Source organism: Homalodisca vitripennis, chromosome 6, assembly GCF_021130785.1.
Source record: "Homalodisca vitripennis isolate AUS2020 chromosome 6, UT_GWSS_2.1, whole genome shotgun sequence".
NCBI lineage: Eukaryota > Metazoa > Arthropoda > Insecta > Hemiptera > Cicadellidae > Homalodisca > Homalodisca vitripennis.
The window spans coordinates 9135600-9207688 of record NC_060212.1 but is presented as its reverse complement, the minus strand read 5'-3'; positions in this window follow the sequence as shown (position 1 = coordinate 9207688).

Sequence of the window (72089 nt, the reverse complement as noted above, 5' to 3'; positions counted from 1 at the left end):
GCTTTTTCTTACTTTTTTAAATGGATTACAAAATATTTTTTTAATAGCTGAGCTTTAACAAAACCTATAAATCATGGGGTAAGAATATTTAATTTCAGTATGTCTGCATGCGACCTCAGCAAAGCCTGTTACGACACGTGGTGTGTTGTACTTCTATCTTGTATTATACGATACATAGTGGTGGCAGGTGAGCAATTTACTTTTTTATAAGACAATACACAAAATGCTAAAGTGTAATTGTACTAATAAGTGAGAGGTTGTATAGATTGTCACACCCGTCCAGACCCCGATTACTGGTTACTTTTAAACACAGTTTATCACGAATCTGGGAACGCACATAATGTTGTATACACAAACATGATATAAATTTTCAACACTGTTTATTGCAATATATTTCAATATTAAAGACATGATTTTCCATCATATCCATATTTCTGTACTAACAGTTCTTAGACTCAAATCTGGTTACAATAAAATACAGTTAAATCATATTATTGTAAAAAATTCAATGCTCTATTTAAATCTGTTATATTTATTCATAAATTTAATTCAAATAATAAAAAACAAGTAGTTTGGGTTAGTTAGGAAGAAATAGATGAGTATACTGTATTTAACAATCAAGAAACCAGTTCAAGAGTATATTAATTTTGTTTACAAGACTTTCAATTTTCAACGAATTGTTATTAATTTCAACATATTATAATATAAAGATGTAAAATTAAACTTAGTCATTCATAACATCAAACCATTGTAGTAACAAATTATCTGTCGGTATAATCTGTTCCACATTACCCACTGTGAATGATTAAACATAGGTTTTGTATATATTGCGTATCCTTGCCTTATACTTTCTATTCGTTTCCAAAACAAAACGTTCAAAATAAGGTAATAAGTACAGAAAACATACATTTAAAACTGAAAAAAGAAGCAGAACAGAATATCTACACATTTATTTCTTAATCTTTGTCCACGCACCATTCTGTGGTAGAAACTTATATAAGCATGTATAGCAGTTTTCAAAGTACACTCTTGTCTACGTATATTGCCTTATGAACCGTGCATACCAAGCTTATGATGATATTTAACTAGAATGACGTAATCGACCAAGGCTATTTTGTAATAAGTAATTAGGTTTCTTATTTTTAAGTACCTTATGATATATGTTGGTTGCTATTGAGGTATTATTATAAAAAATTCCAAAGTAATTTTTGTAAATCATCATATTTTTAGTACTTTTATACACATTTGAGCGATACATTTTGCCATAATATTTTGCTTATTACCCTATTCTTTTGGAGTAAAAGGTACAAAATATTGATTTGGTTCCTTTCATAGAGGAATATGACAAATTTATATGTAATATTCAAAGTTTTCTGCTCATTTTTCTACCCAGAAGGAGTCAGACAATTAATTACCAAACAGTAGTGGTAAATATATAATGTAAACAAATCTTTACCACCAAATCTCCTTTTCCTCTCTCCCATAACCGTACTTTAGTAATTGTATTAAATCTAATTGCAATTAGTTATGAAATCACTTTACGTTTTAGACTCACTTGAGTCTGAAGTCACTCATCACCCTCTCCCCTCATTGCCACAAAAGCTGTGATTGACTCGAGAGCCATTCAACTCACTTTGTCCATTCTAAACTCATTCAAGAGTTTTGCGCTCAGACGTGGTGAGTTGTTGGTAATTTTAAGAGCAATCTAAAATGTGGTCCTATAAAAATGTATTAATTAAAAGATTGGATTATGTTGTGTAGCTGTACTGAATATTTTATTTGTGCACGAACCGTTTTGAATCAACCCGCGCTTTATGTCACATATCAAGACTTCATTATGCATCATACTCCATATAGATATTCTGAAAAAAGAAGTATTTGAGGTGAAATACAGATTGTATCAAATTAGCAATGTTATTCTATGCATTTAATTTTATTAACAATATTTGTCCTACTTAACCCACCATGTAGAATAAAAATAATCAAAGTAATAATTCCGATAATACCCAGTGCAATGTTCAATAACGCAATCTGAGGATGCGTATTCATAACACTTAGAAAATACGCGGCAACACACACACACACACACATATATTATATATAATATGTATATAATTATAATATACATTATGTATTAATATATAATTTATAAACCTTGAAAACACTCCTATTAGATATAATGTACCAGGAGAAATTAAATAAAGTCGACAAATGAAGTTAAATTAAAGTGTTTACGGTCCTAAGTTTTACAAAATTTATTGAATTGCCTTAATTAATTTTTACCTTGATTTAGATGCAGGTGAGATTTGAAGTCCAGAATATGGCAAGAGTTCCAGTCTGTCTTTAAGGTGCTGTATAATACTATAGTACTATACAGCGCCTTAATTACAATGTTTTAATAACTAATTCTCTTGATGGAGGGCTCAATTACAAAAGATATCTCTAGAAATATACAGCACATAACATCTAAATTCTCTTGAGGAAGGACTCAATTACAAAAGATATCTCCAGAAATATACAGAACATAACATCTAAATTCTCTTGAGGAAGGACTCAATTACAAAAGATATCTCCAGAAATATACAGAACATAACATCTAAATTCTCTTGAGGAAGGACTCAATTACAAAAGATATCTCCAGAAATATACAGAACATAACATCTAAATTCTCTTGAGGAAGGACTCAATTACAAAAGATATGTCTACAAATATACAGCACATAACATCTAAATTCTATTGAGGAAGGACTCAATTACAAAAGATATCTCCAGAAATATACAGAACATAACATCTAAATTCTCTTGAGGAAGGACTCAATTACAAAAGATATCTCTAGAAATATACAGAACATAACATCTAAATTCTCTTGAGGAAGGACTCAATTACAAAAGATATCTCCAGAAATTTACAGAACATAACATCTAAATTCTCTTGAAGAAGGACTCAATTACAAAAGATATGTCTAGAAATATACAGAACATAACATCTAAATTCTCTTGAGGAAGGACTCAATTACAAAAGATATCTCCAGAAATATACAGAACATAACATCTAAATTCTCTTGAGGAAGGACTCAATTACAAAAGATATGTCTACAAATATACAGCACATAACATCTAAATTCTCTTGAGGAAGGACTCAATTACAAAAGATATCTCCAGAAATATACAGAACATAACATCTAAATTCTCTTGAGGAAGGACTCAATTACAAAAGATATGTCTACAAATATACAGCACATAACATCTAAATTCTATTGAGGAAGGACTCAATTACAAAAGATATCTCCAGAAATATACAGAACATAACATCTAAATTCTCTTGAGGAAGGACTCAATTACAAAAGATATCTCTAGAAATATACAGAACATAACATCTAAATTCTCTTGAGGAAGGACTCAATTACAAAAGATATCTCCAGAAATTTACAGAACATAACATCTAAATTCTCTTGAAGAAGGACTCAATTACAAAAGATATGTCTACAAATATACAGAACATAACATCTAAATTCTCTTGAGGAAGGACTCAATTACAAAAGATATCTCCAGAAATATACAGAACATAACATCTAAATTCTCTTGAGGAAGGACTCAATTACAAAAGATATGTCTACAAATATACAGCACATAACATCTAAATTCTATTGAGGAAGGACTCAATTACAAAAGATATCTCCAGAAATATACAGAACATAACATCTAAATTATCTTGAGGAAGGACTCAATTACAAAAGATATCTCCAGAAATATACAGAACATGACATCTAAATTCTCTTGAGGAAGGACTCAATTACAAAAGATATCTCCAAGTATTCAAGTAGATTCAAATCTTCCAAGTACTGGTATTCTTCCTCAAATCCGCGGAACAAATTATGTAGTAATAATGTATAAAGAGATTTGAAATATAAATATAAGAACTTAGTATGTGTTTTAAATCTATTCCACTGAGTATGTCTGGAGACTATTCGGAGAGGGTTCTCTCCTGCTGGTTTATACGTTTCAGTTAAACCTACCCTGACTACAGAAGAAATTGATATGTCCATCTCAGGCATGTCCCCTTGGAAAAGGGGAAGCCAGTTTTGTATGGGCTTCTCCGTTTAAAGCAGGCAGGGATGGCACGCCCTTATGGCTAGGCTAGCAACAGCCCTTAAAATGTAGGGAGCCCATCAACTCCATCAGTCATATCCCGTGGTAGACTAGATTTATCGACCCACCCCTTTACCTCAATATATCGACATATGTTGTTAGTAATGTGTGGCTCCTGAAAATTATAGGAAAAATCAATGCGGTTGCCCAGATTTAAGTAAAACACACACAAACACACACACACACATATGCACTATATTTAATGGCTGTTGCTAGCCTAGCCATAAGGACGTGCCCTTTTATAATAAAAAATTATAAAATATATGATATTTTTACATAAAATGGTGTAGGATACTCTTACTTTCTATCTTTATTGCAAAATACACAAGTAAATTACTATTTTTTTAATGTCAGTAAATGCATGGAGAGTGAATCGGTGAACTTGTACCAAAGGACCTAATTTAATCAAAGTTTTGATATTGAAAAATACTTAGGGCATATTCTGACATATTTTATTCCAGTTTAGGTGTTTTTTTACATTTGAATTTATTTCATATTTTCTTTTTGAAAGGTATGTAAATGTAGCAATAGGATACAGAATAAAACAAAAAAGCCAAGTTTAAACCTTTTACTGTGAATTTGAACATTTTATCAACAGCATTGCTATCGCAGGGTGGTATTGTTTTGCAGATCACAATTTCATTTGACACCTTGATTTCTAAGTACTAACCTTCTAAAAGTGTTATTTATTCATTTTGTTTTGTTACACTAAATACTTTTCCAGTAGTTTTATGCACGTTACAATGGTTAATCGGTCATACAGCACCTACTTGCAAATTACTTCTATTGATAAGTAATGCAATAAGCAGCAGAAATATTAGAGATTGACGAGATTGTAACAGAGGAATCGGTTATTATTGCTGGAAGCCTATGTGGGATTTATCGTAATTAAGTCACTAAAAACTGAGCAAGTTTAAGAGAAAATATTTTACCACAAAAATTTAACATTATTAAGCTATATTATGTCTTGAAAAACATTTAAATTATTAAAGGCTCGTGGTCCATCCACTTTTCCGTATGTTTTTCTGTGCGGTGATTCTTCATGATCTTACAGATTTGAAACACGGTATATAGGACCATGTTCCTCTTGCTACAGGAAGAGACGGTTAGAGCCTTATAAAATATCTTACTTAATCATAAACATTAGCACCACTTTCATTTCTTTTATAGTTTGGTCGAAAGACAACTACAAGACTACAGAGACATGTTTTAATTGTTGATTTGTAAAGAAACTGTGATAAAGTAATAATAGTTTGAGACCTATAAACTATTCCACCTTATAAAGTAAAATTGCTTATCCTGGCCTTTAATTGTGACAGTGTAATACTTTTTTATTTGTTAAGGTATAGCGAAGCCCATCGCTTGTGAGGGTCTGTCTGTCTGTCTGTCTGTACGATTGCATGTAACCTCAGTGAGGCCTGCTACAACTAGTAGTGTTGCGTGATGGTTAACCATATTATCCATATTATGGTGTACCTGATATTATACTATCCATAATTATGACGGATGAGCTTTTACTGTTTTGGTAAGGAATGATTATGTACTACTAAATGTTTTGAAATGATAGTTGTACTAATGTATGTGAGTTTGTATAGGACTTGTATAACGACGTATTTGACTCCCAGACACTGCAATGATTATCAAGAATCTATGAACGAACGCAAAATTCTATACACAATCATAATGGATAAACAATGGCTATTTAACAGCTACGAAAATTGTTTTGAAGCTTATAACCCTTATTTACAAGAGTATGTATTTAGTAATAAATTGAATCCGCGTTATAAAAACAAGCAGTTTGAATGTAACTAGGAAGAAATAGATGAGTGTAGAGTAATTAACAATTATGAAACCAGTTTAAAGTATATAAATATTATTTACAAGAATTTCAATTTTCTTAGTTTAAAACTTGTATGAATTTAAAGGTGTGAAATAAAACTGTATCCTGTAAAACATGAAAACGTTGCGGTTACAATGGATCTGCTGGGATAAACTGTCCAACTTTACTGTGAAAGATTAAACGTAGGCTTTGTTTGTATATTCTACGTATCCTTGCCTAATTTCCTCTTCTTTCTCAACAAAACAAAACGTTTAAGTTAATGCAATAGTTACAGAACAGGAAAGCACTTCAGACGACTATAAGAAACATATAATGGTATGTACAGATACATTTCTTATTCTTTGTTTATTGACCCATGCCATAATGTAACATTAAGTACACCCATATCTATTGTCCATTGACTTATTTGAAGTTCGCACCCACTCTCATGATGGATGTAAACTAAATTCAAATTACCATTTTGTAACAAAAACTAAGTATCTTTTATTTTGATTTATTCTGTTAAATATATTTGCTTCTATATGACACGTCCTATTACAATTGAAACAGCTGTATACTCTTATAAATCTATGTATTTTTGAAACTTCCACATATATTTTTAGCGATAGTGTTCAATTTAAACCTTAGCTTATTTGGCTATACACTTGGATAAACAGGTACGAAATACTGATTTATTAGTTTCCTTACACAAAATTAATTGAAAATTGAAATAAGATAACCCAAACTGTTCTGGTCTTTTTGTGCTTCCAGGAAGAAACAGACAATTCATTACCAACAAGTAGCAATAATTATAAAATGTAAACAAATATTTTCTATCATTTCTGCTCTTTTCCTGTCACATTACAATACTGCCTGAAGTAGGTTTTACCAAATTACAAATATCGATCAAATTTCTTTACGTTTAACTTGTTTCTTTGGGCTAAGACTACTGTAATGTTACACATGGACACATGTAGAGTTTACGACATTGTGTGCGAAGTCTTGGGTAACTGATAGCAGTGCAGGTATAGATAAAAATTTATTATCTAAATAGCATAATTCAACTAGATAAGAAGTATTTTTATACGAAAAAATTGCCTACTAAATTGCAAGTAAAGTCGCGGGTGGCTGCTAGTATAGAATAAGCCAGTTTGAATGTTGCCAAAGTGTTACATATTTTTATTCTACACTTAGTGTTTTTTTTTTACTTTTGTATTAATTAAAAACATCCTGTTTTTAAAAACAAGGACGTGAGAGTATAACAATAGAACACAGAATACACAAACAAAGCCTGTGTTCAACCTTTTACTGCAAAGTTGGACAGTTTACCTTTGTGAAGAGTTTGTTACCGCAGGGTGGTCATGTTTGCAGGACACTATTTTATTTGACACCTTAAAACAAAAACAATTTTCTACGCACTAACCTTATACATTGTTATTTATTTATTTTTTGTAACAATTAAACATTATCCGGTAGTTTAATACATTTTTAAATCGTCGTTGGGCACTATACAGCCTACTTGCTAATTACTTCTGGGTATATAATGCTATTGAAATTTTTCTTAAAGGTTTACATCTTTAGTTAAAATAATACGTATTGTTTTCATTAACGATTGTATTATTTTATCACACTTGTTCTGTGTTGCAACATAAATTAAATTTTAATCTGCGTTAGCTCATTGCTGAAAGCCCGGAATAATGTGATGAACAAAACTTCCTTTTTAAATGTAATATGCATTAATAAACTCTCTGGTAAACATTTCAGAGCGGTGTTGAGGAGTATTAAAAAGTGTTGTGTACGATTAAAACCAAGCTTTATTAGAACTTTAGACAATGGAATGTAATCTTGTACTTAGTAGGGATTAGAGCTCTTATCGTTTAATACCTGCAATCCGCTATACGGTTTCGACTCATAGTTGGGGTACTGCATTTGAATACTTGGTATTAACTGTCGTATAAGTGAAGAATTAGGATATCCTATGCAACGTATCATATAAATTGAATAAAAATTGAACGAATTGGGTCGGATTTTTTGAAATTAATGTTTATACCCTAATGTGGTAATATAATTTAGGATAGGAGCATTTATACAAAATTGTAAACCCACATCATTTGCATAGCCTCAAATACCTACCTGGTAAACACTGGAAACACTGGCTAACATTTACCAGTAGATGGACTCTGAGAGTATGAAGACTACTACCGCCTACTATAACCAAAGAAGTATTTTTAACACTTACAATCCACTTCAATTATCAAACTCATTTTAAACGCCCTAAGACGGCAATCGGTAACCAGAATGTATATATAAAGTTTTTGTTCCCTAACCTCAGAGGTTCTTCCTAGCCTCAACAAGGGTGTGCCCCCCCCCCCTGCCTACTTTGGCTGAAGAGGCTGGTTCAGATCTGGCCTCCCCTTCTTCCGGGGGGACATGACTTTGAGAAATAGTGCCCTAATTATTCCTCATGGATCTCGATAGGAGGTCGCCCCTACTCCCTAACTTTTCCCATCCTGAATATCCCATCAATCCGGAAGTATCGCATTGGTTCTTAATTAGACTAAGTGCAATTTATAAGCTTCTTGTCCTAAGATAACAAAAAGCCCAGACTGAATGAAACGTTAAGATAGTTTCAGGCTCCTTGGCCTCATGACCATAAAATAAAAAGACGTCTTCCGTGGACCAGTAGGTTATAGGTTATACACCAAGTGTCAAATTTCTAGAATCCATCTATCAGATGAATAAACGGACGTACAACCTGTTATTTAATAAGGACATTTATGAACCAATACACTTTTAGGCAATTTCATAGATACAAAATCGAACAGTAGCCCTTAGAACTCAAAAGGCTGTGTTAAAATTATAACATGCTCATATGATGCATATACGATAGACGTCAGATTTTCAAAATTATGACATTTTGATAAGTATTGGAAAGAGCGCTACCGAGTAACTAATTTATTAAGTAGTTAAACCACATAACATAATTAAATATGTTTAAGTGTGGTCGTAAACAATTATTATGTTATTGTTTTTATAATGTGTAGTATTTGCCATAGGACCTGTATTGTACTCCTTTCATCTCAGTCTCAATATATAAAATTAATAATATTCAAAATTATCCTTCCAGCTGAGCCGAAAGAAGTAGCTAAGTTTTGTCAGATGTAAGAAATATTATTGATTTGTTCTTATCAGATATACACGTTCCCAATATGTCAAAAACAGTTCAGTATACAAAGCACTTTTTATAAAAAGTTAGAAAATGTTTTACATTCCAGAACACTTTTAATTTTTGTATATCTTTGTATATCACATATCATGTCATATATCACAATTTATTTATTTCACCAAATCTCATATTAAAACGTAACAAGGTACCTACTTGGTTATCAAACTTAGCCAAAAGATATGACAATGATTTCTTATATTATATGTTTCTTATACTGTTTTCTTAGATTATATATATATATATATATATATATATAATCTAAGAAAACAGTATAAGAAACATATAATATAAGAAATCATTGTCATATATTTTGGCTATATATATGTATATATATAATCCACCCCGTTTCAGAGATTTTATATATATATCGGGGTGATTATCTGCTCTGGCGGTCATGTTTGGTGATGTTGTGGGGAAAGATCCGAGAAGTGTTAACAAGGGGACAATTGCAACAGGCTGATTTTGTAAACATAAAAGAACTATAACCGAAATACGCAGGTTGAATGGAAGCCGTTGTTGATGAAGAATGTAATATTCAGCAGAGGTATTCGATATTGACGACACTTTAACAGTGGAATTCGTTATTACTGTCCAAAGCCTGTGCATAAACTATCGTCGTTAAATCACTAAAAGTACAACAACCAAAATACGCAGGTTGAATGGAAGCTGTTGTTGATGGGGAATGTAATATTCAGCAGAGGTATTCGATATTGACGACACTTTAACAGTGGAATTCGTTATTACTGTCCAAAGCCTGTGCATAACCTATCGTCGTTAAATCACTAAAAGTACAACAACCGAAATACGCAGGTTGAATGGTAGCCGTTGTTGAGAAGGAATGCAATAATCAGCACAGGTATTCGATATTGACGAAACTTTAACAGTGGAATTCGTTTTACTGTCCAAAGCCTGTGCATAACCTATCGTCGTTAAATCACTAAAAGTACAACAACCGAAATACGCAGGTTGAATGGAAGCCGTTGTTGAGAAGGAATGCAATAATCAGCACAGGTATTCGATATTGACGAAAACATAAACTGTGGAATTCGTTATTACTGTCCAAAGCCTGTGCATAAACTATCGTCGTTAAATCACTAAAAGTACAACAACCGAAATACGCAGGTTGAATGGAAGCCGTTGTTGAGAAGGAATGCAATAATCAGCACAGGTATTCGATATTGACGAAACTTTAACAGTGGAATTCGTTATTACTGTCCAAAGCCTGTGCATAAACTATCGTCGTTAAATCACTAAAAGTACAACAACCGAAATACGCAGGTTGAATTGTAGCCGTTGTTGAGAAGGAATGCAATAATCAGCACAGGTATTCGATGTTGACGAAACTTTAACAGTGGAATTCGTTTTTACTGTCCAAAGCCTGTGCATAAACTATCGTCGTTAAATCACTAAAAGTACAACAACCGAAATACGCAGGTTGAATGGTAGCCGTTGTTGAGAAGGAATGCAATAATCAGCGCAGGTATTCGATATTGACGAAACTTTAACAGTGGAATTCGTTTTTACTGTCCAATGCCTGTGCATAACCTATCGTCGGTAAATCACTAAAAGTACAACAACCGAAATACGCAGGTTGAATGGAAGCCGTTGTTGAGAAGGAATGCAATAATCAGCACAGGTATTCGATATTGACGAAACATAAACTGTGGAATTCGTTATTACTGTCCAAAGCCTGTGCATAAACTATCGTCGTTAAATCACTAAAAGTACAACAACCGAAATACACAGGTTGAATGAAAGCCGTTGTTGAGAAGGAATGCAATAATCAGCACAGGTATTCGATATTGACAAAACTTTAACAGTGGAATTCGTTATTACTGTCCAAAGCCTGTGCATAAACTATCGTCGTTAAATCACTAAAAGTACAACAACCGAAATACGCAGGTTAAATTGTAGCCGTTGTTGAGAAGGAATGCAATAATCAGCACAGGTATTCGATATTGACGAAACTTTAACAGTGGAATTCGTTTTTACTGTCCAAAGCCTTTGCATAAACTATCGTCGTTAAATCACTAAAAGTACAACAACCGAAATACGCAGGTTGAATGGTAGCCGTTGTTGAGAAGGAATGCAATAATCAGCGCAGGTATTCGATATTGACGAAACTTTAACAGTGGAATTCGTTTTTACTGTCCAAAGCCTGTGCATAAACTATCGTCGTTAAATCACTAAAAGTACAACAACCGAAATACACAGGTTGAATTAAAGCCGTTGCTGAGAAGTAATGCAATAATCAGCACAGGTATTCGATATTGACAAAACTTTAACAGTGGAATTCGTTATTACTGTCCAAAGCCTGTGCATAAACTATCGTCGTTAAATCACTAAAAGTACAACAACCGAAATACGCAGGTTGAATTGTAGCCGTTGTTGAGAAGGAATGCAATAATCTGCACAGGTATTCGATATTGACGAAACTTTAACAGTGGAATTCGTTTTTACTGTCCAAAGCCTGTGCATAAACTATCGTCGTTAAATCACTAAAAGTACAACAACCGAAATACGCAGGTTGAATGGAAGCCGTTGTTGAGAAGGAATGCAATAATCAGCATAGGTATTCGATATTGACGAAACTTTAACAGTGGAATTCGTTATTACTGTCCAAAGCCTGTGCATAAACTATCGTCGTTAAATCACTAAAAGTACAACAACCGAAATACGCAGGTTGAATGAAAGCTGTTGTTGAGAAGGAATGCAATAATCAGCACAGGTATTCGATATTGACAAAACTTTAACAGTGGAATTCGTTATTACTGTCCAAAGCCTGTGCATAAACTATCGTCGTTAAATCACTAAAAGTACAACAACCGAAATACGCAGGTTGAATGGTAGCCGTTGTTGAGAAGGAATGCAATAATCAGCACAGGTATTCGACATTGACGAAACTTTCACAGTGGAATTCGTTATTACTGTCCAAAGCCTGTGCATAAACTATCGTCGTTAAATCACTAAAAGTACAACAACCGAAATACGCAGGTTGAATGGTAGCCGTTGTTGAGAAGGAATGCAATAATCAGCGCAGGTATTCGATATTGACGAAACTTTAACAGTGGAATTCGTTTTTACTGTCCAATGCCTGTGCATAAACTATCGTCGTTAAATCACTAAAAGTACAACAACCGAAATACGCAGGTTGAATGGAAGCCGTTGTTGAGAAGGAATGCAATAATCAGCACAGGTATTCGATATTGACGAAACTTTAAACAGTGGAATTCGTTTTTACTGTCCAATGCCTGTGCATAAACTATCGTCGTTAAATCACTAAAAGTACAACAACCGAAATACGCAGGTTGAACGGAAGCCGTTGTTGAGAAGGAATGCAATAATCAGCACAGGTATTCGATATTGACGAAACTTTAACAGTGGAATTCGTTTTTACTGTCCAAAGCCTGTGCATAAACTATCGTCGTTAAATCACTAAAAGTACAACAACCGAAATACGCAGGTTGAATGGTAGCCGTTGTTGAGAAGGAATGCAATAATCAGCGCAGGTATTCGATATTGACGAAACTTTAACAGTGGAATTCGTTTTTACTGTCCAATGCCTGTGCATAACCTATCGTCGTTAAATCACTAAAAGTACAACAACCGAAATACGCAGGTTGAATGGAAGCCGTTGTTGAGAAGGAATGCAATAATCAGCACAAGTATTCGATATTGACGAAACATAAACTGTGGAATTCGTTATTACTGTCCAAAGCCTGTGCATAAACTATCGTCGTTAAATCACTAAAAGTACAACAACCGAAATACGCAGGTTAAATTGTAGCCGTTGTTGAGAAGGAATGCAATAATCAGCACAGGTATTCGATATTGACGAAACTTTAACAGTGGAATTCGTTTTTACTGTCCAAAGCCTTTGCATAAACTATCGTCGTTAAATCACTAAAAGTACAACAACCGAAATACGCAGGTTGAATGGTAGCCGTTGTTGAGAAGGAATGCAATAATCAGCGCAGGTATTCGATATTGACGAAACTTTAACAGTGGAATTCGTTTTTACTGTCCAATGCCTGTGCATAACCTATCGTCGTTAAATCACTAAAAGTACAACAACCGAAATACGCAGGTTGAATGGAAGCCGTTGTTGAGAAGGAATGCAATAATCAGCACAAGTATTCGATATTGACGAAACATAAACTGTGGAATTCGTTATTACTGTCCAAAGCCTGTGCATAAACTATCGTCGTTAAATCACTAAAAGTACAACAACCGAAATACACAGGTTGAATTAAACCGTTGTTGAGAAGTAATGCAATAATCAGCACAGGTATTCGATATTGACAAAACTTTAACAGTGGAATTCGTTATTACTGTCCAAAGCCTGTGCATAAACTATCGTCGTTAAATTACTAAAAGTACAACAACCGAAATACGCAGGTTGAATGGTAGCCGTTGTTGAGAAGGAATGCAATAATCAGCACAGGTATTCGACAATGACGAAACTTTCACAGTGGAATTCGTTATTACTGTCCAAAGCCTGTGCATAAACTATCGTCGTTAAATCACTAAAAGTACAACAACCGAAATACGCAGGTTGAATGGTAGCCGTTGTTGAGAAGGAATGCAATAATCAGCGCAGGTATTCGATATTGACGAAACTTTAACAGTGGAATTCGTTTTTACTGTCCAATGCCTGTGCATAAACTATCGTCGTTAAATCACTAAAAGTACAACAACCGAAATACGCAGGTTGAATGGAAGCCGTTGTTGAGAAGGAATGCAATAATCAGCACAGGTATTCGATATTGACGAAACTTTAACAGTGGAATTCGTTTTTACTGTCCAATGCCTGTGCATAAACTATCGTCGTTAAATCACTAAAAGTACAACAACCGAAATACGCAGGTTGAACGGAAGCCGTTGTTGAGAAGGAATGCAATAATCAGCACAGGTATTCGATATTGACGAAACTTTAACAGTGGAATTCGTTATTACTGTCCAAAGCCTGTGCATAAACTATCGTCGTTAAATCACTAAAAGTACAACAACCGAAATACGCAGGTTGAATGGAAGCAGTTGTGGAGAAGAAATGCAATAATCAGCACAGGTATTCGACATTGACGAAACTTTAACAGTGGAATTCGTTATTACTCTTCGTCCGAAGCCTGTGCATAACCTATCGTCGTTAAATCACTAAAAGTACAACAACTGAAATACGCAGGTTAGATGGAAGCCGTTGTGGAGAAGGAATGCAATAATCAGCATAGGTATTCGATATTGACGAAACTTTAACAGTGGAATTCGTCATTATTGTCCAAGGCCTATGCATGAACTATCGTCGTTAAATCACTAAAAGAACAACAACTGAAATACGCAGGTTGAATGGAGGCCGTTCTGGAGAAGGAATGCAATAATGAGCAGAGGTATTCGACATTGACGAAACTTTAACAGTGGAATTCGTTATTATTGTCTAAAGCCTATGCATGAACTATCGTCGTTAAATCACTAAAATTAAACCAGTTCCACTGCTACTAGAAAACAGAAATACTCTTTTACCGAAAATATTAAATATTATCATATTATGCTATTAATATGTTTTCTTGTGTCAGGCTCATCCATATTCCGTTATTTCGGTTTATTCATAATTAGGTTTGATGTAATAAATAAACTTTATTTTCTAGAGGAATGGTTGGTTTATTTATTTAGGTATTAACAAAACCGTTCCTTATGTGATTTTCAGAGAGCCAAGTGGAGCTTAATAAAGTATCTCGCTGTATCAAGAACATTATTTAAACACCTTAGTGTCCATATTTCATTTGTTAAAAAGACAATTACAATAATATAGAGGTATATTTTTTAATATATTTTTATTTGTAAGAAAACTGTGTTAAGCAATAATATGTTTTTTATTTTTAAATAATACACTAATTTTGGAAATATATCATCTCGTGCCAGTGATAAACTAAAGTAAAAACTGTATGTCAGATTCCTCACATGTCCTTAAATAAACGCTGATCATTCACGTCTCTATAGGGATATTTATTTGTAATTTATCAAGAAATGACATTTAGTGTACTATAGGAACTAATGTGAAGTTTTCAAAAACCTTCGAACTCTCAATAAATTATTAACCTTACTTAAAGTAATTTATGTTGTTATAGTCGTTTAGTGCCACTGTATATATAAACTGCGCCTTTATAGCATATATAAATTCGGATACAAAAAAAATTCAATTAAAATAACTCTTTAAATTATATAGCCAACTTGTAGACTCGATCCCCTTGTGGCCACAAAAGCCAGTGATTGTCTGAAGAGTCCATTCACTCCACAGTTCAGGTCCCCTCCTTCACTGTCAAGGGGAGAGTACGGGCAGGGGTTCCACCGCAGAATGTACAGCACACACAGGCCGCTGCTCACTGCTCACTGCATTTAACACTTCGTCGGTTCTTATCAGCAATAATCGGTTCACGTCAGCACATGTCACTCAAATATTTACATCTGCTCTTTTGAGTTTAAATTTATATTACTTAGTGAACCTTTTTTTGGCTGAACGTTAGCAAAAAGGGGTTGAAAAAGTTTTCATTTCTGCCTGTCTTGTCCGCACTATTTATCTAAAACGAACTGATTGGTGGATATGATAATTTTCATTAAGCTTTATTGCTGTATAGGTAACAATGAGTTCATGGGATTTGACTAAGCCTTTCACTCAGTAGGCTGACATAGTTTCTCTGTTGTCTGTCGAGGGAAAGTAATTTATTTTTGTTTCTGTCTGCATAACATCTCGACAAAGAAACAAGCTATACATTTAAAATATTGCATGCAACCTGTCTATAGAAAAATAGTTTTTAAATGATACAGAACTAACTTCACAGTTATATTTAGTTGTAAAGCACAATTTTTTATTAATAGTTTGGCCATTACAATCCACTTAAATCATAAAAAAATATATAAGTTTTCTTCTGGTTGTTCTAGTACTTGTACTCCTAACTATTTTTTCTATATATTCTTTAATGATTATCTATGGTAGACACTAAGTTGTTAGCAACTCTTATCGGAAAATCAACCATATATTACGGCCATGCCTAATCAGAACATTTTTAACTCTTTAAAATTTGTATCTTTACATAATGTATTTATATTTACGTCTCCTGCAATTGTAATATTTTTACACTTTTCTAAAAAACATTTCTATTGATAAACTAAGTTTTTCTAAAAATATTTATGGTTTTTGAATTTGGGAATCTTTATACACCTACCAACAAATAACTACGTAGATTGGTTTTAAAATTGACTACAGTAAATTCAAACTGCCTATCCTGCAGCAAATTCATATCATCTGTAATAGCAACAGCTCTCCGCTTGACAGCTCCCCGAGCTAGTATGGCTACTACTCCTCCAGTTGCAGTTGTGCGACAATAGTGTGAAAGTAAGTTGTATCCATTTATTGCAAACAATATATTTGTACAACTCTCTTGGCATATCCCAGGCATTAAGAGCTAAAATGCCTTATTCATTTATGAGCAGGCATAGGAAACAGAGAAAAATAAATGTTACAGCCAAGATAACAGTGAATTTACCGGCATATTGCAAATATTATTACTATACCGAAAGTATAAGATAAAGTTGAAAGGAAGTACTAATTAAATATAAACTAACCCTATAGCATGAATGGTATTCATGGAATCAAATAAACACAAGTAATTTACGTTAAGCTTTGTGAACTAGCTTATAACTGTTAGTGGCATGTTATACTTCTTTTGACATAGTTGAGGAGAAAAATGCAAGACTGTGACAAAACTTGATTTATTATCAGTAAAAATTTCAAGTCTGGCAGAAATTTATTTTTATGAACGCATCGTAGTAAAATACAATCCGAAAAAATCAACTAGATAAAGTTGGATTTTATATAAATGAGTTAATTAAATTAGTTTTTTCCTAAGGTTTCAGTTTGAAAAACACTGAAAGAACTCTGAATAATACACGTGTAAAACATTTGTTTTGTAATATAACAATTGCAGGAAATTTTGTAGAATAGAGTGAATGAAAAATTTAAGAAATATTATTTAAGAAGATTTGTGAGCTATAGAATAACATGTTTCTTATTTTATTCTCACCCAATGCACATATATAGGTGTACCATAAACCATAAACTTGTAAATAAATTGAGAAAATCTGAAAAATTATACACCAAATGTAACATACGTAAAACTACAACTAGTAGTTTAAAATATATGAAATGTTACAATGAGTAGACTATAAGCTATTATGTATATAACATTATTAGATTTTATCAACGTGATGTAAGTACGAGAAGGAGATGCTATTTAGGATCACGCTTGAAATTCAATTAAGTCTGGGCAGAATTAATTTTACGGCTCAGTGACTAAAGCTTGCATATATTAGTGCAACTTACAACGTGTTTAAGACACATATGTGTGTGTTATATAGCGGACTTTACATAGCATTCTAAAAAACTAGGTTTATATTTATATAAACACTTATTTAATAAACTGTGGCGTTTGCCCACTTTTTTTTGTTGGTCTTTGGACGGACCGGGAGCTGTTTCCTTACAGCTGGTCGAGCCATCTGTTTTACCAGATGGTTGTTCTCTTTCTAGATGTTTCTGTGGCTTTCTGGCTTTTTGATTGGTTCTAGTATTTTCAGGTTTTTCTAGATATCGGGAATTAGGTTTCTTGTCGCCTTCTCAGCAGTGTGAAACTGGCCATAGATTCCATCCATAAAAAGAACTAATCCGCTGACTTGAATCCTAACCTAGTTCATGAACTACTCCTGACCTAGTTCCTGAACTACAACTAACCTAGTTCCTGAACCAGTTCAATCACTTCAGGATTAAATTATATTATTAAAATTAAATTTTATAATTTAAAAAAAGAACAAATACAAAAATATCTATAGATTATACTTAATACATTACTTTGAATACATGGTCTACTGTATTATATTACTACCCTCATTTTAGACCTCTTCTATTTTTGGACAAATACCAATCTATGGACGGCCATATCACAAAAACGTACGAGCCAATTTTGATAAAACTTTCTGTACACATTCACTACATGGTCTACTATACTAAAATACAAGCCTCATTCTTAGGCCAGGCCTATTTCCGGAGCCACATCGATTTTACAGGCCAAGTGCTGACAAAAACCAATCTATGGACAGCCATATCTCAAAAACGTACGAGCCAATTTTGATAAAACTTTCTGTACACATTCACTACATGGTCTAGTATACTAAAATACAAGCCTCATTCTTAGGCCACGCCTATTTCCGGAGCCACAATAACTTTATAGGCCAAGTGCTGACAAAAAACCAATCTATGGACAGCCATATCTCCAAAAATGTACGAGCCAAATTTTGATAAAACTTTCTGTTACACATTCACTACATGGTCTAGTATACTAAAAATACAAGCCTCATTCTTAGGCCACGCCTATTTCCGGAGCCACATCGATTTTACAGGCCAAGTGCTGACAAAAAACCAATCTATGGACAGCCATATCTCAAAAGACGTACGAGCCCAATTTTGAATAAAACTTTCTGTACACATTCACTACATGGTCTAGTATACTAAAATACAAGCCTCATTCTTAGGCCACGCCTATTTCCGGAGCTACATCGATTTTTACAGGCCAAGTGCTGACAAAAACCAATCTATGGACGGCCATATCTCAAAAATGTACGCGCCAATTTTGATTAAAAACTTTCTGTACACATTCAATACATGGTCTAGTATACTAAAATACAAGCCTCATTCTTAGGCCACGCCTATTTCCGGAGCCACATCGATTTTACAGGCCAAGTGCTGACAAAAAACCAATCTATGGACGGCCATATCTCAAAAATGTACGAGCCAAATTTGATAAAACTTTCTGTTACACATTCACTACATGGTCTAGTATACTAAAATATAAGCCTCATTCTTAGGCCACGCCTATTTCCGGAGCCACATCGATTTTACAGGCAAGTGCTGACAAAAACCAATCTATGGACAGCCATATCTCAAAAACGTACGAGCCAATTTTGATTAAAACTTTCTGTACACATTCAATACATGGTCTAGTTATACTAAAATACAAGCCTCATTCTTAGGCCACGCCTATTTCCGGAGCCACAATAAACTTTATAGGCCAAAGTGCTGACAAAAACCAATCTATGGACAGCCATATCTCAAAAATGTACGAGCCAAATTTGATAAAACGTTCTGTACACATTCACTACATGGTCTAGTATACTAAAAATATAAGCCTCATTCTTAGGCCACGCCCTATTTCCGGAGCTACACCGATTTTACAGGCCAAGTGCTGGACAAAAACCAATCTATGGACGGCCATATCTCAAAAATGTACGAGCCAATTTTGATAAAACTTTCAGTACACATTCACTACATGGTCTAGTATACTAAAATACAAGCCTCATTCTTAGGCCACGCCTATTTCCGGGAGCCACAATAACTTTATAGGCCAAGTGCTGACAAAAACCAATCTATGGACAGCCATTATCTCAAAAATGTACGAGCCAATTTTTGATAAAACTTTCTGTACACATTCACTACATGGTCCTAGCCATACTAAAATATAAGCCTCATTCTTAGGCCACGCCTATTTCCGGAGCTACATCGATTTTACAGGCCAAGTGCTGACAAAAACCAATTTATGGACGGCCATATCTCAAAAATGTACGAGCCAATTTTGATAAAACTTTCTGTACACATTCACTACATGGTCTAGTATACTAAAATACAAGCCTCATTCTTAGGCCACGCCTATTTCCGGAGCTACATCGATTTTACAGGCCAAGTGCTGACAAAAAACCAATCTATGGACGGCCATATCTCAAAAATTGTACGAGCCAATTTTGATAAAACTTTCTGTACACATTCAATACATGGTCTAGTATACTTAAAATACAAGCCTCATTCTTAGGCCACGCCTATTTCCGGAGCCACATCGATTTTACAGGCCAAGTGCTGACAAAAACCAATCTATGGACGGCCCATATCTCAAAAATGTATGGGGGGGTGGGGGGGGGGGGGGGTGGGGGGGGGGGGGGGTGGGGGGGGGGGGGGGTGGGGGGGGGGGGGGGTGGGGGGGGGGGGGGGTGGGGGGGGGGGGAATACTGTGGGAAAAATTTTTCACTTTTAGGCAAAAACGGGTTGGTATCCTCTCAACATTTTTTTTTTTTTTACTGGTGATTCTAAATGGAGCCCAACCAAAAATCTGAGGGGGGCAATTTTTTCCACTGTTTTGTGCGAAAGTCGGGTATGGTAACCTGTCAAGTGTTTTCTTTAGGGGAATTCAAAAGGAGCCAAAATCCAAAAAAACGATAAGTTTTTCACGTTTGGCAAAAAGCGCGGTATTTTCTCCTCGCTACATTGCTGTTCTTTTCCCGGGTTTCAAAGGGAAACCCCAACCGAATACTGGGGGGTTCAATTCTCACTTTTTGTTGCAAAATACGGGTAGGCAACCTCAGCCCCTTTCGTTCATTTACGGGGACCCAAAGGGCCAATCCAGAATTACTGATGGGCAAGTTGAGCAAGTTTCTCACTGTTGTAGTGCAGAAACGTACTGCGGTATGGTCACTACCTCAGTCTACATGTGTCTGTTCATTTACTGGTGTGATTCTAAATGGAGACCAATTCCAGAATACTGATGGGGCAAGTTGAGCAAGTTTCTCACTGTTGTAGTGCAGAAATGTACTGCGGTATGGTTACTACCTCAGTCTACATGTGTCTGTTCATTTACTGCCGTGATTCTAAATGGAGACCAATCCAGAATACTGATGGGCAAGTTGAGCAAGTTTCTCACTGTTGTAGTGTGCAGAAACGTACTGCGGTATGGTCACTACCTCAGTCTACATGTGTCTGTTCATTTACTGGTGTGATTCTAAATGGAGACCAATCCAGAATACTGTTGGGCAAGTTGAGCAAGTTTCTCACTGTTGTAGTGCAGAAACGTACTGCGGTATGGGCACTACCTCAGTCAACATGTGTCTGTTCATTTACTGGTGTGATTCTAAATGGAGACCAATCCAGAATACTGATGGGCAAGTTTTCTCACTGTTGTAGTGCAGAAATGTACTGCGGTATGGTCACTACCTCAGTCTACATGTGTCTGTTCATTTACTGCCGTGATTCTAAATGGAGACCAATCCAGAATACTGATGGGCAAGTTGAGCAAGTTTCTCACTGTTGTAGTGCAGAAATGTACTGCGGTATGGTCACTACCTCAGTCTACATGTGTCTGTTCATTTACTGGTGATTCTAAATGGAGACCAATCCAGAATACTGATGGGCAAGTTGAGCAAGTTTCTCACTGTTTGTAGTGCAGAAACGTACTGCGGTATGGTCACTACCTCAGTCTACATGTGTCTGTTCATTTACTGGTGTGATTCTAAATGGAGACCAATCCAGAATACTGATGGGCAAGTTGAGCAAGTTTCTCACTGTTGTAGTGCAGAAATGTACTGCGGTATGGTCACTACCTCAGTCTACATGTGTCTGTTCATTTACTGGTGTGATTCTAAATGGAGACCAATCCAGAATACTGATGGGCAAGTTGAGCAAGTTTCTCACTGTTGTAGTGCAGAAACGTACTGCGGTATGGTCACTACCTCAGTCTACATGTGTCTGTTCATTTACTGGTGTGATTCTAAATGGAGACCAATCCAGAATACTGATGGGCAAGTTTCTCACTGTTGTAGTGCAGAAATGTACTGCGGTATGGTTACTACCTCAGTCTACATGTGTCTGTTTCATTTACTGCCGTGATTCTAAATGGAGACCAATCCAGAATACTGATGGGCAAGTTGAGCAAGTTTCTCACTGTTGTAGTGCAGAAATGTACTGCGGTATGGTCACTACCTCAGTCTACATGTGTCTGTTCATTTACTGGTGTGATTCTAAATGGAGACCAATCCAGAATACTGATGGGCAAGTTGAGCAAGTTTCTCACTGTTGTAGTGCAGAAACGTACTGCGGTATGGTCACTACCTCAGTCTACATGTGTCTGTTCATTTACTGGTGTGATTCTAAATGGAGACCAATCCAGAATACTGATGGGCAAGTTGAGCAAGTTTCTCACTGTTGTAGTGCAGAAATGTACTGCGGTATGGTCACTACCTCAGTCTACATGTGTCTGTTCATTTACTGGTGTGATTCTAAATGGAGACCAATCCAGAATACTGATGGGCAAGTTGAGCAAGTTTCTCACTGTTGTAGTGCAGAAACGTACTGCGGTATGGTCACTACCTCAGTCTAACATGTGTCTGTTTCATTTACTGGTGTGATTCTAAATGGAGACCAATCCAGAATACTGATGGGCAAGTTGAGCAAGTTTCTCACTGTTGTAGTGCAGAAATGTACTGCGGTATGGTCACTACCTCAGTCTACATGTGTCTGTTCATTTACTGGTGTGATTCTAAATGGAGACCAATCCAGAATACTGATGGGCAAGTTGAGCAAGTTTCTCACTGTTGTAGTGCAGAAACGTACTGCGGTATGGTCACTACCTCAGTCTACATGTGTCTGTTCATTTACTGGTGTGATTCTAAATGGAGACCAATCCAGAATACTGATGGGCAAGTTTCTCACTGTTGTAGTGCAGAAATGTACTGCGGTATGGTCACTACCTCAGTCTACATGTGTCTGTTCATTTACTGCCGTGATTCTAAATGGAGACCAATCCAGAATACTGATGGGCAAGTTGAGCAAGTTTCTCACTGTTGTAGTGCAGAAACGTACTGCGGTATGGTCACTACCTCAGTCTACATGTGTCTGTTCATTTACTGGTGTGATTCTAAATGGAGACCAATCCAGAATACTGATGGGCAAGTTGAGCAAGTTTCTCACTGTTGTAGTGCAGAAACGTACTGCGGTATGGTCACTACCTCAGTCTACATGTGTCTGTTCATTTACTGGTGTGATTCTAAATGGAGACCAATCCAGAATACTGATGGGCAAGTTTCTCACTGTTGTAGTGCAGAAATGTACTGCGGTATGGTTACTACCTCAGTCTACATGTGTCTGTTCATTTACTGCCGTGATTCTAAATGGAGACCAATCCAGAATACTGATGGGCAAGTTGAGCAAGTTTCTCACTGTTGTAGTGCAGAAACGTACTGCGGTATGGTCACTACCTCAGTCTACATGTGTCTGTTCATTTACTGGTGTGATTCTAAATGGAGACCAATCCAGAATACTGATGGGCAAGTTGAGCAAGTTTCTCACTGTTGTAGTGCAGAAATGTACTGCGGTATGGTTACTACCTCAGTCTACATGTGTCCTGTTCATTTACTGGTGTGATTCTAAATGGAGACCAATCCAGAATACTGATGGGCAAGTTGAGCAAGTTTCTCACTGTTGTAGTGCAGAAACGTACTGCGGTATGGTCACTACCTCAGTCTACATGTGTCTGTTCATTTACTGGTGTGATTCTAAATGGAGACCAATCCAGAATACTGATGGCAAGTTGAGCAAGTTTCTCACTGTTGTAGTGCAGAAATGTACTGCGGTATGGTTACTACCTCAGTCTACATGTGTCTGTTCATTTACTGGTGTGATTCTAAATGGAGACCAATCCAGAATACTGATGGGCAAGTTGAGCAAGTTTCTCACTGTTGTAGTGCAGAAACGTACTGCGGTATGGTCACTACCTCAGTCTACATGTGTCTGTTCATTTACTGGTGTGATTCTAAATGGAGACCAATCCAGAATACTGATGGGCAAGTTTCTCACTGTTGTAGTGCAGAAATGTACTGCGGTATGGTTACTACCTCAGTCTACATGTGTCTGTTCATTTACTGCCGTGATTCTAAATGGAGACCAATCCAGAATACTGATGGGCAAGTTGAGCAAGTTTCTCACTGTTGTAGTGCAGAAACGTACTGCGGTTATGGTCACTACCTCAGTCTACATGTGTCTGTTCATTTACTGGTGTGATTCTAAATGGAGACCAATCCAGAATACTGATGGGCAAGTTGAGCAAGTTTCTCACTGTTGTAGTGCAGAAACGTACTGCGGTATGGTCACTACCTCAGTCAACATGTGTCTGTTCATTTACTGGTGTGATTCTAAATGGAGACCAATCCAGAATACTGATGGGCAAGTTTCTCACTGTTGTAGTGCAGAAATGTACTGCGGTATGGTTACTACCTCAGTCTACATGTGTCTGTTCATTTACTGGTGTGATTCTAAATGGAGACCAATCCAGAATACTGATGGGCAAGTTGAGCAAGTTTCTCACTGTTGTAGTGCAGAAACGTACTGCGGTATGGTCACTACCTCAGTCTACATGTGTCTGTTCATTTACTGGTGTGATTCTAAATGGAGACCAATCCAGAATACTGATGGGCAAGTTGAGCAAGTTTCTCACTGTTGTAGTGCAGAAACGTACTGCGGTATGGTCACTACCTCAGTCTACATGTGTCTGTTCATTTACTGGTGTGATTCTAAATGGAGACCAATCCAGAATACTGATGGGCAAGTTTCTCACTGTTGTAGTGCAGAAATGTACTGCGGTATGGTTACTACCTCAGTCTACATGTGTCTGTTCATTTACTGCCGTGATTCTAAATGGAGACCAATCCAGAATACTGATGGGCAAGTTGAGCAAGTTTCTCACTGTTGTAGTGCAGAAACGTACTGCGGTATGGTCACTACCTCAGTCTACATGTGTCTGTTCATTTACTGGTGTGATTCTAAATGGAGACCAATCCAGAATACTGATGGGCAAGTTGAGCAAGTTTCTCACTGTTGTAGTGCAGAAATGTACTGCGGTATGGTTACTACCTCAGTCTACATGTGTCTGTTCATTTACTGGTGTGATTCTAAATGGAGACCAATCCAGAATACTGATGGGCAAGTTTCTCACTGTTGTAGTGCAGAAAATGTACCGTATCTGGTTACTAACCCTCGTCTACATGTGTCTGTTCATTTACTGCCGTGATTCTAAATGGAGACCAATCCAGAATACTGATGGGCAAGTTGAGCAAGTTTCTCACTGTTGTAGTGCAGAAATGTACTGCGGTATGGTCACTACCTCAGTCTACATGTGTCTGTTCATTTACTGGTGTGATTCTAAATGGAGACCAATCCAGAATACTGATGGGCAAGTTGAGCAAGTTTCTCACTGTTGTAGTGCAGAAATGTACTGCGGTATGGTCACTACCTCAGTCTACATGTGTCTGTTCATTTACTGGTGTGATTCTAAATGGAGACCAATCCAGAATACTGATGGGCAAGTTGAGCAAGTTTCTCACTGTTGTAGTGCAGAAATGTACTGCGGTATGGTCACTACCTCAGTCTACATGTGTCTGTTCATTTACTGGTGTGATTCTAAATGGAGACCAATCCAGAATACTGATGGCAAGTTGAGCAAGTTTCTCACTGTTGTAGTGCAGAAATGTACTGCGGTATGGTCACTACCTCAGTCTACATGTGTCTGTTCATTTTCTGGTGTGATTCTAAATGGAGACCAATCCAGAATACTGATGGGCAAGTTGAGCAAGTTTCTCACTGTTGTAGTGCAGAAACGTACTGCGGTATGGTCACTACCTCAGTCAACATGTGTCTGTTTATTTACTGGTGTGATTCTAAATGGAGACCAATCCAGAATACTGATGGGCAAGTTTCTCACTGTTGTACTGCAGAAATGTACTGCGGTATGGTTACTACCTCAGTCTACATGTGTCTGTTCATTTACTGGTGTGATTCTAAATGGAGACCAATCCAGAATACTGATGGGCAAGTTGAGCAAGTTTCTCACTGTTGTAGTGCAGAAATGTACTGCGGTATGGTCACTACCTCAGTCTACATGTGTCTGTTCATTTTCTGGTGTGATTCTAAATGGAGACCAATCCAGAATACTGATGGGCAAGTTGAGCAAGTTTCTCACTGTTGTAGTGCAGAAATGTACTGCGGTATGGTCACTACCTCAGTCTACATGTGTCTGTTCATTTACTGGTGTGATTCTAAATGGAGACCAATCCAGAATACTGATGGCAAGTTGAGCAAGTTTCTCACTGTTGTAGTGCAGAAATGTACTGCGGTATGGTCACTACCTCAGTCTACATGTGTCTGTTCATTTACTGGTGTGATTCTAAATGGAGACCAATCCAGAATACTGATGGCAAGTTGAGCAAGTTTCTCACTGTTGTAGTGCAGAAACGTACTGCGGTATGGTCACTACCTCAGTCTACATGTGTCTGTTCATTTACTGGTGTGATTCTAAATGGAGACCAATCCAGAATACTGATGGGCAAGTTGAGCAAGTTTCTCACTGTTGTAGTGCAGAAATGTACTGCGGTATGGTCACTACCTCAGTCTACATGTGTCTGTTCATTTACTGGTGTGATTCTAAATGGAGACCAATCCAGAATACTGATGGGCAAGTTGAGCAAGTTTCTCACTGTTGTAGTGCAGAAATGTACTGCGGTATGGTCACTACCTCAGTCTACATGTGTCTGTTCATTTACTGGTGTGATTCTAAATGGAGACCAATCCAGAATACTGATGGCAAGTTGAGCAAGTTTCTCACTGTTGTAGTGCAGAAATGTACTGCGGTATGGTCACTACCTCAGTCTACATGTGTCTGTTCATTTACTGGTGTGATTCTAAATGGAGACCAATCCAGAATACTGATGGGCAAGTTGAGCAAGTTTCTCACTGTTGTAGTGCAGAAATGTACTGCGGTATGGTCACTACCTCAGTCTACATGTGTCTGTTCATTTACTGGTGTGATTCTAAATGGAGACCAATCCAGAATACTGATGGGCAAGTTGAGCAAGTTTCTCACTGTTGTAGTGCAGAAATGTACTGCGGTATGGTCACTACCTCAGTCTACATGTGTCTGTTCATTTACTGGTTTGGCTTTAACTGCAAATTTCTATTTCTTAGATTTGTATGAAAGGGGAGCTTTATCTTGCAGTGCTTTATATACCATTAAAATACATTCTATACCCATTCTTGAAATTTTAATTAACTACCTGTATTAAATTGCCTCGAATATTTTTAGAATTTTGTTTTAAATATGAGTTTCAAACTAAAAAATGTATTAAATATTTTTTTTAAATACAGGAAACTCATGATTTGTTTCTGGGTACAAAAATAACTGACTTGAATACTAAAACGAATATGTCACCAATATTTATAGATGACACATGCTATTGTTGCTTTATAACGTTTATAAAACAACGTATGAATGAATGAAATCTAGATTTATCGTCAGGTGACAAGATCATTATTGCTTATTCATGTACAAACAAGTTACAACGTGCGGCAAATTGACTGTCTCTAGAAATAAATAATTGAAACTAAACACACCCGAAAACTGCTCCGAGCTCACACCCGAACTGAATCCAGATATGAGAAAATGAATCCAGGTACAGTCATTGTAGAGGATATAATTTACATGCACATTTAACGAGCACGAGAAGTCAAAAGTACAGACACATGTTACAAAAAAGCGGGATATGTATATATATATATATATATATATATATATATATATATACATTTTGTAACATAAAATTAAATCAAATGTTTCAAATACTATTATTAAATTTAATATTAATAATGTTACATCATTCATCTAAAATCAAAAAGCTATTACAAGAATCAAACTTTATATTATTCTGAAAATTATGCTCACTTGTGCTTTTTAGTGCACGAAAGCGATCCAAACGAAAATTTCTTTAGTTTTTAGATGTTATTTTAAACTATCTGAGTAACTGAAACTACTAAAATAATGGGTGTGTTATGAATCTCTATCCATTTAGAATTATTCCAGATTTACATCAAATATTATAATTATTTGAATAGAAATATATAAATCGGCTACGCGCAAAGTACTCAAGCCCAAATTTCGAGGGCTTGGTTAAAACAATTACTGGCATGTCTGGTTAAGTAACCTTTACATTTCTAGATTTAGTTTACCTAAAGTTCAGATGAATTCATCCATTAATATAAACTGCTTGTTGAATTTTTACGCCTCATCAAAATTTGTATTGTCTTTGAAATGTTAATAATCTCAAATATTAGTTTTAAATTAATACATTTAATGTCTAATGTACTAAATTGTTTTGCAAAAATATAAAATAATGTGTTTACTAAATTAAATACGTAATGTATGATTTAAAAGTGTTTTAAATTTAAATTTATGTAATTATAACCTACATGGACTTCTACACCTCACAAAGTCTTGAAAAACGATTTTGAAAACATAATTCAATAGCAAATATTTTTAAGGCTTTGGCTAAAAAATAGTCACAATATATTTTAATAAAGTACATTATTGGTGCAATAGTATGATAAAGCTTACCAAAAAATATCAAAATGGGAAAAGTTTGACCTACGAATACGTTCATTTATTAAAAATGTATGAAAGTACAAAATAGTATAGCATATATATTTTGTTTAAAATTGTAAATAAGCAACTTGTGTATATGAGTGGTACGTAAAATTGTGTTACAATTACAATTTTTAAACATTTCATATGTTTGCTTGAGCGTACCCTAATATTTTAAACCGAAATCGAATATAGATATTTTAATTTGTTATTTTTACATTTACACGTTCATTAAGTATTTGAACTTTTATTATAACTTTGGAAACTGAGCTCGGTCTGTAGAATAATATGAATACTCATTACTGTCTGGTACAATTTAAAGTATTAGGTATTTTGGTAATACAAATTCTGTAATACTTAGTACAGAATAGAGCTATGTTTGGAAGGTTTTATTTAATATGACACTGCATTAAGCGAAAGATGAACTGCAGCTAAACTCAATATCAATATCTACAGGACTTTAACATAAATTCTATTCTAGTTTTCCATATACAAACCTGAACAAAAGTATTGTTGTGTATTCAAGTTTTACTGCTTGAAGGAAACACTTGGAGGATCAGATCTGTTGGAGAGGGCTGTGTATTATCGAGATATTTATTCCTTGTGTATTTTCGAGCAAGAAATTATCCTTTATAGATCCAGGAGATGATGTGTCTACTACAGACATGACTGAATGCAGTGTATCACTGAATACACATGTATTGAAGTCAGGCCACTATCTAACGACATCTATTTACTGTAAATGTAATTAGTTAACATCTTAACGTCTAATGGAATACCGTTTATCTTCCTAACAAAGAATACAAGCATACATAATTTACAAATAACATTTTCCAGTAAGTAAAAAATTATAATCAGTTGCATTTATTGTTTATAAGCTCAAATCACTATAAGAAGTGTCTCACACATAATACTTCTATTTTTTAACTTGTTGTTAGAAAGGTCATAGCATTATTATTGAATTATTATTTTAGTATTAATATGCTTTACCTATTTAATCGTATTACCACTTATTCTTGAAAAATATTTTCTTCAGTTTTATTTCCTACCACGCCTATAAAACAGGTACTTACTTAAGTGTAAGTTCAGTCAATTAAAATTAGCAATCTCTGATTGATTGTTTCAACTACACATTTGTATTGGTGCTATTCTCAGCCTCGGGTATATGCCGACGTTTCCTCCCACCGCAAAGTCTTTGATCCTGAATTTCGGGTTGAATTGTTTCACTAATTGCGCTTGTTGAACTTTGAACTCCGGTGTTCTTTGTGTAAACGACCGTAACTTGAGAACGAACGGATTATTGCAAAGGTTCTGGCGAGGCTCTGATAAGTAATTTCAGTATAATTGGTTGCTTGTGGTTAATGATTTCCCAGATGTGAATTACAACTCCAATACGAAAACTAAAACAAATTAAAACTGTTCAGATGGTTTGTAAAATTCAATAGATACATACTAAGATTGTTTATCTTGAAAGTGTATGTTTTAAATTAGAACTATCAAGTTAGAAACAACCAAGTTAAATATAATACCACATTCTGCAGTAACTAAAATATATCGTAAAACATTAAACTATCTATGTGTTTACAATTTCCTGTTGCAATTGTTTATTCTTATCCATACGAAGTACATTAATAATAGAAATGTACATATTATCAATTTTGATGTAAGTATATAACACAAAAATATTTAACAGAACACCTGCTGTCGAGTGTCTTTATGAAGTAAATACGCAAATTTAATGAACAAATTATAGTGAAAATCCTACATTAAACAAGACTTGTATAGTGTTTGCTAATAGGTAAACATGGAACTTTTCGCAGCTGCTGAGAGTTAGGGCTCAGTAAGTTCAGCCCACTAATTATTCACTGTATTGGAAAAGTTCTTCCAAGTCAGGGCTTACAAACAACGACTTCATATCACTTTTAACTTAAATACTGTTAAAGTTATAAATATTTCATCATTCTAATAGCTAAGTTTTATTTTATATTGTTTACTGGAGGGCTATAACGTACCTACTATAAAACCAACGAGATAAATTTACTTAGACAGGACTCTAAACGTTGAATACTCTACCTCATTGTTTATTTACATGTTACAAAAGCAACGTAACAAGTTATTCAAAGTACTAAACATTAGATCTTATTGTTATTACGTTTGATCGCCCATTCGTGTACGGGTTTTATTTCAGAATTACGAAAATTTGTAATAAAAACACTTTACTTATACGAGTAATAAGCGAATTCCCGTTTTCTTGCAACAAAATTGCGGAATGTTAGATTATTAGATTTGTTCACTTATCGTAAAACGTATAATTGTTGTCTGTTTTTCTGACTCGTTACCTGAGTATTTCCTGACGTGTGGTTCAGTATTGGTCCGTGAGTATCTGTGTCGATATACCTGTATGTTGTGTCTCCGTAAACTCACTAATCATAAATAATTAAGCCTGTATAGTAACCAAAAGCAAAAAAATTGTATTTTTGTCCATCACCTGGGATGTATCAACAATTATCAGCCAAAATTACATCAATAGAATTTGAAACTTCCAAAATTACTTAATCATAATAAACTTTGAAAAATTGAAGATGAAACATAAACTCTAAACATAAATAAGTACCTTAAATCACAAATGTGACAGGCTTATAAAAGTAAATGATTTATATTGAGCATCCTCCAATAACGATACACCTCTGAGAAAAGTGTACGTACTTTATTTTGTAGTTTTTTTAACAATATTTCTACATGATTTTAATCAAGTTTTATTGAATTTTCGACTTAAGTTTTACTATTTGTAGATTGTTTTAACCTTAAGATAATTAATTTCTAAAGAACAAGGATATTTTTTAAAAACGTTTTTTGTATAATTTTATTTTTGGGATGATTATTTCTAAATATTGTTGACTATGATCTGACAATTTTATAAGCATCTTTCATTATCCTTTAAGCGTGTTGATAGTTTTATTAGTTTACATATGATAAAATGTGGAATGTATATATATATATATATATATATATATATATAATATATATATATATATATATTTCAATTAAATATGAAATAAGTACTTATTTATCTATAAGGTGTTTTCAGCTAACTAATTGTTTTGAATTTTCTATACATAATCCCAAAATTAAGAATACGTTCGATTGGTACAAAATGATACACAACGGAATAAACGAAAATTAAACTAAGCACTAAGCTTGAAATAACTAACAACTTTGTAAAAATAAATCAAACTCTTGGGAGTATTTTGTAAAGTTATTTTTTATATAGTGAGCTATGGGATTATTAGATATATAAAACTATCTCTAATTAGGATATATGTCAATTGCTTTAAAGTACATGAGGAATTTTATTAAGGGAATAAGGTTAAATTAAAGGATCATTGATAAACAAATCACAAGATGAATTCTCACTGAAGTATCAGAGTGAAGGATGTAAGAGATAAAGATCCTACTTTACCCTATCAATTAAAGCAAGTATCAATGACGTCAGTGACGTGCGGTCTGATTCCCTCGTGTGTTCTGTGACAGACTGACATCAGTCGGAAGTTACGTAACTGCGCTCGAAGCTTGTCATTCCAAAGAGACTCTTCGTTAATATACTTGATACTGTTTCCTGTACACATCAATCAATCGTTTGTTGACTGTATACTCGTTCGTTAGTTTCTCGGCTAGAAATATTTCAATCGTGTCTCAATGATTAATAAACCACGATGTTCTTTGGCTAAACTAATCCTTTTATGTTGCATCTTGCATCGGTGATAACAGTTAATTTTTTACCTTATTTCTTAAATTACATTATTACATTTTTATATACAATAATACGATGGATTTATTGGTGAGCTTGGTGAATTTAATTAATAGTAATTATCATAATGATTATCCAAGTCCATTGTGTTAATACCGGTCTGGTATGTGAACTGTATAGGTGTTGATTGATCTAACATGTCAATGTTTATAATATTTATAAACTTTTCATGTGCGAAGTTTCAAACCGTTGTGTTAAGAATTAACCGGGAGCGTTCGCTATCGTTTGTACGAGGCTATGTAGCTAAAACCTGAAAATGATGTGAAACGGGACACGGTGATTTTACATAGTTCAATGATACAGTACGATTAGTAACACTACGTTTCGAGATCTTTACGTCAGGTTATGATTAATTTTATTAATGATTTTATTAATGGTTACGCGAAGTTAATCAGCAAAAATTATTGTTCTCCTTCTCAAGATATTGGTTTTGATTGATTGCAAGTTTTACAGTACGGCAATGTCTGTGTATTAAATGGTTTCCTGGCTTACCTGGACTTCAGTTTTCCCTGATCCAGTAACTTGTTTATTTATTCGCGAATGAACATACAGGTTTTTCTGAACAGTGATTTCTATTAGCATTTTCCAGTTAACATAATGTTATCTAACCTAGGCTGTATGATAACATGAAGCGTGTTTGCTTTGCATTCATTAACGAATAAAGTGAATATTCAATAAATTTCAGGTAAGCATATCAATTTGTGCATGAAGCTTTATTGATACTTCTGTGTATACTAATATATACTGAACGTTTAAGACTCCCTGTCGACCGCAGAAGAAATCGACACCACAACACACCGCATTGTCCAGCCTAAGAAATCTCAGGATAGAACTGAAGTGTAGGCAGTTACGGCCGAAGAGTTCTGAATATACTTCAACCCGGCCAAGAGCACGTTGGAACACGTGGGTGACATGGTCAGAAAACGTAACAGCACGGTTAAGTACGACACCGAGCGTCTTCAGTTTATCACAAACAGTCAAGCCCTCGCCATCGAGCACGACCGCACTCCCGCTCTCGTCAAGGACCCGCACAAGATCGTGTGGGGTAACACGAAGGACTGTGTTTGCTCGCGTTGAGTTTCAGACCATTTTTAACTGACCAAGTGGAGATGAGTTTTAGGTCAAAATCTACTTGTCTAATGGCTGACTACAATTTACAGGCTCAAATGCCAAATGCAGCTGACAGTCATCTGCGTACGGGTAGCACAACTTTGTGCACAGCATGGAAAATCACATGTGTATAATTTGGATAAAATTGGGCCAAGACGATGACCTTGAAGGACTCCACGCTTTTTAGCGAGTCACTGGGATGTATCATTGCCATACTTGGTGATCTGTTTTCTATCGCCTAAATAAGATTTGATTCACATTATTTATAAATTACTTTTTCTTCATTTCTTTATTTTTTCTTTATTTCTCATAGTGATGTATAGTGTAATAGTAGTTATAGTTGCATATGTATGTATTGCTTATGTGTAATTACATGTAATTTTTTGTATGTACAATGCTATAAAAATTGTATCTGTCATTTTTATTTGTGAGAAATAAAATTTCTTTCTTTCTTTCTTTTACTTAAGTTTAGTCTTTGTTGGTACTCCCTATTATTTTAAAAATGTCACTTTTACATGATTATAAACATTCATAAAGGAGTGTAAATTATTCATAAAGTGGAATATTTTTGAAATTAAAATAGTTATCTCATTCAATCTTGTTCCTGAAATTTCATTGTGAAAATGACTATAATTGGAAAGTTTCAGTAAATTCTTCCTAAAATAAATCCTACAAAAAGTGCTTCTCACTAAAATTTTAAGAAAACCTGTAAAATCTTTATACACAATGTCTTATAAAAATCCAAATAGATTTTACTTTAATGTGTTTACATAAAACTTGCAAAACACCATAGGGGTTCTCAACCAAAACATCTTGTACAATTTTATATAGTCTTATATTTATTAGACCACAAAATGTATAAAACTTATTTTTCGCTTGGACACGTTTCAGTACACAATGTCTCGTGCCAGGGCTACAGTCAACAACAGATGCTTTCTCTTTGAGCTTTAATTATACCACAACCTCATTATAATAATACCCAGTTTAACAACAGTACCCTCGCTTTGTATCGTATACAGTTACTATACCATTCGATATAGACTTATTTTTAGTTTTTAATTCTATTAACAAATTATAAGTGATTGAAACGTACGTGTAAGTTTAAAAATTGAGCGTGGTTTTTCTGTGTACTCTATTTATTTATGAGACATATTTTATGATTAAGAGGGCATGCGTTTTCCTGGAATTCCACTGAATTTTTTTAATCTCTTATTTTATTAAATGTACTGTCATAATTTACATGTAATTATAAAGTATAATAATACAGCTATAGGGTATACGTGTTGTATATAATTGTTAAAAAATCATATAATGTAGAATGAAAAGACTCGACAGCGTAGCGCAATATTTATAGCACGAACGGGCAGCTGGACGGACAGTGACCTTTCACCTTTTGATGCCCAAATAAATACAGCTCACGTTTGGACCAAGAGAAAACTATGTACCAAGTTTCAAGTCCGTAGTAGTAACTTTCTCTTCACATTTAGCGCAGATAACCTCATCAACTTTCGAGTGTATCATCTCCTGTCCTATTTAATTTATAAATTCACAGATTCATAAGCTTTTGTACTATAATTACGAATAATAGCTACTTAAATTTAACCAATTTTACTTACACATTTGTAATGACAGGCATTAGTGCTATAAGTATGATAGTCACGATCGTGCTGACGATGCTTTAAGAGGATTGAGAACTGGAGCTACACTCAACATTCACATGCTAATACTATTACGAAAGACAATAAAATCCTGATATATTTTATGGAGAATAAATATTTATAATTCGAACTGCTTATAACACTACTTCAGGCTACTTTGAGATTCTCGTATGAAAATGGTTCGCCCGAATCAGGATTTGAACTCAGCATTGGTGCAATGAGGTGAGGCTGTACCTGTTGTACCACCTAGAATGGCCCTGTTATTATTTTTGTAATGAAAACCTAATAATAGCCTAAAATAATTTGGAGACTAGACATGAATTTTCTAAAAAAAAAAAAACTTATTTTAAAACTTTTTAAACAGAGCGACTTAACTTTGCAATGTAACTAAATTCTCAAATCTCCTCTATATTAAAAAAATATTACGAGTATATTGAATTATTTATTACCTCCGAAATCTGTATTTTAAACGTAATACCCACTAATATATGTTTTGTTTAGTTTTTTAAGTTTTAAAATTCCTAACTCCTGCTAAACTGTTTTCACAATACTTTAACAAGTATAGTTAGGCAAATTTAGTTTTCTTTTATATTTACACTATTTCCTCAGTTGGTTGGTTGTAACATAAACCACTACAGTCCATTTTTCAATATATTTTTTCATATTTACAAGATTAATATAAGTTTAATATAAGTCAAACTCAGATGAATGTCGATATATTGAAGTCAAACATACACAATTAAGAGCAATCATTATTTTATTCCCCACCAATGACTATAAGATAATCGATTAGTAAAAATAGTGTATGTAATGAAACTGTATTTTAATATATATGATTGCAGCTATGCCTTAACATTTCAATATTTATATTTAGTATATACAGTAAGGTTTGTGTTTGATCTGATCACAGCTGTATCAGTTTGATGTAATGTAAGAGTATGCAAGTTATAATGTATAATGTCTGCACGTAACCTGTTAAAACCCAGTGAATGGTCAACATATCGTTAAGATTAGATGTCGGGACGCTGTGTCAGGACTATCGGAGGAACAGAGCGGCTTAAAGGATTTCCTGTAGGACAAATCCAGGCTGGTAATCTGTTCTTCTCTTGAACTGAACCTCTAACCTGTATATGAGACATCTCAACCCTGTTTCTTTTCTTTTCCAATATAATAAAACGATTTAAAATTTTCAGGGTTATTAAATAATTTCATTTATAAAATGAATTACAAAAATAATATATTAATTAATTGTTCTAAAACAAGCGTATTTTATGAGATGATAAAACCCATTTCCATATATAATTCATTTATAGCGTCGTGTAACTGTAAACAATTTTAATTATCCAAACTTTTTCATTTTTATTTATTTACACTGTCCATAAAATATCAAAAAAGTGATTATATGTTTTGTTCTTTTCCACGAGTTAATTTCGTTTATAATTTTAACTTAATATGTATTGTTTTCTTCAACGGTTTCGTCTTCAGTTAGTGAGTTGAGATCTATTATACTGCAAGTTCAAACAAGTGAAACTGCGGGTGTTTTAACAAATAATTATATTTCGTATAGCAGAGGAAATGAGAGAGAAGGGTAGCAAAATATGTATAATAATGAAAGATAAAACAACTGTTTACCCGTTTGGGGACATATTAATTTTCAAAAATACACTACGTTTATTTTATTTATTTAATGCTATACAGTTGTTTTTCATGGATATTTTTGATACTACACATGTTATTTCTGAAACATTGTATGTTCCGAAAATGGGACAGCGGTCCTGAATGGTTGCATAAATTATGTAAGTGTTTACTCTTATTAGGAGCAGGGATACTGAATGGAAGTGTGTACACAATAATTTTTAAAAAACCAGAAGAATTTAAAATTACGTTATGTATTTCAAAACATAAAGTTTACGTTATCAGTGAAAATTATTACCAGTTTAGGAAAACTTTAATTGTTTATGACAAAATAAGAAACACTAAGAATGCATTGCAGCATTGCACTTAACACATTTCATGGTAGTATTCTTGCATTGTTCACATCTTGTTTATTTTATCCCTTTAACATTATTGTCATAATGTAAAGCGAGATGAATATGATGTTAGATATGTCAGTGAGATTTGTCTTTTGGCTGGAAAAAGAATCAATTGTTTTTCCTTGTAGATATTTGACCAACAGTAAAGTATCCAGACATTGTTAACAGACACATTGGCGGGAAACATAAGCAACTGCCAATACCACTTTTTGCCACGAATAGCAATTCCTAGCTCATCAAGTCTGTTTACAACACACATATACTGGTTGTAAATTAAAACAAAAGGTTCAGAACCCCATCCAAGGAATACCTGAAAAGCTCGGTATATATATATATTTTTTTTCTTGTAAAATAAAAAATGTAAACATTATTTGGTAAAAGGAACAATGCAGAGAAAAACTTATTCAAGCCAAGGCCTGAATAAATACACACATATATATATATATATATATATATATATATATATATATATATATATATATAAAATAAAATGTTTAATGTCTATAATAATATAAATAGAACCGACACTCCACATTATATTAAATTTACATGTGCCCCTTCGTGACCACTGTTCTATTTTTGGTACGCTACAGTTTACAATAACCTCAAAGTAGCACTAGTAAACATTTTACTTAAACATATATAGTACATATATTGTTTCAGTCTCTTTCAAAAATACATAAAACCAATCTCACGTAATTAGACAAAACTTTATGACATGATGAAAATAAATGATAACATGTAGAGGACGACAGACAACAAATCAGTGATCTAGTTGTCCATTGTGTTAAAACCTGCTACAGCATAGCCAAATTTAGGAAAAGAAATTCTCCTCTCTGAGGAAAATCCCGTTTTTAGCAGCTTAATATTGAAATGTTCCATTTTGAAACAAGCTCCTAAATGGATTGAGTTACTAGTCTATGTTGAATAAATGTTGAGCGCCTCAATGAATGGTAATATCTGTTTGTTAGTGTCTGAGTGTAAACATTCCTTTGAATACAAGATAAACCGTGTAACTTTGACTAAACAGATTTGAGCTGCCAGATATCTCATTAAGCGGGCAGCACTGAAACTTGTTTACTTAGGATAGTTTGTCTTATTTATAGTCAATCGATTGGAATGGCCATTAGTTGTTTTATTGTAACAGAGCAATAAATCTATACACCAAAATCGTAACTCAGTAATTATGTATAAAAAACTTGACCTGCACAGTCTTTACAAATACATACTTAAAATGCATAGTTCCAAACGCTTTTCACATTATGTTGAGAGTTAGGCTTCGGTAATTTCGGTAAATCAATGATCCATAACTCCTAATAGCTGTTCCCACCCCAGCAGAGATTCTGACAGCTATCAATTTTACCTTTCACTTTGATACATGGTGTATAAGTTAAACTTCAGTATAAACGTTGAATATTTTACGCCATTTTCCATAATATATATATTATTCTAAAAGGCTCTATAACATATTATTAAGTACAATATAGGGTGAGTGGCTCTTGGTGTGACAAAGTTTTTTGGGTTATAATGCAATGTAAATGTGATACAATGGTGGTTATAAAAAAATTTAATTCCAAAAATTACGCCTGAAATGAATTATTTTCAGTTTTTCTAAAAAGCCTGTGTTTTTGTACGTTACACCGTCCTATGACTACTCAGTGTTAACTTTTAACCTATACTGATTTTTTTAATGGCAAAACACCTAAATAGTTGGTCATATGGCATACCATTTTAAAGCCTATTAAATGGAAAAGTTTTTAATATCACTTGACACATTCTTGTGTACAGGGTGTGGTAAAAAGATGGGGTTCAAAGATATTTCAGTTTTTCTGAAACTTTGCAACTTTGCCATTTGAATCGACCTGAAGCTTAATTTTCTTTTCTTACCGTTTGAACCGATAACTTTTTCAAATTGAAAATTTAACGGAAAATCTAAAAATGATGTAGTTTGCTAACATATGTCTATACGTTGCTGAGACAAAAACACAGGCTTTTTAGAAAAACTGAAAAAAATTCATTTCAGACGTAATTTTTGGAATTAAATTTTTTTTATAACCACCACTGTATCACATTTACATTGCATTATAATCCAAAAAATTTTGTCACACCAAGAGCCACTCACCCTGTATATTGACAGTTATTGGTGGTTTGTTTGACTCCCCATTTGTGTTCGGCATTAACTAAGCAATGGAGAGGATATTTGTCCAGGAACTTTAGTTTCAATAAATTAATTTAGTTTTTTTGCGATTGAAAAGCCGTAATGTCTATAATCACATTTTACATACATTTTTAATAAACGACACGTCTATTTGATATGGAACACATTTTTGTTCATTGAGGGTTTAGTGATGAAGCACCTATTGTACGTATATCTAAAGCAACCTGTGCACAGTTTTCAGAGGAATAGGATATTCAAGATAGATAAGGTTGACAGTAGAGAAAGTTTACTTTGAAGATTCTGTGAGGGATTCTCTCAGTCCTTATTTTTTCAGCTTGGGAGAAGAGAAATCCAGCCTCCAGTCAAATTGGACTGAGAGACCAGGGAGACAATATTCCCCTATGTTTTAGCTTGAAAATTTAATTAACATTTCGCACAATTCTGGACCTACGGCCTCTTCTTATCCCAATATCTCAACTTTTGTGGTTAGTCGCTCTTGTGCATCTACTGAGGTGTCCAAATTTGAGTGAGACATTGGTTCTTCCTGTACTCAGCGTAGGTTCTACTGACTCAGGTATAAACCAGTACAGGCGACTCTCCTATGGTAATTTAACCACTAATGGTTGTCTCATTAGGGCTTCAAAAACATTTTACAAACGCCCACAAGAAAATGTTATAAATATTATAACCACTGACATCAATTAATGATATCTAAACAGATCAATGACCTGCAACATCAAACATATATCAGTACAATATATTTTATATTATTATTATAAGAGGGCTTGGATCTCTTTTAAACTTCAATATACTTAGAAGTAACATACTCACCACTTTGTATAAATGTATATTATTTCACATATAAAAATGCACTTAATGTATAATTTTATCTTATGAGCAACTAACATTTACCATATAACGAGTGAAAACGTAAAAGGTTATATTTAATGAAGGGGTATAGTGATTGTATTAAACATTGAGTCACTATTTAAATATTTTTAAGTAGGAAACCAACTGTAAAAGAGAGTATACTAATAGCAAACAAATGATTGATGCGTACGGAAGCATTATCAAGTATATTGTTGAAGAGTCTCTTTACAGTGAAAAGCATCGTGAACATTGACGTAACTTCCGACTGATGTCAGTCTGTCACAGAACACACGGGGGAATCAGACCGCACGTCACTGATGCTTGCTTTAACTAAAACGGCAAAGAATAACCTTTATCTCTTATATATTCAATGTTCCATAAAATGTCATTTCTCAATTACTTTGATGTGATTTAAATTTATTCTAATTAGAGGTAACTTTATACACTAGTTCACTGCTTGAACAATAATTTAAAATATACCAATGTTTGATTTATTTCTACAAAGTTGTGAGTAATTAAATCTGAGTGTACCATTTAATTCTGGTTTATTCAGTTTTACATGATATTGCATCATTCGATTGTGTACGTTTTTATCATTTTATATAGAGATCTAAAGCTTATAGATAAGTGGTATACGTATATACATTATATTTTACTGTGATATATCACCAACACTTTATTTTCCTTTTAAAGCCTACTGTTGTTTCTATTTTTAAGTTCAATAATTAAAAACTCAACATTGCATCAAGTGATAAACTAATAAAACTATCAAAACACCTAAAGATAATAATTAAAAAGATAGATGTAGTATTGAAGCATCATTTTAAGAGATACGGCACAGATACGTCAACAATACAATATCTTTTGTTCCAAAAATTAAATTAAATAAAAAAGTATAAATACATCCTTCTTCTTAAGAAACTAATTTCCTTAAGGTTTAAACTATTAACAAGGTCTTCCTATAAATGGATAAATGCAATGAAACTTTATGATTACCAGCTTAATGAAACCCTCGGATAGACGTCTGAGGAATTCCAAATATCCAAGATCTGATCATCCAATATTATAACGTATCACAAAAATGTGCTAAATTCCATCACGTCAGAAAATCGTTCAGACAATTGAAATTTTTAGGTTCATAAACTTTCCTTATTGGACACTTATTGGATCTTTAGTCAAAATATGTTACAAGGAAACATTTATAAATAGCGATGTATCCCAGAATAAAGGTGTGTTTATTTTCTTTCTTTATTGTATCAAATATTCATCTAATTAGTTCTTCTTAGACATCTCAATTTCTACTGATGTAATTTCGTCTGATCATTTTTTAATATATTCTATTCCTGAACGTTCTGTAAAAGTGTATTTCTTTGGGATCGATGGTCTATTCATTTCACAACTCGAAAAGAACTTCTTATGTGGATACTAATCTACTTATGAGAGTTTATTTAAAGGATACAATTCAAAAATATCGTTATAATGTATTTTAGAACACTCATTATCTGTAAAATGAGAAAACGAGATCGTATAAGCTTCAGAGTATTGAAGGACAAAGGGTCTACTTGTTGCATTTTCGTGACGCACGAGGTTCACCTACCCTCTCGAGCGGAGATAGACAGCAGACGCAGCTACCGAATGTAATCAGCAGCAATACCTTTCCTTCCAACTTCTTCAAGCGAACTTCTGTATGTCATATGTTGATGTCCGGTAGATGGTTTGGTAAAATGTACTAAATATTTATGGAGTCAAAGAGTTTCTTCAAGAATTCTGAATATATTTATATTTTCCCATATTTTTCTGGTTTTACATAAATTTTAAAATCTATACCTATACAAACTAACTTCTGGTTTATTTGTATACAATTTAAATTAAAACTGTCCTATTTACTCTTAGACAACATTTCTGTTTTATTACTGTTTTTGAAAGTAAAATGGTTCAGCTTCACTACATAACAGACCACTTTATACAATTATCTTGGATCTCTTATAAATTTACGAAATAACAAATAAGTATTCATGTACTATAAAATTAATATTTGCAATGAATAGAACTTAATAATAACACAACATTAATAATCAATTTTTAAAAGCTACTGCTTTACACATGTTACGATAATAATCGGTACGGCAGGGACTGGTTGTTCCTTGTTACACTGCCTTGCCGCTTGCTCCAGTCACTCTCGTCCTATGCATGGACTCTGATACATTATAGTTTATCTGTAATGGAAGAAACTCCAAAAGAAAGCTGCAGTTCAAACTATCAACAAGAATCCCAGTGGGAAAATAAATACTATTGATTATCTATTTCAATGACTCTCACACCACGTCGAGGGCGGAAAAATAGGAAAAGATACATTCTATATTTCATTTCTCGTTATATTAGCATATGTATGGCTTGTGATATACTGATATAGGAAAAATTATTATTACTATAAATTATAATATTTTGTTCTTTTTCTTGAACTTATAAAACAAAATTCAATAGATCAAACTAGCATTAAAATAAAAAATAAAGTACTATAGTGTTATCCACTTTCGAAATTTACCATTCTATAAGCGTAAAACAGTTTTAAACAGAGCAGAAAACTGTTTAAAACCTGTTATTCTATTAAATTGTTTTTAAGATAAACCTAACTCAAAACATAGCGACCTGGAAATCAAATATAAGTTTAGCGTTTCTATAGTAACTGTACGCAAAACACCGGTCTCGCCATTATTTATAGTTCGATAATTTTGACTTAGTTAAACGCTAAACTTTTGCTATATTATTATTTTATCTGTAATAATATTTGTGTTCCAGAATATTTATTTATTAAAAGTATGAATTAAGATACATTTATTTCAAAACGCTCACATTCTTTACTACGATTTATAAGGTGAGAAACTAAACCGTCTATCACTGTATAAAGGTTAAACTCTCCAACTTCGAAATAGTGTTTTTTTTAACTGAGTTGTAAATTTCAGGTAAAGAACTAACGGAGTATTTATTTAAACCAAGAACAAATCGCCTTTTGATGTGTTTAGCAAACATTATGAAAATTCTCTTTGGATAGATAGCATCGAGCACAATTGCGTAGTTTCCGACTGATGTCAGTCCGCCACAGAACACACGGATAATCAGACTGATGCTGCCTCTGATATTTTAATTGATAGGCAAGGTGACACCGTAATCCGTATGTGTATTCGATTCTGATATCCCAGTAATAAATTTATTGTATTTATACATAGTTTAATTGAGAAATAAGACTAATCAAAATTGCGGTATTTCTCATTTGAGCAGTTTTATACATATAATATTTTATCATGCCTACTTGATGACAATATAAGTGTAATACTAAGGTATATTTTATTATTTACAAATATAGAAATTAAACTTTGCTTATAATCCCTTTTGTTTTGAACCATTCAGTTTGTCACAATTTTAAACAATCGAAAAGGCATATGTTCTATTTCCAAAGCTGGTTTGAGCGAGTAAATATAAAACTATGCCAATTATCTCATTTAATCAATTCAATGAAACCATCATAATATACTTAAAACTAAAAGTTGGATGAGCGGTCTAAGATGTCGGACTATCGATCTGAGGTTCAAATCCTGTCTGTGGCCGTAGCACATTTTATCAGTACTGTATTTCAGGCCAGTTGGCATGAAGGACGTGCAGTACGAGGCTTAAGAGAGGATTGGCCTCTATTTTTATGAAAATAATAAAGTATGCAAATCCCTAAAGTCATTCTCAACCAAAACGTCTTCCAACACTTTTATTATATAATTTAACTATAAAATATGAGCTTCATATTTAATTGACAAAAGAAAGTTAAAAGTTATATTGAGTTTCACTGTATACTCGGACATAAAGACTTTTTGACTTCAGTCACGTGACCCGGGGCTACTGTCAGCAACTGCTTTCTCTTTGAGGTCTAATAAATTATACCACAACCTCATTATAGCAATATCTCACTCTGTAGTAACAACAACAATAGGCTTTCTTACTAACATCTTCAGTTACCGTTTTAGCGCCATCATTCAATAACAACCTGTTATTGTAGCAATATCTCACTCTGTAGTAACAACAACGATAGGCTTTCTTACTAACATCTTCAGTTACCGTTTTAGCGCCATCATTCAATAACAACCTGTTATTGTAGCAATATCTCACTCTGTAGTAACAACAACAATAGGCTTTCTTACTAACATCTTCAGTTACCGTTTTAGCGCCATCATTCAATAACAACCTGTTATTATAGCAATATCTCACTCTGTAGTAACAACAACAATAGGCTTTCTTACTAACATCTTCAGTTACCGTTTTAGCGCCATCATTCAATAACAACCTGTTATTATAGCAATATCTCACTCTGTAGTAACAACAAAGATAGGCTTTCTTACTAACATCTTCAGTTACCGTTTTAGCGCCATCATTCAATAACAACCTGTTATTGTAGCAATATCTCACTCTGTAGTAACAACAACGATAGGCTTTCTTACTAACATCTTCAGTTACCGTTTTAGCGCCATCATTCAATAACAACCTGTTATTATAGTTAAAATTACTATACTTCCTTAACAACTGTCTTCATAGGACAGGAACAAGTTGAAAAATGACAGGTTATTCCTTTATGGAAGGCAGTGCTATAGAAGCTTATATTTATGAACATGTTGTCTTCAAAGTCATAATGCACACGTCTGTAAAATGTCATACTTCAAGGATATTGGCGAGTTGAAAACAGAAGCACAGTTATTTTAGGGGTCCAAACTTTATTTTAACTGTGAATTATTTAGTTTCATAAAAACCATTTTATTTTTATTTTTGAAACCATCAGAAACTTTTGGTAAAATATCACAATTCTACAACATACAGATTAAAATCAATAACAAATATAGCAATACAAAAAATATATTTTATATTTATGAAAATTAATTTGATTTTCCATATAGGTTAAAGTTTCATTTAGGTCAGTCTGTCTGTTGTCTCTCTGCTGTCTGTCTGCTGTCTGTATACTGTCTGTCTGCTGTCTGTCTGCTTTCTGTCTGCAGTCTGTCTCCTGTCTGTCTGCTGTCTGTGTGATGTCTGTGTGATGTCTGTCTGCTGTCTGTCTGTTGTCTGTCTCCTGTCTGTCTGCTGTCTGTGTGATGTCTGTGTGATGTCTGTCTGCTGTCTGTCTGCAGTCTGTCTGATGTCTGTCTGATGTCTGTCTGTTGTCTGTCTCCTGTCTGTCTGCTGTCTGTGTGATGTCTGTGTGATGTCTGTCTGCTGTCTGTCTGTTGTCTGTCTCCTGTCTGTCTGCTGTCTGTGTGATGTCTGTCTGCTGTCTGTCTGTTGTCTGTCTGCTGTCTGTCTATTGTCTGTTTGCTGCCTTTCTGCTGTCTGTATACCTGACTATCTACATGTCTGATTGCCTACACCATATCTCCAGAATGCACTGACCTATAAATTTAAAACTGTTTAACAAATATTATTTATACATAGGATAATATTAATTAAACAATTAATGCTGGAAAGTATATTGAACGCATAAAAATTCATCCTGTGATTTACTGTCGGATTCCATCTCTTTTCACGAGTGGATTGTGCCATATGTAATATTGATGTATATGTATATTATATAATATGTCAGCAAGTCTCATATTGAACAGAACTAAAATTGAAACTTCAAATTAAAACGCATGGTGAATTAGTTCGCTGAATTATGTTCTCTGTGTTGTCATTGATGAATTGGCTTAGAATCACAATACTTGCCAAGTAATGATACATTTCAGAGTTTGAGACAGATAAACAGATGAGACGAAGGTGCTGAACTCCACACAATACCTGAATTGTTTTAGAGCACTGTATCATTTATTTATTTATTTATTTATTTATTTATTCACGGCAATACGCCAATTACAAAACTAAACACAGATTGCAGATGGCTGTCTGCAATAATAAAATAAAAGCCATCATGACTACAATTAGATTATGGATAAATATATAATAAGTAATATTAACAAGATTGTATAGTAAAAAGCTAGATACTTAATGAAAATAACAAACTGGATAGATGAATGACACTAAATACCAGAAACGAATACAATTGATTACAACATAAGAGATAGACAACGAAAACACTAATAAGTAAACATTAACAAAATTGTACAGTAAAAAGCTAGATCCTTAATGAAAATAACATAACTAGATATATGAGTAACACCAAGAACCAGAAACGAAAACAATTGATAACAACATAATGATAGTCAACGATAACACTAATAGACTATGAAAAATTAACAATGTAATACTATACTAGTAACTACTATAAATACGTAACAACTTGAACATGCTACGGAAAAGATAAATACATAACAATTTAAATAATTAATAACAGAAGACGAAAACAATTGATAACAACATAATGATAGTCAACGATAACACTAATAGACTATGAAAAATTAACAATGTAATATATACTAGTAACTACTACAAATACGTAACAACTTGAACATGCTACGGAAAAGATAAATACATAACAATTTAAATAATTAATAACAGAAGATGCCGAATACACAATAGCCTAAGAGGACGATTAAAATAAAATACAATACAATAAATAATAAAGACAGATATGAGCTTTGTTAATGAAGTACACCCGAAATCAGTTAAGTGCCGCTATTGGTTATAGATTTCGGAAGTCAGTGCTCTAAGGATAGGAATAAAAGTCCTCAGACTAGAGGTTGCTGTCGTAGAAGAAGTCATAGTTCGCGGAGACCAGATTTCCAAGCCTGTGCAGACGAGGGATGACGCTGTTCAATTCATGGTTGGTAGAACATGAGGGACGGCAGAAGAAGTCCGCGGAGCGAGTCCGGCCGGGAACTCTGATGTTGATCAAACGAAGCAAGGCAGGACAGTCCAGATCACCCAACAAAGCACCCTCTGAAGAAATGTCAGGTCGTGCAACTGCCTTCTCACAATGAGAGGATTCAGGCCCAGAAACTCTTCCACAGCACGCACCGGCACATCCAAATACTCGAAACCCAATCTGACCGACCACACGCACAAACCTATCCTGAATTCGTTGCAGTCTTTGAATCTGACCTAGTTGATAAGGTGACCACACTACACTGCCAAAACTCCAATACAGATCTCACCAAGGGACCACATACACTGTTTTTCATTGCTTCGATTGCTAAGTCCCTTTCTTGAAGTCCTGATAACAAATCCGAGCATCGAGAAGCCTTGTTAATGATTGAGTCAATGTGGTCATTTGGGCTCAGGTTGGCAGACAGGATAACACCTAAATCACGTGTGGAATAAGCTCTCTCAACGATGAACATTCAAGCGAGTACTCATAGTGGATGAATCCAGCGGAACGATGAAAGGATATGGCGTGACATTTCTTAATATTAAGTTTCATGCTGTTCCAACCACACCAATCGTAGATACTACGCAGACTGACCTGAAGTCTGTGGCAGTCATCAATGGAAACTAACAGAAGTAAAGATTTTGATATCACCAGCAAACATAAGGTAGTCAGAACTGATACATTTTGGTGATGTCGCTTAGAAAGATGCAAAAGAGAAAGGGGCCGAGATGTGAACCTTGGGGGACACCCGATGAAGCATGAAAGGGCTGGGAAAAACCACCAGAAGATCTAACCATTAACATCCGATCGGTAAGGTATGAATGAAGCAGCGTAGGAGGCTGCCCATAAACCCATAGGCACGTAGTTTCACAAACCAGATGACGATGACTCACGGTGTCGAAGGCTTTGCTAAAGTCCAAGTAGATACTATCAACCTGATAGCCGGCGCTGAGGAAGATCGAATATAATGGTCGTATAGAACAAGATTCGTAGTAATTGATCTTCCCCGTGAAAAACCATGCTGTTCGGAGTTTAGGAGACTTTTGCAGCTGAAAACTGATTCGATCGAGTACTAAGGCTTCAAAGACCTTGCCCAGCGCTGGTTGAATAACTATTGGTCTATAATTCTTAACATCCGAGATATCAGAGGATTTATGGATGGGGACCACAAAACTAGTTTTCAAACAGTCGGAAAGGTGCCAATCTTCAGAAAACCGTTTGAACAAAACAGTCAAATGGGGCGCAAGTAAAGTACAGCAGTGTTTAAGTACAATAGGGGGGATAGAATCGGGACCAGTCCCCTTGTATGGATCCAGAGACGCCAACTTCCTCTCCACATCTGACTCGACGAGCACACATTCGGATAAGTTAACAGATTCATCGAATTCGTAGTCCGGGAGGGGGCCGACATCATTTGTAAAGACTGATGAAAAATGATTAGCAAAGAGGTTACAGATCCCCTCCGGAGATGATTCGACTGCGCCGTCAAGATGGTACGAATCAGTAGATTTGGAGGAAATCTTCAAGGAGTTAATGAAGCTCCAGAAAGATTTAATGTTGCGAGGTATCAAGCAGTTAACATTAGCAATGTAGTTAGAGTAGCATCTACCACTCAAGCTCTTGCATGCAGATCTTAGATTTTTAAATTCGTTGTAATGGGTTGGGTTCGAGGTAGCTTTGTATTTTTTATGAGCAAGTTTTTTTCTTTACAACTAGTTGCTTAAGTTCAGGAGACATCCAGCATGGAAAGCAGGACTTGCCAGATCTCTTAGTGGGTGTAAATTCAAGAACAGTTTCTCTAATAAGTTCCGTCATAAGCTCAAAGTATTTAACAATATCAGGGGGTTGGAAGGCAACAGGTCCAAGGAGGTAATTGAGTTTTCTAGAGATTTGATCGATATCACAATGCAGAAAGTTGTAGGTAGTAGAGTGGGCCGGAGGCAACATTGTGGGTAGACAGACTCCACAATGCAGAGCTGGGTGAGCAGGTTCCTCGGGTAGAAGGAGATCCAGGGCTGGCATAACATCAAGTGAGTGGTCCGTAGAGAAAATGAGATCAAGGGTGACATTTCGCACGTTTGAGATCTTGTTGCACTGGGTCAATTCAAAACCAGTTGCCATATCTATCATATGTTGAGAGCCGCCACTTGTAGAAACAGGAACGGAAGCAGTCAGTTCACATCGGGAAGGTTGAAATCACCAGCAAGAAGAAAACAGCAAGAAGTGGGACAGGAAGATGAGGACTTCGTCAACAGACACACAGAAACCGTTCATATACTGAAGCAGGCTGTTGAGGCGGAATGTATACGCCGCAGACTAAAATAGGGGAAGTAACTGTAGAAATAGACAAGAATAGAGACTCCACATCAGCGACAGAGGAGTTGATGGTTCTAATGTGAAGATCTGACCTGGTAGCAAACTAGGACGCCGCCGCCACTCTTCTTAGTACTAGTAAGCAGAGAATCTATCCCTCCGAAAAACATTGAAACCCGATAACTCCAGTTCGTTATCAGCAATGTCCGGGGGACAAATTTGTTTCTGTTTAAGATAATGATGTCATAGACGCAAGCGGCGACAGCATTCCGCAACTCAGTTAATTTGGAGCGTAGCCCATTCACATTCTGATAATACAATAATAGTTTTTCAGATCGAGAATTAGTCGTTTTTTTGGCGCATTTTTAACAATCTTTGGAATGCCGTTGAGAAATTTTATGGTCAAATCAGTCTCCCCACCTTCGGTTCTGCTTTTTAAGGTAGCTCTTAACTCGTTTTAGGTATTTCCTTTCGGCGGGAGTGCGGTCACGTGAGACAGTAGTGTCATGAAGATCGGGACTTAGGTCTTTGAGCTTAGCTCTATCAAATGTTTTACAAAAGTCAATGACGGTGCTGGAATTCCCGAAGAAGATGACCTTAAGAGGTCTGGATTTGCCTTTTGATGGGCGGCCAATACGATATGACTTGAAGGAATAATCAAGCTCGGAATCGCCAAAGTGGGAGGTCAGCTTTGATATGAGAAGGTTGTCATGCTCAATTCTGGCAGAAACTGTATTGCTCAAACTCTCGGGGAGATTATAGATAATTATGTTGCGAGAACGACGTTCCGGTCGTTGATTTCTTCAACGACATTTTCAACATTGGGGTAGGTGTATTCAATATTTTTGAGATCTTTGACCTGGTCCTCCAATGACTTGATTCTGTCTTCTGAGTCGCAGATGCGGGGCTCCAAACTGGTTAAACTGTCACTGACCTGGGTCAGTTGGTTCTTAATAGAGGTAATGTCAGTAGATAAAGCAGTTAAATTACCAACGTTGGCAATTAATGCCTCCAATCTGTGACGATTACAGTCTCAAGTTTCTTAATTAGGTAGTTCAGTGGGTGATTTAGGAGTTCAACACAATCGTATCTGTTACAGACCCCATTTTTTGTTGTTGTTGGCCGAGAGTTTCCGGTATTCCGAGTCGGAGACATTAACACAAGCGGCGTGGAACCATCTCTCACATTTAGATTCGCATTTGAAGGCCCTTTTCCTCGTGAAGAACCTTTTTCATGCACAAGGTACAGATAGAAGCGTCCGGAACCAGTGACATGGCCAATCAGGAGCCTGGTGGGCGAGATAGTAATGGTTGGGTAGAAAACTGTATAAATATATATGAGCGGTGAGAAAAAGAGACGAAAACCGCAAATGCAACTATAGCCACTCAGTTCACCATAGATACATCTGCACTCATTCATAGTACCAATGGCCAGATTACGGTGTGAAAGGAGAAGATTGAAGGCTGATCAAGAAGGCTGTGGCCAGAGAAAACTTGTGTTTTATATCTCAAAAATATACTTTGTGAAATGCAAAACAATGAGAAGGCAAACAGCTCACAAATCAGTAGCTACTCAGTTCACCACTGAAAGTGTGCTTTTTATAACACCTAAATTGAATATGTTGAAATGATGACTGGCAACACTAAGCAATAATTTCTAAACATGAGTAAATTATGTATCATAAATGCAAAATTAAGTTGATGTTTGTCACGTTTGACTGACAACTCACAGGACTATGTTCAAAAGTAGCGAGGAGCAACAAGAAACGAAATAATACACTCGTCAAACAACCATACTAAGCGAAGCGAATTAAAATATACAGGCTACATGCATAAATAACATGCCAAGCTATTGGGATTCAGTTGATTGAATTTGAGTGTCTATGATTGCTGAGTTGATGACAGCTGGAGATCGTTTACACTAACAACGGTAAGTGAATTAGGGTTGAAAAATTAATTGAATTATGCAAAAGATTAAACAACAGAATTTAAGAACTAATAGGTAGATGCACTCACTCTGGTTCAATTGATGATATAAATGTAGTCTAAATACACCTGAGCACCAATAACAAAGTATATACAGTAAAATAAATTGCACTAGTAAAATACGTTAGATTCAAACTGCTATCCATAATCATAGCTGCGAAACATCGGTTGTCAATTTAGATACTCTGATCTTGAGTCGAATCAATAGTTGTCTTTCCGGAATAAACTTTGTGACAATATATTTTAGAAATACGTTGAACTTTATTTTTTATTTTTTTAATCTTATAGAACAATACTTATATTAAGCAGGTTTTTAAAAGTCTATAGTTGGAAATGTGTTTTTATTTTGACAAAAAGGTAAAGTTATTGATACAAGGAAAAAGTACAGAAACACTGTATTTCAATGAAAATTATTATCTTATAAGTGTTTTTATAATAATTTCCTTTAGGTTTATGCAACTCCTTAAAGATAGATACACACCATACATCACCTAGTAAATAAGGGCGCAAGAAAAAATACAGAATTTTGAGAACACATTCCATCATTTAGATGTTCATATTAAATATATTTAACAGTCATCACACACTCAAAAACAGACAGACAGACACCATTTAATTTAATTTATAAATTAAATTAAATGGTGTATATAATTATATAATTGTATATATAAATATATATATATATATATATATATATATATATATATATATATATATATATATATATATAGTATTAATGACTTTTTTCAATATCATAGACATAGATTAATACATTACCGCTATTTTATGTATTAATGTTTGGAATAATACCTTGAAAATGCTAAATGTGTAAAGTAAATGTATTTTATATCAATTTTAATTACCATTTTAATCGCATTAAAATCTAATTTTTTTTGTATTTCCACTTGCTTATCTGTTTACCAAGAAAAATATGAGTTCACTTAAGGTTTATTATATTAATTTTATAAGGGTGAACTGTATATGCCAACTAAACGCAAATGTTAAAAAAACTTTTCCAGGCTGTGTGTAATTCTATTCCGTTTGACGAACCACCGCAGTATTTTCTTTCAAGCTCAAACCGTGTCATAAATCAGTCAGCTACAATGGAACCTTTGTTTCTGCTGATGTACACAATAAAGGCGTGTCACACTTTTATTTTACTCCGCGGGATATTCGTCAATCTCAGCGTGATAACAGTATCAATGACAAGCTCCAGTCATATCGAGATGACGTCATGTCTCTTGTCACCACACCGTGACATTCTCTCCTGCATATATCTTCGTAAAATTTATATTACTTTTAACTCAAAAAAATGAGTTTTCAATAGTGTAACAACATATATTTCATTTTAAATATATAATACACAAACAATTTGTGACTTTTAACCAAAATCTTTTAACCTCTTTATAATACCATGACTGTACAAGTGAATACAATAGTTGACAACACTGTATCCATGCAAACATTATTTATAGTACATTTTATTATCTTTGGATGGGCGACCTCCAGAAGTTGCAAGTTATGTGTATTTCTTATGAAATACAGATTTTATAAGATTATTAGTCTGAGCCATATGTGGACAAATCAATTTACAAACAGCTGACGTGCGTAAGCTTATTTTGCAACAGTACATGACTGTTAATGTTTCATAAACACATTCAAACTTTATTTTGTCTTTAAGATTCTACATTTTACTATGATATATTTTCCAGGAGATTTCACTTCTGGGTGATTTATACCTTCTAGTTGAACCTACACTAGGTGCAACAAAAACCGATGTGTCACTTAAATCTATGCAACCCTATAGACTCCAGGAGCGGCACATCACTACTACCCCAAATTTCTAGATATTGAGATGCAAGGGTGGATCGGTAGGTATAATTTTCTGCGAGCGATAACTGTTGAAGTTGTGGTGATTAAATGTTAAAGGCTCTTGCTACCCTAGAAAAGAGATGCCACCCAGCTCGCTTTGACTGGAGTGGTTGGTACAGATCTGGCTTTCCCTTCTTTCAAGGAGATTTAATTGAGATTAATGCCTAAAACTTTTACTCTAGAATCCTATCAGAAGACAACCCATACTCGCAACCTTTCCCATCAAGAATATCCTGTAATACCGAAAGCAGAGCAAAGTTCCTTTTATAACTAAGTGTAATTTCTCATTTTCTTATCCTAAGAGAGAAAAGTGGTATATTTCGTTAAGACGTGCTTTAGAAATCTTTCATTCGTAAATGAATATATACTAATAAATTTCATAGAAATCTCACCATTACAATCCTCCTCATGGGGGAATTTCTAGGAGATATTTAGGATTTTATCAAATTATGACAGCCATAATAAAAGCCACAATAATCCAACAAATTTAGATATATATATATATATATATATATATATATACATCGTAAAATATTGGTAGCATGCTCGACTGGCTCAAATTAAAAGTGTGTGTTTGTGTAAGTATGCTTTGGATGCGTGTGTTTAAATATGTATCTATGGTTTTATACAACAGCGTGAACTTGAGAACACGATACCTGCCGTAAATGTTTTTAATATTCAATCTTAACTTAGCATGTAACTTGGGAGAGCTCTTAACTTAGCATGTAACTTGGGAGAGCTCTTAACTTAGCATGTAACTTGGGAGAGCTCTTAACTTAGCATGTAACTTGGGAGAGCTCTTAACTTAGCATGTAACTTGGGAGAGCTCTTAACTTAGCATGTAACTTGGGAGAGCTCTTAACTTAGCATGTAACTTGGGAGAGCTCTTAACTTAGCATGTAACTTGGGAGAGCTCTTAACTTAGCATGTAACTTGGGAGAGCTCTTAACTTAGCATGTAACTTGGGAGAGCTCTTAACTTAGCATGTAACTTGGGAGAGCTCTTAAGTCGGTATATTCGAGTAAAGCTGTAACGTAACTGACTTTACAACATAGACCCAAACCGATAATATTTATATGTATTAGATAAATATGAACCACTTTTATTCTATCTTTCTTTTCAGTATCTCTTAAGGTTTCAATATAACAGCCACTTGATATCTAGAAAGGATTATATAACAGTTATAATTTATAATATCACTACAAACTGTGGTTTAAGATTCTCAGATCATTTACAAAATTGTTTTTTCCAACGTGTTTTTTTATATCATGTTTAATTTCCAAATAATGGGCGTTCCAAAATTATTAGTATGCAAAATTGCGGGAATAATTGTGGACAAGTTTACTACGTAGTTCCGTATAGGTTTAAACCTTCTTGGTGCAAGAACATTATTGTACATAGCTTGGTTAAGTTCGTTAGCCAGTTTTAACTAATGTAAATTTTCAGGATTGCGACCATTCGCATTTGGTGGAATATTTATATGGAGTATTTACTAACATAAATCAAAATTAACAGTATACAATCCTCAAGTAATTTCAAGCAACATTTATTTTTATTTTTCGATCAATTTAAGTTTCAAGATGGTGGCTATTTAAAGTTAAAGAAATACTAAATAGAATCGTCATAAATGAATATGTTTACAAACATCATTCTGATTAATTGTAACTAAAAAAAATCGACCTTTTCACAAAGTATATAGTTTTAAACATTTTTCCTTGTAACTTTTCAAGATTATGGACTTTATAAAATAATGTTTTATTATGTTACGATTGTATAATGACGCCAACATTTAGAATTATTTTTCCACAAGTTTTGTGCTAATCAAACATTTAAACCAATAATTCATCTTCAGTTTTATATTTCAAGATGACTTTCTCGTATAGAACCTACTTTGTTTCCAAGTGAGTGGGAAGGGATATTATAAATCGACATTATCATCTTGAAGCTGATATTCTTGTACAAAATCTAGTAATATGGTTTCCGAATGCCGTTGATATCTGTTTTTACGTAGTATTAATACTCGTATATACAATCCTCAACAGAACAGACAGTAAGCTACTCGTGCTGAGGTCGACAGTTCGGGAACGTATGTGAGGCATTCATAGCATTTTTACGTAGTAATAATACTCTTATATACAAACCTCAACAGAACAGACAGTAAGCTACTCGTGCTGAGGTCGACAGTTCGGGAACGTATGTGAGGCATTCATAGCATTTTTACGTAGTAATAATACTCGTATATAAAAACCTCAACAGGACAGACAGTAAGCTACTCGTGCTGAGGTCGACAGTTCGGGAACGTATGTGAGGCATTCATAGCATTTTTACGTAGTAATAATACTCGTATATACAAACCTCAACAGAACAGACAGTAAGCTACTCGTGCTGAGGTCGACAGTTCGGGAACGTATGTGAGGCATTCATAGCATTTTTACGTAGTAATAATACTCGTATATACAAACCTCAACAGAACAGACAGTAAGCTACTCGTGCTGAGGTCGACAGTTCGGGAAAGTATGTGAGGCATTCATAGCATTTTTACGTAGTAATAATACTCGTATATACAAACCTCAACAGAAAGTAAGTCCTCTGTTGAACAGACAGTAAGCTACTCGTGCTGAGGTCGACAGATCGGGAACGTATGTGAGGCATTCATAGCATTTTTACGTAGTAATAATACTCGTATATACAAACCCTCAACAGAACAGACAGTGAGCTACTCGTGCTGAGGTCGACAGTTCGGGAAACGTATGTGAGGCATTCATAGCATTTTTACGTAGTAATAATACTCGTATATACAAACCTCAACAGAAAGTAAGTCCTCTGTTGAACAGACAGTAAGCTACTCGTGCTGAGGTCGACAGTTCGGGAACGTATGTGAGGCATTCATAGCATTTTTCAAAAGAGAACGTATTTTGTTTTTCTAATAACGTGTGTTTCGCTTCACGGTGAATGAAACTACTGCAGTTGCATTTTTTTTGTGTGTCAAGAGTAGCTGACACTTTGCATGTTGCTGTTACACATTCTCCGTCCAGCCATTGATTTTCAAATTACAGACAATCTTTTATAGCTGGCCTAGACAATCGAGCAAGTCACACAATTGCAACAATACTGAACTTTTGAAAATATTACAAATGGGCTTCTTAATGAAAACGATAACAGAAACCTCAAAGATGTGTTATGGAAAATTGCTGAAAGTATCACAGAAAATATATGTTTTACAAAAACTTTAAAGCATCAAATAAATCGTGTTGATAAAGTAGCAATCAAAAAACGCCATATTCGATGAATCCGGACAAAGGAATTTTGTAATAAATAAAACTGAAGAAATGGGAAACGAAGGATTTATTAAACTATGCTTTTCCAGCTAGGCATATCCGATCGTTTCACAAAAGAATAAATGGAGATTATATTCTCTGTGTCAATTTTCGCACACTGCACGTGAAAACTCTGCCAGATACTGGTCCTATGCAAGATCTACGGAACGCTCTGAACCAAATAATTGGTAATTGTGTGTTTAGTAATCTCGACTTGAATTCTGGATACTCGCAGATGGAAGTAGAAGAGAATTAAAAACCATTGACTGCGGTTACTATTCCACGAGGTCTATATCAGTTTAAAGTTATGCCATTTGATTAGAATAATGCACCAGTAACTTTTGTACGGCTAATGGATGATGTACTGTCTGGTTATATCGGAAAATTTAACAGGTGTAGAAAGACATCAGGAGGAAAATAGAGCTATCGAGAAGGCCTAAAGACCTAAGATAAAACGGTAAATTAAACAATTTCTTTCACTCTATGTTTGGTATAGCAGTTTTGTCCAATATTTCGAGTCTAAAGCCGCTCCTTTAACTAACTTATTAAATAATATCGATCATTCTAGTGGCCACAAGAAGAACATAATTATTAATATATAAAAGAGGCGATTGCCTGACAGATTTGTCAAGCACTCTATATTGATCAAAATATAAAACTTTGTCTTCAAACTGATGGAAGCTATATCGGATTAGGAGCTATTTTCTTTCAGGTAAGGAGCGATGGTGGAAAATATATAATAGAATATTCCAGCTGGAAACTTCAACCAGCTGAAAGCCGCTACTGTACTATTGAAAAGGAGGCCTTGGTGGTGATTTGAGCTATGGATAAATATCAAGTATATGTGGAAGGAAGGAAGTTCAAGTTTTACGCTGATAACTCCGCCCTTCAATGCCTTCATGGTGTTGAAGGTACTAAGTCGAAATTGGCATGTTGGACATCGCTATTGGCCGGATACGACTTTGATGTAATCCATGTGCCTGGTACTTCCGATCAAGTAGCAGACAGCCATGGAATCCAACTCGTCAGACGAAGCGAGAAGATAAAGAATTAACTGAAAGAAATTCCTCCTCGTTTTCGGAAGAGTATACAATATCCGGTATTGATAACTCTTGACGCATCAAACATCGATGAAATACGAACATATTAAGATAATTATCAAGACTGTATGGGAATTAAAGCGTGGATGGTTAAACGATCAATAAATATATTTTTATATACATTTTCGAATGTTAAAAAGATTTTAGAATGGAGAAAAAAATTTAAAATATACTTCTTGTTTCTATAACACTCCTTTTGTTACAGGAATTCCAAAATTTTGTAGTAAATAATAGGTTCAAAAATACCATGGCGACGTCGAATCTGGCCATCCAGAAATTACGGAGATATGTCAAGCTATTCGACAGCACTTTTCTGCGTCCATATGCTTCAAGACACAGCTAACTACATCAAAGTTTGTCTAGTATGTAACTACAAGTATCTCAGTAATCTAAAAGCTAACAAATCCATGCAAGCGAGTCGATGCTATTAACCTTAGGAAATAGACACACTCGACAAATGTGACCATATCCAAGAAGTTCACGAGGGAAACAAATACCCTGATGATAACGTATTTGTTTACCGCTTAGGTAGAAGCTTTCGCTATCCAGAAGCAACTACAGTTCGAGATCAGACATTAAGTGTATCCTCGCTATCTATTAACAGATCAATCAAGATCCATAACAACGATTTGAAAGCTGTGGAAAAGCCTTTTCATTCAGTCACCAAGATGGATGGTGAGCAAGAAGACGCAGAGTCTGATGATGCAATCACGGACCAATAAAAAAGTGAACTATATGTACTTGAGTTAAAATACTTCAATTATTCATTGTATTATTGTATTGTGTGTATTTAATCACCAAGTTTGAGTGTTATAGAGAAGATATTGACGTAGTTATGTTACTATTAGTATAATATCCCAAACTTAGTGTTTTAATGGCAGAATCGATATAGCTCGTATTAAACTCAGCTGAGCATTGTTGTCCAGCTGAGAATTATTGAACAGCTAATTGTATGTTGGCAGTTATTGTGATTGCTATCTTTTGTAATGTGACCTTTTTTCAATTTTTTTATTGAATAATAGTGTCGTTACCAATTACTATTCTGGTTTTCACCTAACCTAACCAATTCGCTAGTCTTTAGTTTAGACACGACGACACACTTACGCTAAGACGTGCTAAATGAATTTAAAGTTTAAATTAAGTAAGTTATAGTATGTAAAGGAATAGTCCATGAGGACTTGTTTCTGATTGCTTATAAATAGAAACTGCTTTGCCAGAAAATCTATGAAATATCAAGTACTAATTGTGAACTCCAACCTCTCCGAAGGGTTGTTGATCTCTGTAATAAATAATATTTATTTTAAATTTTTGTTCCTAATTAGGTAGTAATATTGATAAATTAGGATGTAAATGCTAATGGGTTAATACTTCATAGCTATAAACATCTCGACGTTATAGATTCATAACGGTTGGTGTTGTGCATTCGCCGGTAAAGTTATAGAAAAATTACTGGGGAATGCATAACACCAATCGTACCAACAACATAAACTGTATGCAAACAAGATTCCTGAACTTCATAGCTATGATAACATGCACGAGTCTTAAAACTGCTAAATGTATAAGTACTACATAACGCATGCCTTGTACACCAGAGAACACGAGAGACTCAGGAGATCAATAATGTTAACTGCTCCATTCTCCTGGCCGATGCATTAAATCATGTTAGTCGTAATATTTTCATCACATTAATAATTAAAAGCACTTTTAGAGTAACTTTATAATACTATTAAAACAAAGTTTCATTTATTATTACTAAACTAATGATCAGACATGACATTTTTTTTTTTGTAATAAAACTGTTTTTTTTAATTTGATGTTATTTTAAAAATCTAAATTAGGCCACGATACTGTTGAGTATGCTGTGCCGTTGCCTTACATTCTGTACTCCCCCAGAACAAGTCTATTGGCCTACACATCCATTGTTAGTTCTCAGAGCTCGTGTCGAGGAACAATGAGTAGACCGTGAGGTATTCACAACGTTTTACAGAAGAGGGCGTATTATGTTTCGCTATTGACGTGTTTTTCGCTACGCCATGAATGAAACAGCTGTAGTACGGTAATATTGTTTTGTTGTGCCAAGTGTATCTGCTGCATTGTGTTGCTCTGCAGGTAACGATGATTGAGGCTCCAACAATGGCGAGCGTTCTTGTTGTCAGATAATGACGACCCGTCACTCTCTTCAGTGGTTTATAAGACACTGAAACCGTAAGGAAAACAACACTTCCAAGATCAACTTTTATCCTTGTATATTTAAACTTAATATTTTACTTTTGGTGTTTTACAACGTGTTCCCAAAAGCAATACATTTGTAAATCTTCCATTATGTAAAAATAAACGTAAATAGTATTGCCGTAGTTGTATTTCAAGACACATATTCTGTCTGCTTATAATGTGAAAAACAAAATTAATAGTTTTAAAACTGCTTAACTGTAACTTTAAAACACATACACACATCTGACATACTACTAACTAACATCTAAAAACTAAGAATGTTATGAAAAATACCAAAGATTACTCGTTCGCATAAAATCTATTTTAAATTGTATAAAAAATAATTTGACCCTTACATTTTTCTGCACTGTCATTTGTAATTTTTTTACTTTAATGGGGAAAGAAGGTATAAAATGTAGAGTATACTTCAGGGTTAAATGTTATTTTCATATTAACATTTTACTTATCTCTTTATATAAAATAAGTTCGATAAGACATTTTCTTTAAGCTATATTTTTTCAATTCAGCTTAAATTAATAGTATGTTTTGCATTATTAGTTTCATTGCAAATATTACAGACAGATATTTAAAAAAATCTAAATATACCTGCAGTAATATGATGCTTTAGATTTCATATGACCCGAGAAACTGTATTTTGTAGGTTATTAGAAGATGTATTAAATACCCTGTATTTTAATTACACGTGGATTTTGCATAGTTTAGATTTATATGCAAAGGAAAACATGTTTTAAACCATTTCTTTATGCCAAATGTATTTAAGGCTTAAAATTGTTACAATGAGTATTTCAACCATTAATATTTCCATTATTATTTTTTGTTCAGGAAGAACAATTTAATTATATGAAACTTTATCTGATTGGAAAGTGATGTTAGTAGCATTTTGATCACACAACTTTTAGCACGTATTAACATAGGTAACTACTACATAGGTAACTCATATAATACATTCACGAAAGGAACTTAAAATAAGATAATTTGGTGAAATAAATTTAGTACAAGTTTCTAGGCCTAAATATAACAAATGACGCTTGTGGAAGCCATCAACTACAACATTACATGACCGCAGGCTGGAACTGAATTGTTCAAATAAAAACTCTTCGGCTCTTTTTTATGAAGTTAATTAATCTAGCATATTGACGCTATTATTAATATAGTATTATAAAATTATAAAAGGCTTTATTCTTATTTAAGTAGTTGCAAATAAGTACCACATTAAATTATTGTAGCTGGTTGAGTGTCAGCAAAGTCTTTGAGAATAAGGAAAAACTTTAATTTACGTTTGTCCGTCTGTTTGCACGATATCGCAAGAATTTGACCTATAAATTTGAAAATTTGAAGGTTATTGATTTCTATATAAGCAACATTAATCTTGTCACTAAGTGGGATTTTGCTGAGCGTTAGCAAATATTTTTACATTGTTATTGTTAGTAGCCATGGTGACAATGAGAAAATCCTAGAATCAATAAATGTTAAACCTCATGAAATGAGATAAAAGTTTAAATTTAGCACCGAACCGAAGTGTGTTATTGTACAAGATGTCGCGATGTATTCTACTACCACCTCGTTTATCTTAACTCAAGTTTTACTTTCAACGCTTACCTTCTAATATAAATATTGAACGTTCTGAGTTAAAAAAAACATGTCCAAGATTTCCAAATTCAGTATCTTTATTTTGTTAATTTTGAAAAATTTCCATTACACATTTTTGTAGTTTCATTGTTATGTGTATTCTATAAACTAAAACAAATTACTTTCGACACTACTTTTTCTTTGGCTTCTAAACGTACGTGAAACTCTTAATGACTTGTTGAATTTAAAACCAAACTGGTCTATATTGGATACACACATCGTTCGAATAAAACCGAATTCATTAAATATGCTTTCCTTTACACTGTATTGTTTCCAAATGAAGGCTATTTTCCGACTAGGAAAGTGAACAGTACCAAGTGGTTTTAGAACTTGTCAAAAATTTATCGCTTTCCCTGAACTAAAAATTAAATATTGAAATACTACAATATCCTTACTTTTGTATTGCTTTCAGATGTAAATAGCAATACGATGTTTATATAATGTCTTTTAGCTACTTAAACACTCGATAATCATTCAACTGGTTTTTTTATTGCAGTTTTTTATGTTTGAACTTAAATATAAATAGATTGTATTTTCACACTCGTATATTACGTTAATAATACAGAAATTACTCTACAATGTTTTAATTTGTTAAATAAAACTATCTTTAAAGTAAAATATACTACTGGAAAGTATATTTCTGAAATCAAAACTAAATGACGACACTTCCGTTTTTTCAAATAAAAGTAGGAGTATAGTATAGGGGCGGTTTTTAGTTGGTAATTCACGTCTAACTTATGTTCGTTCATGTCCACATAAAAAATATGCAATTAGGTTAGAGATTATCTTCATGTATTACTTAAAAAAACAATACCAAAATCAGTTTCCAGTTCTACAGTTCCAGTTCCGGTCTGTGGCTCTTTGATCTCAGCTGATCGATGCCTCAGGTATTGTGCGTCAGACAGAGTCAAATTTACGAGGAAATAAAAATGATCAGTTATTGTTTATTTACGAAATCATAAAATGTATTTTTAAACTCAAACCCAATACAGCGTCCTTATAAATAAGACTATAACTAATGTAGATATGAATTAAGATAATTTCATTACCACTTATGCTGTAAAACTATGTTGTAAACACACTTGAAACTGATAATATTGAAACCTATAATAATATATTAATGTTTACATACTCAGCAATATCAGCGTATATACATTAATAATGAAATTATGAACAAGGGCATCTCCGAATACGATGTTTATATACAGTCCAGTCTACCTCTGAGCTGTTCCGTAAGGTTTCTGTGTTTCTTTGCTTTACGAGTTTTCAAAGATTTCTTGAAATCCTCGAAAGCTAAGTAGGGGTTTACTTTGCTTTGGGATTTCGAGTATATACTCCAAGTAACTACTTTGGTAATATTAACTTTCCGGATTTTCTTAAGTTTATACAGTGTTTGTATCGTGGCATCATCGTGGCAATCATAAATTATTGCAAGACAATTTTATATAAATATAAAGTTCAGACATAGTGTTTTGTTGGCAATGTGATTTGACACTTTATTAGAAGTTTCCAAAATTCGTAACATGTTTCAATGAAACAAATATGATAGACATAAGTGTTTCTGAATGTTCAGTTACAAAACCATCTCAAATTTTTTAAATTGATTAATTATTGCAAAAGTATCGACAAAAAAAACAAGTTAATGTCGTTGTATCATTATATAAACAAAATTAATTTAAAAATAAAAATAAATTGTCATTAAATAAGTCAGATTATCAAGACTGCAATGATGAGGCCCACGCGTTGTGTGATATGGTTAACATCAGTATTGTAAGATTGAGTAACAAATACTGACAAATCAAATCAAAATCAAATCAAATCAAATTCTTTTATTGTCGTAGACATTGTACATGCATAGACATTGTCAATAAGCCGAAATACTACTCTTTGTCACAATAATTAGAGACAAATTATAGTTTGAGTTAACTTAAAATATACTGAACCAGTTACAAATTACAAATTATGCCTTCCAGTTGGATCAATATCGTAAATAAACTATTAAATAATCAACAAACTATTTACAATAACATATATAATAACAAAAAATATAAACATATGGTTAAAATCGAAGGGTAACAATAACAGGACAAAAATTACATTAAACAGTTGTGTCAGAAAGCTCTAGGAATTCATTAAAACCATAAAAGGGATTTTTTAAAAGCTAATAATTTAATTTTTTTAGGAATACCTGTTGCGGGTATTTATTTATATTGGAAACTAATTTATTATACACTTTCTTACACATTACAACATGACTTTTTAAAAACTTACTTAAACGACAATGCTGAAAACTAATTTTATTTTTATTGCAGGTATTGTATGAGTGTATATTTTCATTTAGGACCATGTCAGGTAGTTTTTTAAAGGAATAGACAGCCAGTTCAAATATGGAAAGGTTAATTACTGTATTTATTTCTAATCTTTTAAAAATAGGCTTACAATGATCAGATGGATTTGAACCGTCAATTATTCTAACGACTTTCTTTTGCAATTTTAAAATTTCTATAATTCTTGAAGAGTTGCCCCACACAAGTAAGCAATACTTAATTATTGATTGGAAAAAAGCAAAGTAAGCCATTCTAATATATTCAGATGTTACACAATTTTTCAATCGTCCCAACAAGTATACAACTCTAGATAGCCTAGTTTTGATATAGTCTATATGAGTACTCCATGTAAGCCGATGATCAACACTTATACCTAAAAACTTAGTACTAGTAACTGTTTCCATTTCCACCAGTCCTTCATCATACGGCCTTAAAGAAAAAATTACATTTTCAGTTTTATTTTTGTTTAATAGATAACCGTTAGCTCTAAACCAGTTTCCCGATTCTTCCATTGAGTTATTTACCAAATTTTTTAAGTCTAGGAGGCTACTGGAAACATTTACAAATGATGTATCATCAGCGTAAAGAAGAGTATTACTAGTAACATTGTGAGGTAAATCATTAATACTAATTAAAAATAACAAAGGTCCCAGGACAGATCCCTGGGGAACACCAAACCTCAAGTAAACTTCTTGTAACTGTTCACCATCAATGCACACTACCTGCCTTCTATTCCTAAGATAAGACTCAAAGAGTCTCAGAGAGACACCCTGGAAGCCATAGAAATTCAACTTTGATAAAAGGTCTGAATGGTCTGACACAATACGCATTTATTAAAACTAGCAGTTACCCGCGGCTTTACAAGCATTTTCGAAGGTTTTGCACCTGTATGAGCACTTCTGGTTAATATTGAGGTTGCCTTGTAAACACGATTAAGAAAATATGGTCAAAAAGTTTATAATTATGGCCATTGTAGTTTACTTCGTTCTTAGTATGAATTATTCAATAGTTGATATTTTTTTCCCGATCATCAAAATATATATCACAGAAAGAGAAGCCTACTTCTGTCAAAAGTGAAATAATACGGGTTTCATATCAGTCTTTAAATTTATGGTAAACATAGTCTGATATTGTGGAAATTTTAGCGCTGAAATTGATGGATTAGTTCAAATTAACCAGATAAATGTAATCGAACATAATTCTTGTTGACTGCTCCCAAGGGAATGTTCGGAATCAAGTTCTGACCTTCTTATGTTTAGCACATTTTCTAAGGTAGATTAGTGCTTAACTAATCGTTTAAATTCGACTTTGTAATTCTTAATAACAAATATATTCTTTAAATTATTTACTCACTATAAATGTAAACAAATGAAAACTAATAATCGGTGTTTACACTGAACAGTTGGTTACATTTTACAAGCTCATCCAATTAATATTACACAACCTAAATACCAAGATGGCCTTTTTCACCACTTTAAATACCAATAGAGCGTATCCCGCAGGCATTTTAAGAAATAAGAATAGGCCTATATTCATCTCCTGTCAGGAATTTACCCGTGAAAATAAAACAAACAAACAAAGGTAATTTCGCATTTATAATATTAGGATTTACAAAAAGTAATGCATATTGCATTCAATGCATAGAACACTTTTTCTATCTCCTAGCATTTTGTGTACCTGATATGTTCACTAACTAATGTGTATATTCGCTATAAAGTACATTTGGAAAGAAAATAGTGGAAACGTTTGACACATCAATTCAGATAAGGCAATCATCTGCATAAGTTGCTTTCCTAATACATTGTGCTCATCATTACTCCATGTTTGTGTACTGGGTACGGCGGTGACCGCTGAAATATCTTGTCCTTGCAAGCAGCCCCCTGTCCGACCATTGGTGCTTTGACATGTTCCTTCTCAGGTTAAGTGTTTGAGAGAGTTTTTTATTTTTACCTTACCCTGGTCTGGTAAAATAAGATATTCTTGATTTTTACATATTCATTTTAATATCAGTCTGGCATTACCACATAATAGTTCTTGTGATAAATATATTATTGATAACTAAGCTAAGAAAGTCTATCACCAATGGGCTGGAATATTTTTTTTATCTTTTTTCATGTCTGTTCGCAGAATATCTAATAAAACGAACTGATCTATATACTATATACTTTAATTTTTATGAAACTTCATTTATATCTAACAACACTGAGTTTGATAATAGTGCATTGCGCGCTTTGGATCTGGCAGAAAGTTAGCGAATGTTGATCTTTTGTCTTGTGAGTAATATGGTAGCAAGGTACAATACTGATTTTAACTTTGATTGCGTTACAAGATTCATACATCTAAAATAATGATGTTTGTAAAGTCTGGGAAATAATAATGGAGTTTAGTCAACGTCAGAAGAAATATCCATTACAAGATAACGAGCTCCCGAGTTTCTAGTACATTACTCCTCAGGTAAGTGTGGCAGGGTGAGGGGGAGGAGGTTGAATCATGATTTGTTATTATTGCAGTTAGTTAATGGCACTAGGTGAATAATGTTGGGCTAAGTTTTTGTTCTGTTCAAGACACTCTTAAGGTTCATGTCATAAATTTCTTACTTAAACGTTCAAAAAAACTAACTAAACTACTAATATTGGACGTACTCTGCCAGCTATGAACACAAAATGAATAGCGAGTTTTTTTTTTAAACCGCCCATAAGCTTTTTTCAACGAGTTTTCAACCAAATCAGCTTCGCCAGACTACTGGACTCTATTCTGGTAATACCAGTTTTAAATATTAAAACTAAATGAAATTTATAACATCTACGTGTGTATTTCATATTTTGTTAAATTGAGATTAGGAATTAATATAAATCCAGTGTAGCTAAAATCTTGTTTTAAAAGTAATAACATTTAAATTAATTGATATTAAAATTCTATGTGAAGAATTAAAATTAACAAGCTATCCCTACTTCCTCAAACAAATATTGAGTTAATTAATTAATTACACGGTAAATGAATTATTATTATTACCTTAGTTTATCTTAGAGGAATATATCGTAAAAATAAGTTGTACTTTGAAATAATTAAAAGAGTATATGTTATTGTACATTTTTCATTATATCTTAAAGTTCTCCGTAGTAATAATATATTTGTAAAAGTACAAAATAGAAGTAGATAGAAAGCGACGTATATTGCAAAACCGTTTCAAAGTAAAATACTATTTATTTAACGGGCGGATTAAGTTTATTGTTATTACGGATAAGTACGTTACACAATAATTTATTATTTTAATTTATTATATTTCTAGATTTAAAACAGTATAGTATAAGTTTAATTTACTACTTTTTTATGTTTAGTAGCTATAACGTAAATAATATAACTTTTTACATACATTTAATTCATTTTTGAATAGATGTCATTCATTCCTCGAAATCTGCCACTTATTTTGCATATTGTTTTAGTCTTCAATTCAATAAAGTTAAGTGCAAAGTCAACTTCGTCCCTGCGCGAATTCTAAACCTTTCTAACAAAGTGAACTACTTAGAGCGAACGACATTATCCTTCGTTGCTGCTCTCCATACCTTAACGCTTGCTATTCACTGTGATTTGTTCACAATATAACTCAATAGGGGAATGTATAGGATAAAAATGTATTTAGCTCATAAAACAATATCACAATGAGTGTATGTGAAAATATGTACAGGGAATATTACGTGAGTCCTGTACTACATGAGCAACTCCTATTGTATACAGAAAGTGAGGTAGTCGGTCAGAATATTGTGTTCACAATATAACTCAATAGGGGAATGTATAGGATAAATGTTAGCTCATAAAACAATATCACAATGTGTGTATGTGAAGATATGTACAGGGAATATTACGTGAGTCCTGTACTACATGAGCAACTCCTATTGTATACAGAAAGTGAGGTATTCGGTCAGAATATTGTGTTCATTGAGTTTGTTATAACATGGTCCAAGTACTCGGTGTTAACCAAACTACGTTCAAGAGTTTGCTTTATGTGGGTTTACAAAAGTTAAGTGTTAAAAGTAGCGCCTAGTTATTATACAGCAATATTACTGCTATTACAATAAATGTGTAAGCATTAAAATATAATAATTAGAGTTACCCGCGGCTTCACACGAAATTTCATCTAAAACAAGGACACAATAAGCATATTCTTTTTAAATGGCATGTCAAATAATCTTCGGATAAGTGTCACTGAAAGATATTCTAATCTTTTGATCTATTTTAGATTGAAGTTTAAAGATGGGGTCCTGAAGGCGGAGTGAAACTGTTTTGATGAATACCTCTTAAATATCTTAAATTTATCTCCAATATTTCATGGCGTTTTATTGATCAGCTCAAATGATTTCTGTAGAAATTGAACTACTTTTGGTCAGTTTGATAAAATCTTAATCTACAGATGAACCTCAAGTCCATAGCTTTTCAAGTTAACAAACTTATGAAGGAATACAAGTAGCTGATTAAAACCCCAATAAAACAAAGTTATAAAAGCAATGCTTCAGCACGTAACATTACATTTATAAAGTTTATATGAATTTGATAGATAAATAACTCAAACATTACCTTTCTTTAAAGTTTGTTAATAGAAGATTTGAAAAACCAGAATTCCGAGTAATTGCGATCGTTATATGTTACAAACTGTAACACTACGTTTTGAGGAGTGTAATTTTATCCTCATCGTCACTTGGGGAGAAGAGGGTTTTTAATACATACAAAAATTAAGAACTCAAAAGAAGAAGACACGAGATATAAAATGGTTCAAAAATATACGAAAGCAGCTTGAAATCAAGCCAAGGCGTTGTCACAGCACAGTATGCAAGTCCCGATTACAAATATTCAAGAGCACAATCACATGCACACCAGCTCAGACTAGAGTGGGATACTAACAAGTCATTCAGCACCACGTCTTATTATGTGAAACATAGGACAGGAACGCGATAGTCAGGAGGGGGAAGAGGTAGAGCCAAGTCGCTTCCGGCTATACTTTTTGATTATACGTACTCGTGATTTGTGCTCGGGACTTGCATCCTGAGCAGTAGTATGTTTAACCTCGCCCCTTTGTGTGAAGATGAGGAAAGATTACAATCCTCGAAACGTTGTTTTATACCTTTTCTAATATATAAAGATGGAAAACTTTTTATTATCACAAAGATTATTATAACTATTATTCTTGACTTTTACAGGTGATTAAAGACATTTAATATTTGCTTATCAAACCAAATCCAAAACTATAATCGTAAATATACCCAACAAAACACGCCCTGTAGGAACTCCAATAAGGGCAAGTAGGGCTAGTTAGAGAGGATTGCAAAGACGGATTTGTCCCTCTAGTGGCCCTTAAACCCTTTGGCCTTCAGTAATCCTGACATATATGCCTCACCGACACGCAGGTTTGTTACCCAGCCCAGATCACGCGTCGAAACATTAAAACTGTGCCGAAATCACTATTTAATTTATTGCAGGCTTTTATTTATTATACATATTATATATTTAATAGTATATTTTTATTCATAGCAGATGCTCCTAACATTTTCACAGTTTACCTTCGGGTTTTCTGCCAAAAAATAACCGGTATTAGAGGCAACCTATCCCTACCTAACCGTAAAAAGCCCATTTGTAGCCCTTATATTGTAGCCCCATATTGTAGCCCCCTTTACAGCCCTTATAGCCTACAACTCAAGAATGGACCCGGTTGTATACCGCCCTCTTACTATAAGACTTTAAGACGTTTACAAGCCCGATTTGATTGATAGTTTTGACATGTGTTATGTTTCGTAGTAGTTTATTAGTTCACGTGTATTACTGGCGTGAACTGATATGAATAAAGGCAATGTATCTTTAAATAAGAAAACGTGTGTCAAGTCTAGAATCTATTCCGTTGAAGGAAATAAAAACCTTAAAAGCTTTTATCTTATGAATGCTATAAAGGCTTAGTACTGAGATTATATCTGTGAAGAAACAAGTCTAATAGCAAAATTTTTTAAGTAATACTTTTACTTAGGAGCTCAATTTTAACGTTTTAAAAATTATCTTTTAGGAACAACTTTGGTTATGTTAGCTAATATCACAATTAATTGTTATTAAAATCTATGCATAATAACATACAGCTCAAAAACTATTAACAAAATAATATGGGAACCCAAAACTTGTATTTTCCCCACAGTAACTATGGATACCAGCAATAATTACATCAGATCAATATATGTGTGTGTTTTGACAGGGGTAAGCTTAGAAATAGGATGATAATATTACGCGTGAAAATAATTTAAATTATTTAAATATATTTATTTATTAAAACTCTTTGATTGATTAGAGAGTGGTGTAATATGTGTATAAACGAAATTTTGTGCTGCAAAGTGTTTCTTTTCCTTTCCTGGGTATAAATAGCAGGCAAATGATTCAGAATTGGAAAAGTGAACTTTTTAAGTGAAATAATAAATAAGTTGTGTCAGATAATTATTAGGATAGGACTGCTCCTTTCTTTAAAACGTGTAGTTGACCCTCCATCTGCCCATCTATTAACCATTCGACAGAAATTTCTTATAAATTTGGAAATTGGCGTAGGGTTTCCTCTTTATACAAGGAAGAATCCATATTTATTTTGGGATCAAATCGACAAAAAATGTCCATCTATGTCTGTCTGGGCGTACTCATATGCTAGTCTTATAGAATTAATCTTGATAGAAATCTTAGACTTAAACTTGGTATCGACTTTCCTCTTTGGCTATTGATTTTAAGTATTTGGTTAAAAGGTAAAATTAAAGTCCGAACGTCGATGCGATAATCTGCATATTTGTCTTTTCATACTCTGTTACTTCACAATTAGATATAGGATATAACGATAGTACTTAACCGAATAGCATAACATATAGTTGTGATATGTAAAGTTTTAAAAGTTAATAATTTTCTGGGAAACATAATACATAATACTAGACCCAAGTGAACATTTATGAACACACTATTCATCGGATAACAGTTGTTTTTCATTTAGCAGCGCGGCAGCAGTGTGTGAACAATGGCCCAGCACAAAAGCTACAGTTCGGGACAACCGACACTCGACTCATTAGCAAGTGTGTTCTGGTACTGAGCTGGTGATTGTTTGTGAGTCTTGAGTACATTATTAGGACCGATTTTGGCTTTTCTCTATTTCCGATCAGTTAAATACCTGTATGTGTCAAGCCTGAGTCACAATACATAAACAATAAATGACTAAGCTTGGTGTACTTGATTTATATAGTTTGCTCACCTACTCACTCACTAATATTCTAAACTACGATAGACCCCTTTTCCATACTCTCATTCAACTCTGAATAAATTTCTCAATACAGTAAAATGTATAATTACAGATTACAGGATTTTTCGTCGTTATTTTCTAAGAGGTATCGAAGCCTAATACCCTCGGGGCTATTTCTCACTGTCTGTACTCCCGGTATCTCATACGGAACTGGTCGACAAACAACTCCACATTTTGTATGAAAATTAATTTCTAGTTCTACATGATGCATGTAACGAAATGGGATTTTGCTAATCATTGCGAATATTTCTACATTGTTCTTATGATTAAACATCGTGGTAACGAGAAAACAAACATTTATAATCAAACTGAGTGAGCCTATAAACACATGAGACTTTAACAGGTGCCATAATTGCACATGTACATACAGCATCATCTGTTTGAAACAGTGTTTTGAGTTTAACTGTGATTACTTCTTTTGTCAAAGCTTTTGAGGTATGTTTTGCACACGCTTTGAAAGTAGAATGACAGATTTACTATATTCATTTCATGCATACTTGTTCTTTTGCAGTGTATTAGGTATTCACTGCTTGTATTTCTTTGTTCGTGTGTTCCCTGTACCGACTATCTATTGTCTCATGTAAGTGGGGACCATCTTTGATCCCTGCTAGAAACTGAAGGCTGATGTTCCTTTCTCTGACCGTCTTCACCGTTCATCTAGTCCTACTGCATCCTTAACTTTGGCCGTTAAGATGAAAACGATGCCTCCAACCCAACCCAGAATCGCGCCGGTTTACATTGACAACATTACAGATTGCTATAGGCCTACCTATGCTGCTGCTCTACATCGTTTGACTAGTGGGGATTTCACCGCTGTTTGAAATGTGAGTTAATTGTTACCTCGTCAAGCATCCCGAATTTTAGTACAGTTCAAGCTTACCTCACTGAACGGAATGACAGCTTTTCCCATGTTCCCTTCCCGTCACTCAGGTAGGAGGGGGTAACAAATATTTGGGTTGTCTCCTTTCACTACGACTCTGAACGGCTCTGATATAGAAGACAATATGCAAGTCCATGTTGC